The sequence below is a fragment of the Hemiscyllium ocellatum genome, chromosome 1 (assembly GCF_020745735.1).
Source record: "Hemiscyllium ocellatum isolate sHemOce1 chromosome 1, sHemOce1.pat.X.cur, whole genome shotgun sequence".
Taxonomy (NCBI): Eukaryota; Metazoa; Chordata; class Chondrichthyes; order Orectolobiformes; family Hemiscylliidae; genus Hemiscyllium; species Hemiscyllium ocellatum.
This window is the reverse complement of record NC_083401.1, coordinates 158,091,021-158,163,109: the sequence shown is the minus strand read 5'-3', so window position 1 is coordinate 158,163,109 and position 72,089 is coordinate 158,091,021.

Genomic DNA, 72,089 nt, shown 5'->3' with positions numbered 1-72,089 from the left:
AGTTGCAAGGACTCACAACCCTCTGAGAGAAGAAATACCTCCTCATCTCAGTTTTAATTGGCACTGCTTTATTTTGAGAAGATCTGGTCCGAGATTCTCCCTTGAGGGGAAATATCATCTCAGTAATTACCCTGTCAACGCCCTGAAGAATCCTATATGTTTTAATGAGATCACCTTCTATTCGTCTAATCTCCAATGAGTAGGATCCCAACTTTCTTAACCTTTACTCATAAGATAATCCCTCCGTACCAGGGATCTGAGTGAACCTTCTCTGCACTGCCTCCAATCTTTCCTTAAAATAAGGGGACCGAAACAGCTCACATTAATCAAAGATGTCTATTACTTTCACTGTGAAACAGCCAGAATTCACCTCTTGGACTGGGAGGATGAGAGTACTGAGACATCAGAGTAAACTTTAACAGGGCTGCCATCTGCATCTGCTACAAGCTCAGATACTGACAATCTGGTGGGACTGTCATATTCAGAAAATTTCGGAGCACATTCTGATGAGCATCTCACTGAGTAATCCTTGCAGCTGGTCAAGGTAGAGATGCTCCAGGCCACTGGCACTCAGAGGACTGCTGGAGAGACCAGGCACTTACTCAGTCCCGGCAGGAGTGGTTTCAGTGGTGTCAGCAATCAGGGACTTTGTGCATATACACAGGGAAGGGCAGCAGCGGCAGGCAGGTGTGTGAGAGGCATTTGGTATGCTTTCCTTTATTGGTCAGACAGAAAAAAGTTACAAGGATGTTGCCAGGGTTGGAGAATTTGAGCTATAGGGAGTGATTGAATAGACTGGGCCTGTTTTCCCTGGGGCGGTGGAGGCTGAGGGTGACCTTATAGAGGTCTATAAAATCATGAGGGGCATGGATAGGATAAATAAAAAAAAAATATTTTCCCTGGGTTGGGGGAGTCCAGAACAAGAGGGCATAGGTTTAGGGTGAGAGGGGAAAGATATAAAAGAGACCTAAGGGACAACTTTTTCACACAGAGGATGGTATGTGCATGGAGTGAGCTGCCAGAGGAAGTTGTGGAGGCTGGTACAATTGGACCATTTAAAAGGCATCTGGATGGGTGTATGAATCAGAAGAGTTTGGAGGGATATGGGTCGGGTGCTGGCAGGTGGGACTAGATTGGGCTGGGATATCTGGTCGGCATGGATGGGTTGGACTGAAGGGTCTGTTTCCATGCTGTATATCTCTATGACTCTATGACTCTATATCCCCAACAGTAGAAACTGCTACTCATCACCTACCTTATCTATTCCCCTAGCATCCTGAAAGCGTGAGTGAAATTATCTCATAACCTTCTAATTTCCATGGAATATAACCCTTGATTGTGTAATCTGTTTTTGTAATTTAATCCTTGAAGTCCATGCCATTCTGGAAAAACGAAGCTGTGTTTTTTAACTTGTGTTGCTTGGAATTACTCCCAGCGTACCAAGTTAGTTTATCCAGGGTTTTGTCGAGCTGAAGCGTTACTTCTACCTCAAGTAATTTGGTGATCTAGATGTAAAGGTTAGCATTCCACTAGCCTTTTCTGAATTTTTTTCAGCGTCTGTCATGACAAATTAATTATTGATATGCCTAGACTCCCTGAATCCTTTTAGCTCACCATTGATTCCAGTGTTTCACAATTGCAAACATTCCAATATATATCTTTTGGTTACAAAATGGACATCTCGATTTTCCTACATTGAAGTCCATAGCCAATTTTGAACACCCCAGAAGACTATATTATGGCCAGACCAAAACCCGTCAAAACATGTCCAGAAGATAGCCTAGACTGTAACTTTTTCTTATTTTAAAGGCAAGTGTCAGGCATTGCAATCTGGATGCAATTATCAATTGTCATCAAACTGTCAGGCTTGAAGCAAAACATACTTTATTCACACACTATAGTTAAAGTACAGACAAAATAAAGAAAACATAAAAGAATTGGCTTAATTGCTGCTCTATTGAAATACTTAACAAAATAATAAGTGACTTATTAACTGTTCCAATTCAATAACATCCCATAAGCACACCCTTGGAAAAGGCAAAGTCAGTAAAATAAATTGCCTCACATGTAATTCTAACATTGGGAAGAGGACCCCAGCCACAGCAGTGAAAGGATAAGCAGTTCCACATCTAACTTCAAAACCCAAGCAACTGCTGAAAGCTAAATCTAAAAATCCTTTTAGCTCACCATTGGTTCCAGTGTTTCACAACTGCAAACATTCCAATATATGTCTCTTGGTTACAAAATGGATATCTCAATTTTCCTATATTGTAGTCCATCAGCCAGTTTTGAACACCCCAGAAGACTATGTTATGGCCAGACCAAAACCCTTCAAAACATGTCCATGAGACTGTAACTTTTTCTTGTTTTAAAGGCAAGTCTAAGGCATTGCAATCTGGTTGCAATTATCAACTGTCATTAAACTAGCAGGCTTGAAGCAAAACATATTCTGATGAGCATCTCACTGAGTAATCCTTGCAGCTGGTCAAGGAAGAGATGCTCCAGGCCACTGGCACTCAGAGGACTGCTGGAGAGACCAGGCACCTACTCAGTCCCAGCAGGAGTTGTCTCAGTGGTGTCAGCAATCATGTACACAGGGAAGAGTAGCAGCTGCAGACGGGTATGTGAGAGACAATGGCCCTCATTGGCCAGAAAGCTGTGTCAATTCAGTGAATCCTATGACTCTCTGGAAGCTTGCTGGCTGGCCCAGCACACTCAGGGGTTGATGCAGAAACACATACATCTACAATCCAATGCCCCAATTGTTGGTCCTCAGGACCGTAGGCATAGCGACATGGACAAGGGAACTCGCAAGCACTCCCAGGCACACCTTCCTCACAAGGAGATATGGTGAGGCTGGATGGCACACAGTCTCACTCAGGCCCCTCTGAACTCTCCACTCAGGACACTCCCTTGGTGACCAGGCCCTCCACCTCTACCCTTGGTTGTCCCCATCCTCAAACCTGAGGACATTCATGCTGAGGAGGCCTAGCTTCTGTCACAAAGACTCTAAATGTGTCTGTATCTTCCAAAGATGAATGCCCTCAGGGTCACTCAACCAAGCATGCAAGGCCAGCAGACCTGATGGCTGAGCAGGCCCCCTTCACCCCGGCTGTAAAACCAGGGGGTGTACACTCAGATGTAGTGGGTGGGAGAGAAAGAAGAAAACATATTGAGGGTGCTTTGGTGGCATCATGACAATGCACTGCACATTACTTGTCACTTTTCAAAAGATAGCTCTGCTTTGACCTTACATTTAGTTGTTTCTTTCTTTGTGCAGCCCCGAATTGAACTGCTCCATCATGAGGAATAAATTCATGGCTGCACAGGATTTTGCAAGGATTGATGTCCATGGTGAAAACCTTCTGGAAGGTAGAGGAACAATGGGCACATGACTCCTGGCCTTTGTCCTATAACACCATTATTCTTTTGTCAAATGTTGGTGTGAATGAGATTGTCAGAGATGGCTGGGTCTGTGTGAAATGTTGCTTCTCTTTAAGTATCAGTGAGTGCTACAGCCCCAGTCCTCACCAGTTGAGTTGCTTACCTTCCCTATTCTGATTGTGAGGGCAGCCATTTTCTTCCCCATTGCACGATTGATTTTCAGCCTGATGGAAGGTGACAGCGAGCCCTCCTCAGCCACGGGCTTCCAGATTCTGCTGCTACATATTAGTGAGCTTCCAAATATCCAAATCCTCTTCCTGCAACACTTCCATAAGCCTGCCAATACTCCAACTTCCCATGCTCCCATCCAAACTATCTACCTGAGCCTGCATGTGCTCAGCATTCCCCTTACCCTGGCATGCGAGATGACCAAGCCATTTGTAGTCATTCATTGATCCTGCTTTGCCCTTGAAATCAGGGTGCTCCTGGCCATGGAGAGACCCACATCTCATTCATGCTTCACTGTGTGCCCACCTTACAGGCATTGTTGCCCCAGTTTCAAATGTCATCTTCCTTCCCTCCAGTCTGTAGCTTCCCCTCACCCTATCCCAAAATGTCCCTGAGTCTCTGTTCCATGGCAGTGGAGTTTTCCATCCTCCTTCCCCTTTAGTTTCTATGGACAAAAACAACCTGCGGTCCATCCCCTTGAGGAACCTAACCAGACTGTCCCAGATGAGTTGTGCCCAGACCCCTGACTGGTGGCTCTGCACCTTGGATTGGTCACTACCGAGCCATATGACTGTGACTCACTTCCTGGACTGGAGAGCTCCAGATCCCTGGCTGCGAACACTTCTACCGACCACCTGACCAATGCCAATACCCTGGGTCGGTATCAAAGGCTGTCTTTGACTTACTATGCTGACACTCCCTGACTGATGAGCACCTTCATGAACTCAGTGAGGGCTACTCCCCTCAGACTTTGAGACATGGCTGCTTGCTTGATGCACACGCAGTATGTTTGCTGCATACGTTTCTGGGATGTGTAGCACATTGCAGTACAGTAAGATATCCACCCCACAAACTGAGGACTACTGACCAGCAAGACAAGTTGCCTCATTATGTGTCTGCATTAATTGGCATGGCAACACAAGGAAAGGCTTGGATACTCTTGAGTGTCCATGTAGGGGCTAAGTGAGTGAGTGCTAAGAAAGCAAATGAACAGCCCTGAAATGCAGCCTGGTCCAATCTGTGAGGTGAATCCCTCACTCGGTCGCACTCAGCTTCTCACTCTTGCAGCCTTTCAATGCTAGTTGCACATGTACCCTGCAATGCCAGTCTGAGCATCCACAGTACCCTCCATGTGTGTTGGTGATCTGCCATTATGGTCGTGAAGGGTTGGCAATTGCCAGATGTCAAGGTCTGTGAACTGGGGATACAAGTGGATGGTGGCCTGTGGATCATATTTTGAGACACTGTTTAGTCTTAAGCAGTATGGAAATCCTTCAGGGCTAGTGACTTTGGCCAGTTGATTTCTATTCCTGAAGAAGGGCTCATGACCGAAACGTTGATTCTCCTGCTCCTTGGATGCTGCCTGACCTGCTGCGCTTTTCCAGCAACACATTTTCAGCTCTGATCTCCAGCATCTGTAGTCCTCACTTTCTCCCAGTTGATTTCTATGCCAGTTTTCACAATGCCTAACTTGCTTGTCAAGAATGAATGCGAATACCATGATGCAAGTGGGCCAGTAGCTAGGCATTTAACAAGGAATAATCTCCACTCATTGGCAACTTGCCTCTGTTTCACAAGAGAATTGCCATGCCCCTTATCAAAAGCATATAAGGTGGAGAGATTGGTCTTGCTGAAATTCCTGCCTCATTCTGCCACAAATCTTGCCATAGCACACATCACATAGACCCTAGTAAATTTCTAGGTGGAGGTGGGGACTGCAGATGCTGGAGATTAGAGTCAAGATTAAAGTGGAGCTGGAAAAGCACAACAGGTCAGGCAGCATCCGAGGAGCAGGAAAATTGACCTTTCGGGCAAAAGCCCGTCATCAGGAAAGCCTTCAGATGCTGCCTGACATGCTGTGTTTTTCCAGCACTACTCTAACCTAGTAAATGTCTGCCCTATGTTATTATTAAGTGCACCCATCTCCAGCTCCTTCAAGACCGTGTTAGGGAACTGGAGCTGGAGTTGGATGAACTTAGGATCATTCGGGTGACAGAGGGGGTCATAGATCGGAGCTTTAGGGAAGTAGTAACTCCAAAGATTGCAGACAGATGGGTGACAGTGAGGGGGACTGGGAGGAAGCAGCCAGTGCAGGGACCCCCTACGGCCGTTCCCCTCAAGAACAAGTATACCATTTTGGATACTTGTGGGGGGAATGACTTACCAGGGGTAAGCAATGGGGTTCAGGCCTCTGGCACGGAGCCTGTCCCCGTTGCTCAGAAGGGAAGGGTGGAGAAGAGCAGAGCAATAGTTATTGGAGACTCGATAGTTCGGGGCACAGTCGGTTTTGCGGGGGTGAGAGAGATTCACATTTGGTATGTTGCATCCCAGGAGCAAGGGTACGTGATGTCTCTGATCATGTTTTCCGGGTCCTTAAGGGGGAGGGGGAGCAGCCCAAAGTTGTGGTCCACATTGGCACCAATGACATAGGTAGGAAGAGGGATGAGGATGTTAGGCAGGCTTTCAGGGAGCTAGGTTGGAAGCTCAGAGTCAGAACAAACAGAGTTGTGTCTCTGGTTTGTTACCTGTGCCACGTGATAGAGAGTCGAGGAATAGGGAGAGAGAACAGTTAAATGCGTGGCTACAGGGATGGTGCAGGAGGGAGGGATTCCAGTATCTGGATAGCTGGGGTTCTTTCTGGGGAAGGTGGGACCTCCATAAACAGGATGGTCTACACCTGAACCTGAGGGCACCAGTATCCTTGGGGGGAGGTTTGCTAGTGCTCTTGGGGGGGGGGGGGGGGGGGGTGTTAAACTAACTCTGCAGGGGCATGGGAACCTAGACTGTAGCTTTAGGGTGCAGGACCTGGAGTGTAGGGAGGTTAGGAACATGGCATCAATCTCGAAGGAGGGTGCCTGTAAACAGGAAGGTGGCTTGAAGTGTGTATACTTCAATGCGAGAAGTATACGAAATAAGGTAGGTGAATTTGCAGCGTGGGTTGGTACCTGGGATTTCAATGTTGTGGCTATTACAGAGACATGGGTAGAACAGGGACAGGATTGGCTGTTGCAGGTTCCAGGGTTTAAATGTTTTAGTAGGATCAGAGGTGGGGGTAAAAGAGGGGAGGTGTGGCATTGCTTGTCAAAGATAGTATTACAGCAGTGGAAAGGACGATGGATGAAGACTCGCCATCTGAGGTAGTTTGGGCTGAGCTTAGAAATAGGAAAGGTGAGGTCACCCTGTTAGGAGTTTTCTACAGGCCTCCTAATAGTCCTAGAAATGTAGAAGAAAGGATTACGAGATGATTCAGAAGAAGAGTGAAAGTAGCAGGGTGGTTATTATGGGGGACTTTAACTTTCCAGATATTGACTGGAAAAGCTATAGCTCGAGTTCGTTAGATGGGTCGATGTTTGTCCAATGTGTGCAGGAGGGTTTCCTGACACAATATGTAGACAGGCCAACAAGAGGTGAGGCCATACTGGATTTGGTTCTGGGTAACGAACCAGGCCAGGTGTTAGAATTGGAGGTAGGTGAGCACTTTGGGGACAGTGACCACAATTCTGTGACTTTTACTCTAGTGATGGAGAGGGATAAGTGTGCACTATAGGGCAAGAGTTGTAGCTGGGGGCAGGAAAATTATGATGCAGTGAGGCATGTCTTAGGATGCGTGGTTTGGAAAAATAGGCTTCAAGGGAAGGGCGCAATCGATATGTGGAGCTTATTCAAGGAGCAACTGTTGAGTGTCCTTGATAAGTATGTACCTGTCTGGCAGGGAGGAAAGGGTCGTGTGAGGGAGCCGTGGTTTAATAAGGAATTGGAATCCCTTGTTAAAGGGAAGAGGGCAGTCTATGTAAAGATGAGGCGTGAAGGTTCAATTGGGGCGATTGAGAGTTATAAGGTAGCCAGGAAGGATCTGAAGAGAGAGCTAAGAGCAGCAAGGAGGGGACATGAAAAGTCCTTAGTTGGTAGGATTAGGGAAAACCCAAAGGCTTTCTGTAGGTATGTCAGGAGTAAAAGAATGACTAGGGTAGAAATAGGTCCAGTCAAGGATAAAAGTGGGAAGTTACGTGTGGAGGCTGAAGAAATTGGGGAGACACTGAATGAATACTTTTCGTCAGTATTCACTCAGAAACAGGACATTGTTGCCAATGTGAATATTGAGTCACAATTAATTAGAATGGATGGCTTTGAGGTATGTAGGGAAGAGGTGTTGGAAATTCTGGAAAGGGTGAAAATAGATAAGTCCCCTGGGTCTGATGGCATTTATCCTAGGATTCTCTGGGAAGCAAGGGAGGAGATTGCAGAGCCATTGGACTTGATTTTTATGTCTTCGTTGTCTACAGGAATAGTGCCAGAAGATTGGAGGATAGCAAATGTGGTTCCCTTGTTCAAGAAGGGGAGTAGGGATAACCCTAGTAACTATAGGCCGGTGAGTCTCACTTCTGTTGTGGACAAAGTCTTAGAGAGAATTGTAAGGGAAAGGATTTATAAACATCTGGATAGGAATAATGTGATCAAGGATAGTCAGCATGGTTTTGTGAAGGGCAGGTCGTGCCTCACAAACCTTATTGAATTCTTTGAGAAGGTGACTAAGGAGGTGGATGAGGGTAAAGCAGTAGATGTGGTGTATATGGATTTTAGTAAGGTGCTTGATAAGGTTCCCCATGGTAGGCTACTGCAAAAAATACAGAGGTATGGCATTGAGGGTGACTTGGAGGTTTGGATTAGGAATTGGCTGGCTGGAAGAAGACAGAGGGTAGTAGTTGACGGTAAAGGTTCATCTTGGAGTGCAGTTACCAGCGGTGTTCCGCAAGAATCTGTTTTGGGACCATTGCTGTTTGTCATTTTTATAAATGACCTGGAGGAGGGGCTAGAAGGTTGGGTGAGCAAGTTTGCGGATGATACAAAAGTTGGTGGAGTTGTTGACAGTGAGGAAAGATGTGGCAGGTTACAGCGGGATATAGATAAGCTGCAGAGCTGGGCAGAAAGGTAGCAAATGGAGTTCAATGTAGGTAAGTGTGAAGTGATTCACTTTGGTAAGAGTAACAAGAAGATGGGGTACTGGGCTAATGTTCATATACTTGGTAGTGTGGATGAGCAGAGGAATCTTAGTGTCCATGTACACAGATCTCTGAAAGTTGCCACCCAGGTAAATAGTGCTGTGAAGAAGACATATGGTGTACTGGCTTTTATTGATAGAGGAATTGAGTTCCGGAGTCCTGAGGTCAGATTGCAGTTGTGTAAGAATTTGGTGCGGCCACATCTGGAGTATTGTGTGCAGTTTTGGTCACCATACTATAGGAAGGATGTGGAGGCACTGGAATGGGTGCAGAGAAGGTTTACCAGGATATTGCCTGGTATGGTAGGAAGATCGTATGAGGAAAGGCTGAGGCACTTGGGGCTGTTTTCATTGGAGAAAAGAAGGTTTAGGGGTGACTTGATAGAGGTGTACAAGATGATTAAGGGTTTAGATATGGTTGACCATGAGAACCTTTTTCCACGTATGGAGTCAGCTATTATGAGGGTGCATAGCTTTAAATTAAGGGGTGGTAAGTATAGGACAGATGTTAGGGGTAGATTCTTTACTCAGTGAGTCGTGAGTTCATGGAATGCCCTGCCAGTAGCACTGGTGGACTCTCCCTCTTTATGGGCATTTAAACGGGCATTGGACAGGCATATGGAGGATAGTGGGCTAGTGTAGGTTAGGTGGGCTTGGATCGGCGCAACATCGAGGGCCGAAGGGCCTGTACTGCGCTGTATTTTTCTATGTTCTATGTTCTATGTTCTATATGAATATTTTCCAGTGCACCTAGGTCCCGTTCATGAGTCAAATCTATGGCATGGCTAGGCACTCCTGTCAATAATCACTTTAACTCCCTCTTCATTACATCATTGAGTCCCCTTGTACTTTCAGAGTCTAACTGCTTTAATACTAGCCCATATTCCAGCTCATTCCAAAACCTCATCACCATTTTGCTTTCATTCCTTCGATTGTCTTAATCTATGTTTCTTTTATTCCTCTCTTGGGTTCTTTTGCGAGAACCCTCGGTTAACTCCTTTCATATAAAAATTAAATAATGCATCTGATATGCAGATGCACAACACCTTAAGATTTAAAATGATTGGTAAAACTTTAAATCATACATCACACTTATCTCCCTCCACCCACAGACCCTTTGATACGTTAGGTGTTTGTGAGAACGGTATTATTACTGTCAGCATTACTCATGAGCAGGCTTGTTTCCAACTTCACGTGTGAATTATTGAACCCTTCCCCATCTGGGCGACATTTATTGGCTCATAGGAAATGTGGATAAATGGGCATTTATACCACAATGGGAGATATGCTGCACAAAATGATTTTCATAGACAAGCGAATACACGATTAGTGAACTTGCCAATGGCAGGAATTGATGAGGGCATGAGATCTCTCTTTTGTCCACATTTCTGCAATCTCTATCCCCTTTCTATTCTGTTGCAATTATGGGTTTATAAAATTATTATGTTTTGGAGCATTTTAAATTTAAGATAAAAAGGAAGAGAACATGAGAGCTATTCTGAAGTTTGCCTAACAAACTTGGGTGGTTTTATTATGAGAGATCGAGAAAAAGGATTTAGATTGTTTGTTTTATTGGAAAGTGCAAGGTAGTTAGAATTAGAAACAATCACAGTTGCCTTTGTGTTAACAGTGGAGACTCTGAGTCTCCCAAAGTTCTAGGATATCATTGAAAATATAGGTTGTAAACTGTTTCACTGTAAACTGGCAATTTAATTTTAAGATGAAAGAGAGTTGTTGTCAAGAATTGCTCATCACCATTTCTACCTGGATGCAAGACAACAGTTTCTCACTTTGCCATTGTCAGGTGTTCAATGGAAGCCATTTTGAGATCATCTGACATGCTTCCTAAAGATTCATAAGTATCACGGGCACCATACTTTTGTAGTCAGCAGAGAAGAGGCGACATGGCTTTGCAAACTACTTCAGCCAGACGAGCAAGGGAGGTGGTCTCTCTTCAAAGAGATGTATCTCATGGGAACAGAGAACTCTGGGACCTTTGTCCTGGCATGTCTATGTGGGAACAACCATTGGAACACTGCTGGAGGTGGATTTAGGAAAGCATCAGTGTGGGGAAGCTCACAGTAGGGAGCAGATAAGTGACTTATTAAAGTGTAACCTTACGGGTTTTTTAAAAAAAAATCTACAATAGTGAGTAGAGTGGGTTCCTTTTTGATTATATGTTTCATTGAGATCTCTTGATTAAAGTTTAAAAATAAAGAACATAGGTACTAGGTTAGCCTGAAGCAGTGTTTTTTATTTTCTGGGTCTGTAGATTATTAAGGTGCAAAGATGGCATTTGGTGGAGTGATGTGTTCTTCCTGTCAGATGTGAGAGATTAGGGAGAATTTCCATGTTATTGATGGTTATTTCTGCAGGAAATGTCCTTGTTGTGAATCCTATTGGATCACATGGATCTGTTGGACCGGCAGTTAGAGACAATGAGGAATTTACAGGAGGTAGGGGGTGTGATGGATGGCAGTTATAGGACGGGAGAAAAGTTGCAGATATAGTCAGGTTAGATGGGTTAACTCCAGGAAAGGTAGGGGAGGGAGGCAGTTCATGCAGGATTCTCCTGTGACTATCCCTATCTCAAACAAGTTTTGGAAAACGTCGGGGATGATGGACTCTCAGGAGAATGTAATACTGACAGCCAGGTTTCTGGTACCGAGATTGGCTCTAACCTAATGTGGGGTATGTCAGGTTCCAAGTGATTGATTATAAGAGGGGACTTTTTAGTCAGAGGCACAGGCAGACCTTTTTGCGGCTGACAGCGAGAAATCAGAATGGAGTTTTATCTTCCTGGTGCCAGAATCGAGGATAACTCAGAGAGGGTGTAAAGTATTCTCAAAGGGGAGAGGGACCAGCAGGAGGTCATTGCACACACTATAGTTAATGATATAGGAAGAGAAAAGGATGAGATTCTGAGGAGAGAATATGGGAAGTCAGGTAGGAATTTAAAAAAGAAGTCCTTGAGGTTAGGAATGTCTGGATTACTCCCAGTGCCACGAGGTAATGAGGGTAGGAATAGGAGGATAGAACAGATGAATGCATTTATTTCTTCACAAGAGGCCTAACAGGTAAAGCAAATGAACTCAGGGCATTGCTGGCAAAATGGGACTGAGATATCATAGCATTTACAGAGACGTGGCTCAGGGATGATCAGGACTAGGAACTAAACATTCCAAGGCATAGATGCTACAGCAAGGATAGGAACATAGGCAATAGGGGAGGGGGACTGGTGTTTTTGATTAGGGATAACATTACGGCTGTACTTTGGGAGGATGTTCCTGGGAAGTTATTTGGGTGGAAGTGAGAAATAACAAAGGGATGACCACTTTATTGGGATTGTGCTCTAGGGCCCCCAGTAGTCAGCAGGAAATGGAGAAACAGATTTGTAAGGAGATATCAGTTATCAGGATGAATAATAGGGTGGTTATGGTAGGGGATTTTAACTTTCCAAACATAGACTGGGACTGCCATAGTATTAAAGATTTGGATGGAGAGGAATTTGTTAAGTGCATACAAGAACATTTTCTGATTCAGTATGTGGATGTACCTACTAGAGAAGGTGCAAAACTTGACCTACTCTTGGGAAATAAGGCAGGGAAGGTGACTGAGGTGAGAATGGGGGAACACTTTGTGGCCAGTGACCCTACGTCTGCTGGGTTTAAAATAGTGATGGAAAAGGTTAGACCAGATCTAAAAGTTAAGGTTCTAAATTGGAGGAAGGCTAATTTTGACGGTATTAGGCGAGAACTTTCAAAAGTTGATTGCGGGCAAATATTTGCAAGTAAAGGGACGGCTGGAAAATGAGAAGTTTTCAAAAATGAAATAATGAGAGTCCAGAGACAGTGTGTTCTTGTTCGGGTGAAAGGAAAGGTTGGTAGGTATATGAAATTCTGGGTGACTAGAGAAATTGATGCTTTGGTCAAGAATAAGAAGGCAGCATATGTCAGGTAGAGACAGCAGAGATCGAGTGAATCCTTAGACGAGTATAAAGGTAGTTGGAGTATACTTAAGAGGGAAATCAGGAGGGCAATAAGGGAACAGATTTGAGATAGCTTTGGCAAATAGGGTTAAGGAGAATCCAAAGAGATTCCACAAATACATTAAGGACAAAAGGGTGACTAGGGAGAGAATAGGGCCCTGAAAGACTAGCAAGGCCACCTATATGTGGAATTGCAGTTGATGAAGAGATACTAAATGAGTATTTTGCATCAGTGTTTGCTGCAGATAAGGATATGGAAGATGTAGAATGTAGGAAAATAAAAAGTAGGTGCTGGATGGCTTAAAATGTATAAAGGTGAATAAATCCTCAGGACCTGATCAGGTATACCTTAGAACTCCGTAGGAAGCTAGGGACATGATTGCTGGGCTCCTTGTTGAGATATTTGGATCATCAATAGCCACATGTGAGGTCCTGGAGGACTGAAGGTTGGCTAGCATGGTGCCATTATTTTAAGGAAGCTGGTAAGAAAATGCCAAGCAACTATAAACTGGTGAGCCTGGCATTGGTGGTGGGCAAGGTCTGAGGGATAGGATTTATATGTACTTGGGAAGGCAAGGACTAATTAGGGATAGTCAACATGGCTTTGTGTGTGGGAAATCGGGTCTCACTAACTTAACTGAATATTTTGATGAAGTAGCAAAGAAGATTGATGAGGGTAGAGTAGTGGACATGATCTATATGGATTTCAGTAAGGCTTTTGACAAGGTTCCTCATGGTAAACTGCTTAGGAAGGTTAGATCATCTGGAATAGAGGGAGAATTAGCCATTTGGATGCAGATCTGACTCAAAAGTAGAAGACAGAGGATAGTGGTGGAGGATTGCTTTTCAGACTGGAGGCCTGTGACCAGTGGTGTGCCACAAGGATCGGTGTTGGGTCCATGACTTTTCATCAATTATATAAATGATTTGGATGTGAACATAAGAGGTGGAGTTAGTAAGTTTGCAGAAGACACCACAATAGTGTGCTAGACAAGGAAGAAGGTTACCACAGAGTACAATGGGATCTTGATCAGATGAGCCAATGGGCTAAGGAGTGGCAGATGGAGTTTAATTTAGATAAATGTGAGGCACTGCACTTTGTAAAGGCAAATCAGAGCAGGACTTAAACACTTAATGGTAAGGTCCTGGGGAGTGTTACTGAACAAAGACACTTTGGAGTGCAGGTTGATAGCTCCTTAAAAGTGAGTGCCAGAGAAATAGGGTGGTATGCTTGCCTTTATTGGTCAGTGCATTGACTATAAGAGTTGGGAGGTCATGTTGTAGCTGTACAGGACATTGGTTAGGCCACCTCTGGAAAACTGTGTGCAATTCTGGTCTCCTTGCTAGTGGAAGGATATTGTGAAACTTGAATGCGTTCAGAAAAGATTTACAAGGATGTTGCCAGGGTTGGAGGGTTTTGAGCGATAGGGGGAGGCTGAATAGGCTGGAGCTATTTTCCTTGGAGTATGGGAGGCTGAGGGTTGACTATATAGAGGTTTATAAAATCATGAGGGGCATGGATAGGATAAATAGACAAGGTCTCTTACTTAGAGTGGGGAAGACCAAAACTGGAGAGCACAGGTTTAAGTTGATATGGGAAAGATTTAAAAGGGACCTAAGGGATAACTATTTTATGCAAAGAGGGGAAGGCTGGTAAAATTACAACAATTAAAAGGCATATGGGTAGTTATATGGATGCTGCCTGACCTGCTGCACTTTTCCAGCAACACATTTTCCAGCATGGAGGCTACAAAAATATTTAGAGCGAGTGAGCAAAGGTGTGGCAAATAGAGTATAATGTGGGATATGTAAAACTGTTCATTTCGGAAAAAGTATAAAACGTAACTTAAATGGCGAAAGTTTGAAGTGTGCTGAGAGGAGGTATGATCAGGGTGTGTTGTACATGAATCATATAGGATTAGTACTGTATATAGGTACAGTAAATAATTAAGAATGTTAATGGAATGTTATCTTTTATTGCGAAGGGAACTGAAAACAAAAACAGGGAGGTTACATTTCAGTTATACAGGCCACTATTGGGAACACTTCTTGAGAACAATATTGGTTATCTTATAGAAGCAAGAATGTAAATGCAATAGAAGAGTTCAAACAAAGTTTTCCAGACTAATATTTAGAATGGGCATTTTTCACATGAGGTAAGGTTGTTCTGGCTATGCCAGTCACTGGTATACAGTGAGACCAGCTGATTGCTTGAAACCTGTCGCACAATGAGGACACACAAAGGGTCTTTCTTGATTAATATTGACAGCATAGATGTGGAGAGAAAGTTCCTTCTTATTGGAGAATCAAGAATCAATGAGCTTCATTTAAAAATGAGGGCTGTCCATTTAGAAAAGTAATGAGGAGCTACGTTTCTCTTCTCGTCTCTGAATCTTATGGAAGTCTTTTCCCCAAAAGGTGGTACAAGCAGAGTTCTTGAATATTTTTTAAGACACAGGTGGAGAAATTCTTGTAAAGCCAAGGGTTGAAAGGTTATCAGGGATCGGTGGGAATGTGAATTGACAGCTTTAGATTAGATTAGACTTACAGTGTGGAAACAGGCCCTTCGGCCCAACAAGTCCACACCGACCCGCCGAAGCGCAACCCACCCATACCCCTACATTTACCCCTTACCTAACACTATGGGCAATTTAGCATGGCCAATTCACCTGACCTGCACATCTTTGGACTGTGGGAGGAAACCGGAGCACCCGGAGGAAACACACGCAGACACGGGGAGAACGTGCAAACTCCACACGGTCAGTCGGGAATTGAACCCGGGTCTCAGGCGCTGTGAGGCAGCAGTGCTAACCACTGTGCCACCGTGCCGCCCACTATATCAGATCAGCCATGATCTTATTGAATGGCTAGGCAGAAGTTAATATCCAAATTGCCAACCTCTGCTCCTTTTTTGTACATTTATATGTTCAATTCCAGCTTCCAATGGGTTTATGGATTCCCCATTTTGCTAATTAGTAACTTCAAATGACAGCCCCCAGGTGTACAGAGCTGTACAGCATGGAATCAGACCCTTCAGTCCAACTCGTCCATGCCAACCAAATAATCTAAATAAATCTAGTCCCATTTGCCAACATTTAGCCCCAAATCCCTCTAATACCTTCCTATTCCATACACCCGGGAGAAAGTGAGGACTGCAGATGCTGGAGGGGCACTGGGAATACGATAGGTGGAAGGAGGTGAGGGTGAGGGTGATAGGCCAGAGAGGGGGTTGGGGGCGGAAAGGTCGGGAAGAAGATTGCAGGTCAAGAGGGCTGTGCTGAATCCGGGGGTTGGGACTGAGAGAAGGTGGGGGGAGGGGAAATGAGGAAATTGGAGAAATCTACATTCATCCCGTGTGGTTGGAGGGTTCCTGGGGGAAGATGAGTCGCTCTTCTTCCAGGCGTCGTGTGGCCAGGGTCTGGCGATGGAGGAGGCCAAGGACCTGAATGTCCTTGGCGGAGTGGGAGGGGGAGTTAAAGTGTTCAGCCATAGGGCGGTTGGGTTGGTTGGTACGGGTGTCCCAGAGGTGTTCCCTGAAACGTTCCGCGGCCTGTCTCCCCAATGTAGAGGAGACCACATCGGGTGCAGCGGATACAGTAAATGATGTGTATGGAGGTGCAGGTGAATTTTCGACGGATATGGAAGGATCCATTGGGGCCTTGGAGGGAGGTGAGGGGGGAGGTGTGGGCGCAGGTTTTGCACTTCTTGCAGTTGCAGGGGAAGGAGCCGGGAGTGGACGTTGGGTTGGTGGGTGGTGTGAACCTGACGAGGGAGTCGCGGAGGGAGTGGTCTCTCCAGAACGCTGATAGGGGAGGGGAGGGAAATATATCCCCGGTGGTGGGGTCTGTTTGGAGGTGGCGGAAATGATGAAGGATGATACAATATATCCGGAGGTTGGTGGGTGGAAGGTGAGGACCCAGTGGGGTTCTGTCCTGATGGCGATTGGAGGGGTGGGGTTCAAGGGCGGAGGTGCGGGAAGTGGAGGAGATGCGGTGGAGAGCATCGTCGACCATGTCAGAGGGGAAATTGCGGTCTTTGAAGAAGGAGGCCATCTGGGTTGTTCGGTATTGGAATTGGTCCTCCTGGGAGCAGATGCAGCGGAGACGAAGGAATTGGGAATATGGGATGGCGTTTTTACAGGGGGCAGGGTGGGAGGAGGTGTAGTCTAGGTAGCTGTGGGAGTCGGTCAGTTTGTAGTAAATGTCCGTGTTGAGTCGGTCACCCGAGATAGAAATGGAGAGGTCTAGGAAGGGGTTCAAGCACTGATCTCTATAGCACACCACTTGGTACATTTTGCCAATGTGAAAAAATAACCTTTTTTTGTCTGCTCTTTTTTCCGTTGGCCAGTCATCTTCTCTCAATGCCAATGTGATAACCTCCACACCATGAGCTTTTATTTTCAGCAATAATCTAGAGGTTATCTAGATGAAGTACTTAAGCAAATGCCTTCTTGAACTTTAATTGTGCTACATCCACCAATTCCTCATTATCCACAGCACATGTTAGATCTGCAAAGAACTTTATTAGATTGGTCAAACATGATTTCTCTTTGACAAAATCATGTGACTCTGTTTGATTGCCTTGAACATAACTAAGTGCCCTGTAAAAAGCTTATTTAATAATAACAACTTACTTAATTATAACATTGTCCTTATGTCTAATCTTAGGTTAATTGGCCTTTGATTTCCTGTTTTCTGTCTCTCTCGCCTTTGAGATAAATCACACAACCAGAAAACGCTGGAAAAAGTCAGTACATGTGACAGCTTTGTGAGAAAAAAGTTATCATTTTGGGTCTAGTGACCTTACTTCAGAACTGAAGATGAAAACTGAGATTTTCCAGCAATTTCTGATTCCCTGCATCCAGAATTCTTTTGTTTTGGATAAATGAATTTGATTTACCTGTTTCCAATCTAATTTGGCCTTTTCCTGATCAAGGGAATTCAAACCAATGGATCGATCAATTATCTCATTAGCTACTTACGTTAAGACTTTAGATTGATGAGTTTTATCAGATCTCAGGTATCTGTCAACCTGCAGCTCCAGCAATTTACCCACTACTACTTTTCTGACAACTGTTTCCCTGAGTTTTTCCATCCCTTCCACCTCTTTATTTATAGCACTTGTTACTTCTATCCTTTATCGTGATGACTGACACAAAATAGCTGCTCAGTTCATCTGTCATCTCCTTACTTTCCATTATCAACTCTCCACTGGCTTTCTGTCGGCCCAATGCTCAGCTTGGTGAAAATGGGTACTGCAGATGCTGGAGATCAGAGTCGAGATTAGAGAGGTGCTGAAAAAACACAGCAGGTCAGGCAGCATCCGAGGAAGAGGAACATTGAATTTTTGGGCATTCCTGAAAAAGGCTTGTTAGGTTGATTTTCCTGCTCCTTGGATGCTGCCTGATCTGCTGTGCTTTTCCAGCACCACTCTAATCTAGATCCCAATACTCAGCTTGTTTACTCTTTTAAAATATTCATCAGACCTCTTACTATATTTATAGTATTGTACCTGAATGTATATTTCCCACTCAGATTCTTGCATATTCTACTTTTTAAAATCCTTATTAATGTTGTATTCATGCTTTGCCTTTTAAAAATATTCTGTGCAATCCTCTGACCTGTGACCTGTCTTGGCACAACTGTTTGCTTGTCCTTTATAGATGCTATTACCACCTACAACCTTTCTAATTAACCACTGGTGGTAGGTCCACCCCTTGGAAAGTTTCTTACTCTTGGAATGTATCTTTTCTGAAATATCTCTCTCAATGTCTGCCTCTGCATTTCTATTGGTCTATCCTATAACCTATTTTGCTGATTCATTGTGGATTTTTCTTTGTTATAAGGACTGTGGTTCTGTGGAGAGTTTGAGATGTAGCAAGTTTTAAAGTGGAATCCTTTCTGTGATTTTAAAATATAAATTGCCTACCAAAAAAATGTTCAGTTAATGCCAATTTTATTAATTTGCAACAGTAAAAACCTTAAACCATGAACATTGTTGTGTCAGCTTTTTCAGCTACTGACTGGAAGTGCAAATTCCCTCTTAAATGTTATTATTGTGAACAAAGATCATTAACAATCTTCTTGCCAAATGGATAATTTCAAATTTTACATATTACATATCTATCTCCTCAAGGTCTGTCAAAAGTTTGCTCCTCACTTTGTGCACGTGTACGTTTTCATGCAGACTCTATATATCCTCCTTACAACTTGCTTTCCAACTTACCTTTGCAGCATCAACAAATTTGGTTACAATGTAATTGGTGTTTTCATCATTAGGAGCAAGTATAAATATTTGAGGGACCCAGTTATGACCTTTGAGTTAATCCCACAATGCAGTTTTGCAACCTGAAAATGAACCATCCATCCAGACTTTGTTGGAAGGTAACCAATCCTCCATCATCATAACGTATCACCTTTTATGTAGCACTTCAATGAATCCCTTTTGGAAATTCTGATACAATATTGCTGGCTCCACTTAATCCACACACATCCTGTTAAACCTTCAAGGAACTCTAATAAATTTGATGGACACAATTTTCCTTTCAAAAAACAATGTTATTGTTGCTTCTTTTCTCACTTGGTCACAGGATGTGGGTGTCCCTGGCTCAGCCAGCACTGAACCTCCCTTGAGGAGGGGAGTGGTGAGGTAGTGGTGAGTCAGCATTCTTGAACCACTGCAATTCATGTGGGGTCAAGGGTAGGTACACCCGTTGTACCGTTAGGAAGGAAGTCTCAGGTATTGGACACACCAACAGTGAAGAAACAAACTCAGATAATGCTGGAGAAACTCACCAGGTTTAGCAGCATCTGTGGAGAGTGAAATAGAGCTAATGTTTTAATTCTTCAGGACAACAAAGATACATCCAAGTCAGGATGGTCTGTAGGTCAGAACAAAACTTGCAAAAGTTGCTGTGTTCCCACCATTTGATGTCTTTGTCCTTCAAGGTGGTCGAGATTGTGGGTTTGAAAGGTGCTGTTGAAGGAACCTTAGTGAGTTGCTTGATTGTTTTCCAAACATCCTATTACAATCAAGTTCAATACTTTCCAGGCATTGGACTAATTAGCCTCCAGTTTCCTGCTTTCTGTCTATTTTCTTTTTTTTTTGCAAAAAAGCTTGACATTTGTGATTTTCTAACCTGCTAATATCCTTCCAGATTCTGTGGAATATATCACCATCTCTATAGCTATCCCTTTTATCACCCTGGGATGTAGGCTTTGGGTCAGGAAGACTTGAAGATTCATTTAGTTTTCCCAGTACTTTTTCTTTGCTAGTATTATTCTTTTTAAGTGTTTTCCCTCCTTTTGAACAATTAATTTTCTGCTATTTGTCTTTGGTTGAGGCAGAATTTGAATATGACTAAATCAAAGAGGCATGCTGTCAAAGCTTTTCATCTCACACTCATCAGGATTGATGCAAGAATGCCAAATTTCAAAGAAGCTAACATTGACATTGCTTGAATAAAGAGTGATTGGTTGGCAAGTTATAGGTTGGTAGAGACATTGCCGTGGAGAATGCATCAGGCAACTATTGTGCCTAATATCTAACATTAGATATAATTCCACAATTGGAGAGCACTTGCTGAACAATCATGTATGAAAATAATTACAGTAACAACTAATTAAAGATGATTAGTCAAGCTCAAAATGTGGCTCAATTACACCTCCTAGAAATATTTATACTCATATGTAGGGACTTGTCCTGTGCAGGCAAAACGAATGTTTTCCTTTTGTTTCCCCTTAAACAAAGGTGTGGTGTACAATAAGTTCGGTGGTCATATTTCTCTAGGGACATACTGCAATAAATCAGAGTTGACCTACATGATTTGACTTATTCAGCACTCTTTTCTGATGCAATGGAAGTTATAGATTTGTAGATTCATACAGCGCACAAAAGTCCCTTTAGCTCATTGAGTCTGCGCCGACATAAAATTAGATTCCTACAGTGTGGAAACAGGCCCTTCAGCCCAACCAGTCCACACTAATCCTCTGAAGAGTTACCCACCCAGACCCATTTCCCTCTGACTAATGCACCTAACACAATGGGCAATTTAGCATGTGGCCAATTCACCTAACCTACTCATCTTTGGACTGTGGGAGGAAACTGGAGCACCCGGACGAAACCCATGCAGACACAGGGAGAATGTGCAATATGGCTGTGTGTAATTTCTACTATTAAAGACACACTAATCCCAATTCCTGAACTTTTCCTATATCCTTGACTGTTACGATATGTGATGTGCCCATACAAATATTTTTAAAGGTTATGAGGATTCTGACCTCCCCAACCTTCCCAGGCAGTGCATTCCAGGTTCACACCACCCGGTGAGTGACAGAGATTTTTCTGAAATTCCTCCTGAATTTCCTGTGCCTTGTCTTAAAACTATGCTCTCTTGTGATTGACCCCTCAATCAAGGGAACAGCTCCTCTCTATCCACTCTGTCCATACTCTTGTAATCTTACACATGTCAATCATGCCCCCTCCATTTTCTCTGCTCTAAAGAAAACAATCTAAGCCTATCTAGTCTCTCTGTATAGCTCAATTTGTCCATCCCAGTCAACAGTCTGGTGAACTTCCTCTGCATCCCCCCAGTGCTATCATCTCCTTCCTGTAGTGAGGTCACCAGAACCACTCCGACATTACCTCCTTGCTCTTAAACTCTATGCCATGACTGATATATATTCTATGCCATGACTGATACATACTCCTACATAAAGTGAGCATTGATTCTTTAGAGGATGAGACTGGAGAACTCATACTGTCCTTTTCACATACTTACCACAGGTCCCCCTGTTTCTCTATGCTACCCAGTGTCTTGTCATTCATTAAATACGCCCTCATCTTGATTTTTCTTCCAAAGTGCATCACCTCACACCTATCAGGGTTAAATACCATCTGCCACTGGTCTGTCTATTTGATTAACCTATCTATATCTTCCTGTAACCTACAATCATCATCTGCACTATTAACTATCCTACCATTCTTGATATTGGCTGCAAATTTGCTTAACATTCCCTTCACATTTTCACCTATATCATTTATGTATATAACACAGAATAAGGAGAATAAGGGTCCCAGTTTTGATCCTTGTGAGACACCACTGGACACCAGTCTCCGGTCACTCTGATAGTCTTCCAGCACTACCCTGTCAGTACTATTACTGAGTTAGTTGCTGATCCATCTCACCCAAATTTCCTTCAATTCCATGTGTTTTATCTTTCTGAATCAGTCTTCCATGTGGGACTTGTCAAAAGCTTCGATAAAATCCATATCCATCATCCATCAGCTGAACTTCCCTCATCCACAAGGTAGATCACATTGTCACACTTGAACAAATTTATTTGGCATGATCTCCCTCTGTCTATTGATCTGCTGGGATTCATCTTGTGTCTTCTACTGTGAATACAGATGCAAAATATTTAATTCAAGCTCGCTGTTATTCTTCTCTCCCAGTATTAATTCTCCAGTCTCAAGAATCAATGCTCACTTTATGTAGGAGCATAACCCCCCCTTGAGCAGGGACAAAGGATCAAGGGGCAGGCAGAACTCAGACAAATGGCAGACGTTTATTCAAGCAACAAGCAGGAAGAGGGCCAAAGACCTTCCCGAATCTGGCCTCGATGTGACAACTCAATCGTTCTCTTAATTTATGGCTCAGATCAGAAGAGAGATCAATGATGCAATCTAATTCTTACAGTGAAATACAGCATTTCTTTACATTTTGTGTTACAGTAATCACATACAGCTGTGTCCCTCCCCCTTATTCCATATACCCAATCCTGTGAAACACCTAAACAATGATGGGCATGCCTATGGACAGCCCCAGGTTCCCATGATCTCACGGTGTTTAACTGACATTATTATCTCCAGGTCTTTCAATGCATTAATTTCTATTAATTCACACTCCAAAGTTGCTGGTTATACTCCTTCAGGTCTGTTCCAGACATGCTTATCTCTAAGGACTGCTTGAGTTCTGTTATTCATTGTATTCCATGTGCTATCTGCATCAAATTCTTTTATTCCTCTTATATTTTGCACTGCCCCAATTTTTTATATATATATATGTGTGTGTGTATATAAATATATAAATGTACAAAAGACAGTTGGTTTTAACTAAGTCTATAAGATTCATAATATTCATTTCTGTTACAAAGTTAGTAATGAAGTGTAAAGTTATACTGTTCGCAATTTGTGACTAATAAGTTGCATACAACCTATTTTGGTCAGGACGTACCAGTCATCTCTTTAGAAACTAATAAATGTTCACATCTAAGTTTAAATGGTTTTCCTTCAATGCTTCTTTCATACTTTGATTATATGTGTACCTATACTTATGGTGAAACCTATCTCTAAAATTATCTGAAGAATCTTTAACTAGAACCAATTTCTTAATATTGTGAAAAACTTCAAAACTACAACAAATTACTACAAAATAACTTTAGCTGTTGTTCTCATGGCTGCTTTAATGAGTTAGCTGACTGGTTCACGGACTGATATTTACACTCCTAGTTCTAACTGCTGCTGTTCACCTAATGAAACAACATTCTTTTATTAATGAGGCTGGAATGAATCACTTGTCTATCCTTAGGCATCTTCTTATTAAACTGTCACAGGGATGGTTGCTTGTAGGCCTCATGTTCACCTTGGAGTAGCCCTGGTCAAAGATACCATTGTCAGCCATTTTGTGTCTTCATGCTGGCGCAGGCTGGTTAATTCTCCTTATCCCTTGTCAGCCATTTTGTGTCTTCATGCTGGAGCAGGCTGTTTAATTCTCCTTATCCCTTGTTGGCCATTTTGTGTCTTCATGCTGGAGCAGGCTGGTTAATTCTCCTTATCCCTTGTCGGCCATGTCTTTTAAACATGGGCTGCCCTTACACTTTAGCTACTCCTCTCTTACATATATTTTTAGAAACTTACACTGATTTTTTAATGCTTTCTGTTAGGTTTATCATGCTTTAATTTGCCTCTTTTTTTCTGTCATTATTTGCAGACTTCTAAAATTTTCCCAAATAGCCACTTTGCAGCATTGTACATCTTTTCTTTCAATTTCAAACCATACTTAACATGGTAGGAAGGCATGGATGGTGTATCTTACTTGTATAATCTTTCTCAATTAAACATATCCTTGTAGAAAGTTCTGAAAGTGTATGTGGCATACTGGTTCAGTGGTTAGCATTGTTGTCTCACAGGGCCAGAGACCTGGTTTCAATTCTAGCCTTGGTGATTGTGTAGAGTTTGCATATTCTCCCCGTGTCTGTGTGGATTTCTGCCAGGTGATCGTGTTTCTCCCCACAGGCTAAAGGTGTGCAGGTTAGGTGGATTAGCCGTGGTATATGTTTGGTTATGAGAATCTGGTGAGATCCTCTTTAGTGATTCGGCGCAGACCTGATGAGCTAAATGGCCTCTTACCAGACTGTAGGGATTCTATATTTTTCCCTAATTTCTTAACCTATTTTCCCAGTCTATTTTAGCCAATTTTATGTTCATATGCTTGTAATTGTCTTTATTTATGTTGAAGATTCTCGTTTCAGACCCTCATTGCTCAAACTGAGTTGATGTGATCATTTTTTATCTGGAGGATCTTTTGTTATGAGGTAAGCATTTAATCTTGTCTCAATGCACACCACTTTATCTAAAATAGCCTGTTCCCTGTTTGGCTCCAGAAAGTGTTGTTTTTGGAATTTGTCAACGCACAGCATGAACTCAATCTTCACGCTGACTTTACCAACTTGCTTTTTCCTATCTGCACGAAGATTGAAATCAACCATAGTTATTGCAACACGTTATTTACAAGCCTCTCCCCACTCCCAATATTTCTTAATCTATACTTTGCTATACAGGGCAGGTACTGCCAGAGGCCTTAAAAACAAGTCTGGGTCTCTGTGGCTGTGCAAAAAACAAAGTCGAGCAGTATCACAGCCTTTAGAGTCTGGCTGAAAATCCAAGGCATTAACAGTTAAGACAAGATGGATGCTGTGACAGTGCAAGTCAGAGGTAAGTGAGCAAGCGCTAAATGAGCAAGGTCAAACCCATGAACTGGGTCCCTGTCCCTGCGTACAAAGTCTCCTTGCAGGAGCCCTTCAATGGAGGTCTCGACTTGCTAGTGGATTGGAGACCAGCCATAAGAATCCTCAGGGCTATGCAATTATTGGATGCCAATGTCTCTGGATGAGGGTGTGAACGACTGGTACCCATGGATTAGGTACTGAGATACTGTTCTATGTTAAGGAATATTGAGGCTTTTGCGGTCAGTGGTCAGCTGGAGTGGCAAGGAACCCACTCTGACCTACATGTCGAGAATTCTTGACAATGAGATTGGTCGCAGCAGATGGTAAAGTTAGGAAATTGTATAATAATGAGGTGCGTTTGCAATTTTCAAGCAATAATCCCCATTAAATGGCAACTTGCCATTGCCAAGCCAGAATCTTGCCTCAGTACCTGGAACATAATCAAATGGAGCACATTGTTCCTAATGTTGAAATAGGCCTCCCTGGACTTTTCACATTCTTACCATAGCCCATGTCATTCTGACCCATATAAGATTCAACCCCACATGATTTTTTTTGGCATGAATTCCATCTCTTTTGCTGTGTGGAGCACTGCATCTGTTATATTGCTCTGTGCTGGGAAGTCACAATATGGAGATGGACTGGTGCCTTGAGGATGTTCAAACACCCAACTGTATTGAAACATTTACACAGAAAACTAATCGTAATGCAAAAGGCAATTAAATCAAATCATGTTTATAAACGTTTGCATAGAATAAATTAAAAGTTAAGAATACACGAGGTTGAAGTAGAAGTTAAGAAGTCCAGATATTCTGAGGAGCCCTCTGTTAAAAATGTATTTTTAAAAAAATTACAAGTTAACTGAATATCAGAACTAGCGCTGAAAAAATAATTTCATAAACATGGTGTGCTATGCATCAATCATGTTGCAGTTAAAAACCGAGCTGAGTTTGATGGAACAAAGTGTAAAACTTTTAAAAAGATTTAAGTGGTGATTGTAGGAATAGTCAAGCTACAATTTTGATTAAATTTTGTGCTTGTTGGCACTGGGTTGGGAGCTCCGTTGTAGTCTATGGCAAAATGTAGAGCGACAGGACATACCTCCTGATTGCTGCATCCATCTGTGGATGGCTGACATCTTGAAATTTCTGGATCGAGATTAGAGTGGTGCTGGAAAAGCGCAGCGGGTCAGGCAGCATCCGAGGAGCAGGAAAATCGATGTTTTGGGTAAAAGTCCTTCCTTCATCAAGGATGAGGCAGAGCTGAAGAGAACTTCTTCAAGGTAGGCATCCTTGCAAGAGGATTCGCAGCAAGGTTAAAATCAACTTGGCAAAAGTGAGGACTGCAGATGCTGGAAATCAGAGTCTAGATCAGAGTGGTGCTGGAAAAGCACAGCAGGTCAGGCAGCATCCGAGGAGCAGGAAAATCGACGTTTCGGGCGAAAGCCGCCTAATTCCTGATGGAGGAAGGGCTTTTTGCCCGAAACATCGATTTTCCCGCTCCTTGGATGCTGCCTGACCTGCTGTGCTTTTCTAGCAGCACTCTGACCTAGACTCTGATTTCCAGCATCTGCAGTCCTCAATTTTGCCATCTTGAAATTTCTGTCAGTTTTAGCTGGGAATAAAGAAAGTTAACATTGGTGGTTTGCCATCAACTCCACTCACCTCAGAAAATCCTACATGTTACTTTCGGAATTGTTTTAAAACAAAATGCTTGAAGGCCTAGTTTCACACTGCCAGCCTCCCGGTGTTCAGAAATAGTTAAAAAATGAAAAGGAACAAAATAAAACACCAATCAATCAAGAAAAATACTCAAGAACCCATCTGTTTCTTGGATTAACATGGATTAAAATGTGCAGGCCAGGTGAATTGACCATGCTAAATTGCCCAGAGTTTTAGGTGCATTCGTCAGGGGTAAATATAGAGAAAATGAGTCTGGGTATGTTACTCTTCGGCAGGTCGGTGTGGACTTGCTGGGCTGAAAGGTCTGTTTCCACAATGTAGGGAATCTAATCTAATCCAAATGAGCATTAATTAAGGAAAGTCAGTGTGGATTTGTTAACAGCAAATTGTATTCAACTAATTTTCTTTAGAACAGAGAGAATTGATGAGGGTCATTGGACTTTTTTTTCTCTCTACAGATGTTGTCAGACCTGCTGAATCTCTCCAGTACTTTCTATTTTTGCATGGTATTGATGTGATGGACATGGCTATCCGAAAGGCACTTAATAAACAGCTGCACAGAAGACTTAAGGGTCAATTTATAACTCATGGAATTAAAAAGCCCAGTGGAGAGTGGATACAAAAAGTGACAGAAAACTGTGGGGAAATATTGATTTTTCAGATTGGAAGAAGGTTTCTAGTGGATCTCCAGGGATCAGTGTTAGGACCTCTGCTTTTTCTGGGATATCAATGATCCACACCTTTGAGTATAAAAATTTCTAGATAGATGGAACTTGGAAGTATTAAAAACTATGAGGAGGACATTGTAGAACATCAAAAGATTTGAGACAGTTTGATAGAATTTGCCAATTAGTAGCTGATTAAATTTCATGAAGTGAAGTGATCACTTTGGTAGAAAGAACAGCAGAGGCATACAGGAACAGTGGAACCTCGGTGTGTATGTGAATAAGTCATTGAAGGTGACCGATTGAGTTGAAAGTGCAGCTAATAAAACAAAAATCATTCTGATCTTTATCATTAGGGCACACAGAACAAATGCCAGGAAGTTATATTGAACCTGTGTAAAATATTGGTTTGGTCTAAGCTAGAGTATTGTATTCAGTTCTGGGCACTAGCATTTCAGGAAACATATGAAGGTATAAGAGTGGTCATGGGGAAAAAACTCCAGGACCCTCCGTCAGATTTTAGAATATTCTTTATTGTCACATGTACTCACGTCCAGAGGTACAAGAGCACAGTGAAAAGTTTACAGTGCTCTCTTACGATACCATCTGAGGTACAAAGCACCTAGGTACAAATCTTAGATACAAAAGGAGTAATAAGAAAGAAAAGGTGCATGACCTTACAGTGATTTATATATAGGTTAGAAATAAGACATAGTTTAAAGGATAAAAGTTTCAGTCAAATAAACAAATTTCAGATGAACATTACATTGCAGTAACTCAATACAGGGGTTCAACACATGTGGTCTGACTGATCTTGCAAGCCACTGATTGCCTGCGCCAGTCCCTGTCCAACAACCATCCCTGCTCTGCTCCATGCCTCTAGACTGCTCCTCTCTGGCTTTAAGCTGCCTGACACTGCTCCAGGCCTCCAGCCCGCTGTGCTATGGCTCTCTGCTGCTCTGCACCACTCCAGTCCTCTAGCCTGCTCTTCTCCAGCTCTCTGCTGTTCCGCACCACTCCAGGCCTCCAGCCTGCTCTGCTCCATCTCTGCTGCTCTGCATTACTCCAGGTCTCCGGCCCACGCTACTCCGGCCCTCTGCTGCTCTGTACCATTCCCAGCCTCCAGCCTGCTCTGCTCCGACTCTCTGCTGCTCCACACTATTCCAGGTCTTCAGCCTGCTATGCCCCAGCTCTCTGCTGCTCTGCACCACTCTAGTTCTCCAGCCTGCTCTGCTCCAGCTCTCTGCTGCCCCATACCATTCTAGGCCTGCAGCCTGCTCTGCTCCGGCTCTCTGCTGCTCTGCATCACTCCAGGCCTCCAGCCTGCACAGCTCTGCCTCTCTGCCGCTCTGCACCATTCCCAGCCCTCAGCCTGCTCTGCTCCGGCTCTCTGCTGCTCCACACCACTCCAGGCCTCCAGTCTGCTCTGCTCCAACTCTCTGCTGCTCTGCACCACTCCAGCCTGCTCTGCTCTGCCTCTCTGCCGCTCTACACCATTTCCAGCCTCCAGCCTACTCTGCTCCAACACTCTGCTGCTTTGCACCACCCCAGGCCTCCAGCCTGCTCTGCTCTGGCTCTCTGCTGCTTTGCACCACCCCAGGCCTCCAGCCTGCTCTGCTCTGGCTCTCTGCTGCTCCACACTATTCCAGGCCTCCAGCCTCCTCTGCTCTGCCTCTCTGCTACTCTGCACCACTCCAGGCCTCCAGCCTGCTCTGCTCCCACTCTCTGCCACTCTGCACCACTCCAGGCCTCCAGCCTGCTCTACTCTGGCTCTCTGCTGCTCTACACCATTCCAGGCCTCCAGCCTGCTCTGCTCTGGCTCTCTGCTGCTTTGCACCACCCCAGGCCTCCAGCCTGCTCTGCTCTGGCTCTCTGCTGCTCCACACTATTCCAGGCCTCCAGCCTCCTCTGCTCTGCCTCTCTGCTACTCTGCACCACTCCAGGCCTCCAGCCTGCTCTGCTCCCACTCTCTGCCACTCTGCACCAGTCCAGGCCTCCAGCCTGCTCTACTCTGGCTCTCTGCTGCTCTACACCATTCCAGGCCTTCAGCCTGCTCTGCTCTGACTCTCCGCTGCTCCACACCACTCCAGGCCTCCAGCCTGCTCTACTCCGGCTCTCTGCTGCTCTGCACCACTCCAGGCCTCCAATCTGCTCTGCTCCAGCTCTCTGCTGCTCCACACCAATCCAGCCTGCTCTTCTCCATCTCTCTGCTGCTCAGCACCACCCCAGGCCTCCAGCCTGCTCTGCTCCAACTCTCTGCTGTTCCGCATTACTCCAGGCCTCCAGCCTCTCTACTCCGACTGTCTGCTGCTCCACACCATTCTCGGCCTCCATCCTGCTCTGCTCCGGCTCTCTGCTGCTCTGCACCACTCCAGGCCTCCAGCCTGCTCTACTCCGGCTCTCTGCTGCTCTGCACCACTCCAGGCCTCCAGCCTGCTCTGCTCCGGCTCTCTGCCACTTCACACCACTCCAGGCCTCCAGCCTGCTCTGCTCCATCTCTGCTGCTCTGCACCACTCCAGGCCTCCAGCCTGCTCTGCTCCGGCTCTCTGCCACTCCACACCACTCCAAGCCTCCAGCCTGCTCTGCTCCATCTCTGCTGCTCCACATCATTCCAGACCTCAAGCCTGCTCTGCTCTGGCTCTCTGCCACTCCACACCACCCCAGGCCTCCAGCCTGCTCTGCTCTAACTCTCTGCTGGTCTGCACCACTCCCGGCTTCCAGCCTGCTGTACTCTGGCTCTCAGCTGCTCCAAGATAAGTTTACCTATCAGAAATAAAACACTTTAAAATCTTAGCAAATAAAGAGGAAGAATAGTGGGTGGGGCTGGGAGAAAAGGTGGATAGATTAACGAGGCCCGGGCTGAGCAGCCTGAAAGTCGCCTACTCCACTGCCATCATCTTGAAATAAATTGAAAAGTTTGGGAATGCTGTCATTCATTGAAGAAGTGAAGTTTGAGAGGAGGTCCGATAGAGGTATTCAAAATCATGAAGGACTGAGACAAACCAAATATTTGGAAACTGGTCTCACTGAAGAAACTGAGAACAGATTTAAGGTAATTGATGAAGAATCAGTGAAGTCTTGAAGGAAGACTTTTTTTCATATAACAAGGATTTAGAATCTGGAACGTATGAAATCACAGAGTAGGTATGGTCAATTGTGATTTTCAAATGAGAATTGAACAATAGCTGTTGAGGAAACATTTCCGTGGCTCTGTGGAATAGGCAGGGGTGGGGTGATACTTTCTGAATTTCTCCTTCACTAGCCCAGTACAAACACAAAGATCCAAATGATTTTCTTCTTTGGTGTATCCACTTAATGATTCTGTGAGGGCTCCGCACTTGTTCAAATTTGGTTGCCATTTTAGTCTGGCAAAAACTCTTGCGTTTAACTGCTTTTTTTTTCGTTTTGTGAAGGAAGGGCATCAGACCAGATCTAATCATATTCTCAAACATGCCAGCATCTCGGAATTCTTTACGACCCACTCGATTGAGTGGGAGGTACTTGACTATAAGAACGTGCAACAATCTCTTCAGCTGAGGGGACTGACTCTGAGCTGGCTGGTGCCACAGTCAATGTGTTCCCACTATGACTGAGGAGGAGAGGTTCTTTATCTCTTCCCCCTTGTTTAGGGAAGATACTTGAACAAAAACAATGTGTAACAATCCCAAGCTAGCAAAAGTTGTTGAAATTATTTAGTATCAGCTTCCCGATGCCTTATTTGGGACACACGGGAACATTCCAAATGTGAAGACTCTCGTAGTTTGAACTTGATATCACAGTTCTTTCAACTTGATTCATAACAATGACTGATGGACATTCTCTCTCAAACTCAATAATAAAATATAAGATAAGTCTCTCCCACTTCCAGACCTATTTGCATTACACCATTCAAACTGAAAGGCTTTAATTAGCCACCACTAAACCATCACTAAATTGCACATTCCAGGTCTCTGATTGGTTGTGATTTTAAAATCACCTATTAACTGCAAGTGGTTGGTCTGTATTTCAAAAGAACAGGCAGAAAAGTTATATACATCATCTGTGCGAAAATAACCAAGAAAAGAATAAATTCTTGAGTGGAATCACATGATCTTTAGGAGACCAAGTCAAAGTTAATGTAAATGGACAATGATGCATTGAATTTTGAAAGCCATTTGCCAGGAAACAAAGTAGTAAAACATGGCCTTGTAGGGTACACATTTTGTTTTAAATAATACTGTCTGGAAAGCAGTGAAATGATGGAATGTAAGAAATATAAACTTTCATTCACATAGACTCTGCAAAATGCTCATAATTACTTTTAGATGACACATTGTAAAATTTAACCTAGGCTTTGTATACATGTCACAGTTAAATGTATAGTTATACTTCTGACTGAAGCAGTAAAAGCACCATGACTTATGTTCTGTGTATACTAAAAGTGAAGTATAGTCTGTTAATATTGGTAGAAATGTTAATTTGATAAAATACAATAAATGCCAATTATTCAAAATATCAACCAAATTAAGAAATATCACACATTGCAATCTGACAAGTAATGAAAACACAGATAGGTCATAAAAAATGTGACTGTTATCCCAGTCAGGAAAAATAAACAAATTTGGCTTTTAGTTGAGGGGCTGGCGACTATTAGTTTCTTGTATGTATTGTATGAAGCTTATTTCAGTTTGTAGTGTTGGTGGTATTCATAATGTTTGGGAGTATTTACCAATTCACCCTTGCACAGTTTGGGGAAATGCATCTATTTTAAATGAAATGAATACAGTGCATGTGTACATGTTTTTGTAATTTTCCTAGCATTTATAAAGATAGCTCTGAAGCAGTTTGCAGGTCTCATTTGCAGTTTGCAGATCAAACTTACCTTGACCCTGACCTCTATATTGAAATGTTAAATCAAAGCATAAGTAGACATATGTTCTGAGTGTATTAATGAAGGATCTTGTTCAGTTCTCTGCTAACACTGGGTTTGACCCAATGTGCCATGACCTCCACCAGGTGTTCTGAAAAGGAGTTTGTCCCAAATTGACCCCAATAGACCTGAATCAAACCCCATCACGACTGGCATCAACCTGATCCACACTGACCTTCCAGTCTCTAAGAAGTCTAGTTTGCTGTGATAACATGCACTTTCATAAGCATGTCTTGTACTATGGATTACGACTGTAGAGACTCCAACTTTTGTATGTTTCCTCAATGTAGGCAAAGCAACAAAACCAGTTGGAAAACCCATTAGCACTTTATCAAAACATCGGTCTTGGAATATGTCATGGCAAAAGCCCCCACATGCATCTTTAACTTTCCCCATCTCTGTGGATAAGCATGCGTTAGGAGCCCAAGGGAATAGCCTCATGGATTTTCTTTTAGGTATGGTAAGCTGTCACTATTAGACTAAAAATGGTGGATGCAACTCCAGCCCATTGCTAACCCTGAGGTCATTAATCTGCACACAACACCAGGTTGTAGTCCAACAGGTTTATTTGGAAGCACTAGCTTTTTTCAACTTTATACAGCCCAGTCCAACACCGGCATCTCCAAATCATTAATCTGCACAGTGCCCTAAATGTTGATTCTTCCAATTTACCTTGATTTTCAAGTATTTTATTAGTTCTGAGGGAGAAGTAATTATCAAAGGCCTTCAGTATTTCCTCAGAAGTTTTCTTTTGCTTCTTTTCACCCTTGGAGAGTTATAACATCATCGCCAGGTATACTCCCAATTGCGTATTGAAATGATTTACTTATTCAGTTTCTAATTTAGTATCTAACTTGGAAGACATTCTGTATCTCAAAAATTGCTTTCTCCAAAATGTCCAATTCTGGGCTCTATTTGATCTATCTTTGAAATGAAGTTTTTCTCACAATGTTATTTCTGATTCTGTCTTCCTCATAGTTGTACATCTTGTTTCACCAGAACACTTTCGTTTCATAGTAAGAACTGTTCTGCTGCCTTTGCTGCTGGGTTGCCAGTATTGGAGGGTTTCCCTCATTTTGCAGCTAAAATGAAAAATTACAGCCTTCTCATGGTTAAAATAAATGGTGCTCACTTTAACCATTATTTTAATGATTGATTCTTATTCCTTGCAGCATTTTAAATAAATGATCCCAACCTTTAATGTAGCTTTTATGAAAAGCTCCCAAACTTTCTTACCCTGTCATATCAGCTTGCATTCCTGTACACACACACACTCTCACACACACGCTCACTCACACAGACACACACACACTCACACAGAAACACACACACACACACACACTCTCACACATGCACATCAACTCCTGACATCATTACATCCTGTAATCGACTGAGTTTGGCATCAAGGAGCCTAAGCAAAACTGGAATCAATGGGAATCGCAAACTCTTGGGTGGTTGGAGTCACCCCTGACACTTAGGAAGATGGTCGTGATTGTTGGAGGTCAGTCATCTCAGTTCCAGGAGATCTCTGCAGGAGTTCCTCAGGGGCATGTCCTCAGCCCAACCATCTCCAGCTGCTTCATCAATGACCTCATAAGGTCAGAAGTGAGAATGTTCACCGATGATTGCACAATGTCCAGTACAATTCGTGATTCTTTAGACACTGAAGCAGTCCATGTTCAAATGCAATAAGATCTGGACAATATTCAGGCTTGTGCTGGCAAGTAGCAAGAAATATTCACGTGCACAAATGCCAGGTCATGACCATCACAAATTAGAGACAATTCAGCAATCGCCCCTTGGCATTCAACAGTGTTTCCATCACTGAATCCTCCACTATCAACATCCTGGGGGTTATCATTGACCAGAAACTCAACTGGACTCACCACATAAACGCAGTGGCTACATGAGCAGGTCAGAGGCCAGGCATACTGTGGTGAGTAACCCACCTTCTGACTCTTGAAGGCATATTCACCATCTACAGGGCCCAAGGCAGGAGTGTGATGGAATATTCCCCACTTGGCTGGATGGGTGTAGCCCCAACAACACTCAAGAAGCTTGACACCATCCAGGACAAAACAGCCTGCGTGATTGGCGCCACATCCACAAGCCTCCACTCCCTCACCCACCGGCAATCAGTAACAGCAGTATGTATTATCTACAACATGCACTGCAGAAATACACTAAAGATCCTCAGACTGCACCTTCCAAACCCACGACCAGTCCATCTAGAAGGACATCTTGACGTTGGAGACCAAGAGGTTGCCAGGAAGGAAGGACTTAGTATATATTTGGACAGCTGCTAAACCAGAGATAATACACATGTGGTATCTCCCTCCCACGCCCCCCACTCCCCCCACCAAACCAGAAGAAAAGGACTCTGTAAGGTAAGGTATTTTTTCTCTTTCATATATTTAAGTGTATGTTTGGTTTTAATTAGTTGATATAAAGCTAAAGTTTACAATGGCAGGGAACCTCAAACCCATGTCATGTGACTCTTGTTTGATGTGGGAGCTTAGGAACGTGTTGGACATTCCTGACTCTTACACTTGCAAGAAGTGTGTCCAGCTGCAGCTCTTGGTTGACCACATGACGGCTCTGGAGTGAGGATGGACTCACTGTGGAGCATCCACGTTGCTGAGGAGGTCGTGGACAGCATGCTTAGTGAACTGGTCACACCGCAGGTTAGAATTGCTGAGGGAGGCAGTGAATGGGTGACCAAAAGGCAGAGAAAGAGTAGGAAGGCAGTCAGGTGTACCCTGTGGTCATCTCCCTCCAAAACAGCTATACTGTTTTGGATACTGTTGGGGGAGATGGCTCACCAGGGGAGGGCAGCAGTTGTCAAGATCATGGCACCGTGGCGGGCACTGCTGTTCAGAAGGGCAGGAAAAAGACTCGCAGGGCCATAGTCATAGGGGATTCTATTGTGAGGGGAGTAGATAGGCGGTTCGGTGGCCAAAAACAGGACTCCCGGATGGTTTGTTGCCTCCCAGGTGCTCGGGTCAGGGATGTCACCGGTTGGCTGTCGAGCATTATAAAAGGAGAGGGTGAACAGCCAGTTGTCTTGGTGCATATAGGCACCAACGATATAAGTAGGAAACAAGATGAGATCCTGAAAGTAGAATTCAGGCAGCTAGGAGAGAAGTTAAAGGGGAAGACCTCGAAGGTAGTGATTTCGGGATTATTACCTGTGCCATGAGCTAGCCAGGGTAGAAATGAAAGAATAGGCAGGAAGAACATGTGGCTTGAGAGATGGTGTAGGAGGGAGGGGTTCAGATTTGTGGGGCATTGGGACCAGTTCTGGGAAAGGTGGGACTTTTACAAATTAGATGGTATACACCTGAACCAGACTGGACCTAATGTCCTTGGGGGAGATTTTGCTACTGCTGTTGGGGAGGTTTTAAACTAATGGAATGGTGATGGGAACTGGAAGAGCAGACAAGTAGGCAGTGAGGTGGAAACTAGAAACTGTAAGGAACATGACGTTAGCATTCCCAACGGGAAGAGTAGGCAGAGAGCAGATAAACACAAAAGAACTGGTGGCCTGAAGTGCATATACTTTACTGCAAGGAGTATAGTGGGTAAGGCAGATGAACTTAGGGCTTGGATTGGTACCTGGGAGTATGACGTTATTGCAATCATGAAGACTTGGTTGAAAGAAGGGCATGATGATTGACAACTAAATGTTCCAGGATATAGATGCTTCAGACAGGACAGGGAGGGAAGTAAAAGGGGGGTGGGGGGGGAGGGGGTGGGGGGAGCGGGCGGGGAGGAGTTGCATTGCTGGTCAGGGATGATATCATGGCTTTCCTAAAGGAGGACACTTGGAGGGCTTTAGCCATGAGGAATTATGGGTAGAGCTGAGAAATAACAAGGGTGCAGTTACATTGTTGGGGCTGGATCACAGGCCTCCCAACAGTGAGTGTGAGTTAGAAGAACAAATAGGTAAACAGATTATGGAAAGATGCAGAAGCAACAGGGTGTGGTGATGGGAGATTTTAAATTTCCCAACATTGACTGGGATATACTTTGTGTCAGAGGTCTGGATGTGGCAGAATATGTAAAGAGCATCCAGGAATGTTTTCTAGAGCAGTATGTTAATAGTTCGAAGGGGGAAGGGGCCATATTGGGCCTGGTACTGGGGAACGAGCCAGGACAGGTGGTAGAAGTTGCAGTGGGGGATTTCTTTGGGAACAATGACCACAATTCTGTAAGTTTTAGAATACTCATAGACAAAGATGAGAGTGGTCCTAAGGGAAGAGTACTAAACTGGGCCAAGACAATTAAAACAAAATTCGGCAGGAGTTGGGAAATGTGGATTAGGAGCAGTTATTTGAAGGAAAGTCCACATTTGATATGTGGGAGGCTTTCAAAGTAAGTTGAAGATAGTGCAGAATGGGCATGTCCCTTTGAAAACAAGGGATAGGAAAGGCAAGGTTCATGAACTGTGGATGACAGGAGAAATCTTGCGACCTGCCAAGAGGAAAAGGGAGGCGTACATAAGGTCCAGGCAGCTAAGAACAGAATGGGCCCTGGAGGAATATTGGGAGAGTGGGACCAATCTTAAACGAGGAATAAAGCAGGCTGAAAGGGGAGCAGAATTAAGGAGAATCCCAAGGCCATTTATTCATATCTAAGAAGCAAGAGGGTAACTAGAGAAAGGGTTGGTCCACTAAAGGATAAGGAAGGAAGGTTGTGTGTCGACCCTGAGAAAATGGATGAGATTCTGAATGATTACTTTGCATCAGTGTTCACTGAGGAGAGGGACATGGTGAATGTTGAGATTAGAGATAGAAGTTTGTTTACTCTGGATCACGTTGACATAAGGAGGGAAGACGTGTTGGGTAGGCGAAAGGATATTAAGGAGGACAAATCCCCAGAATCGGATGGGATCTATCCCAGGTTGTTGAGGGAGGTGAGAGAGGAAATAGCTGGGGCCCTAACAGATATCTTTGTAGCATCCTTAAATACAACTGAAGGCCGGAGGACTGGAGGGTTATTAATGTTGTCCCCCTGTACAAGAAGGATAGTCGGGATATTCCGGGTAACTACAGACCAGTGAGCCTGACGTCAGTGGTGGGAAAGTTGTTGGAGAAGGTACTGTAGGATAAAATTTATTTATATTTGGAAAAGAATGGGCTTATCAGTGATAGGCAACATAGTTTTGTACGGGGGAGATCATGCCTTACCAACTTAATAGAGTTCTTTGAGGAAGTGACCAAGTTGATGGATGAAGATGTAGATGTCATATACAAGGGCTTTAGTAAGGCATTTGATAAGGCTCCTCATTGTAAACTAATGGAGAAAGTGAAGTCACATGGTGTACAGGGAGTTCTAGCTAGGTGGATGAAGAACTGGTTGAGCAACAGGAGACAGAGTGTAGTGGTTGAAGAGAATTTCTCAAACTGCAGAAAGGTGATCAGTGGTGTTCTACAGGGGTCAGTGCTGGGGCCACTGTTGTTTGTGATATACATAAATGATCTGGAAAGAACACTGTTGGTATGATCAGCAAGTTTGCAGATAACACCAAGATTGGTAGAGTAGCAGAAAGCATAAGGGACTGTCAGACAATACAGGAGAATATAGATAGACTGGAGAATTGGGCAGAGAAGTGGCAGATGGAGTTCAATCCAGGCAAATGTGAGGCGATGCATTTTGGGAAGTCTAATTCTAGAGCGAACTATACTGTAAATGGAAGAGCCTTGGAAAAAGTTGATGAGCAGAGAGATCTGGGAGTTCATTGTACCCTGAAGGTGGCTGCGCAGGTGGATAGAGTGGTCAACAAGGCATATGGTATGCTTGCCTTCATCAGACATGGTACTGAGTGTAAGAGCTGGCAGGTCTTGTCAAAATTGTACAGGACTTTGGTTCGACCGCATTTAGAATACTGTGTACAGTTCTGGTCACCACATTACCAAAAGGATGTGGATGCTTTGGAGAGGGTGTGGAGAAGGTTTATGAGGTTGTTACCTGCTATGGAAGGTGCTCGCTATGAAGAGAGGTTGAGTAGGTTAGGATTTTTTCATCAGAGGAAAGGAGATTGAGGGGGAACCTGACTGAGGTCTACAAAATCATGAAAGATTTTGTCATTCACCAACCTGACTTGGAAATATATCGCCATTCCTTTACTGTCGCTGGGTTTGTGGGTCAACCCAAAGCAAGCGGACTGCAGCTCACCACCACCTTCTCAAGGACAACTCGGGCTGGGCAATAAATGCTGGCCAGTCAGCAATGCCCACATCCAACAAAATGAATAAATATTTTAAAAATCACAAACTCATGCACACATTCTTGTACACATGTAATTGGTACTTCACAAACTCTCTCTCTCTCTCTCTCACACACACACACACATACATACACAACACACACACATAACACACACACACAACACACATGCACAACACACATGCAAAAAACACACACACAGACAAAACACACTTACACACACAACACACACACACACACAAAACACACTTACACACACAACACACACACAACACACACGCACAAAACACACATGCACACAACACACACACACAATACATACACACAACACACACACACAAAACACACATACACACACACACAACACACACAAAACACACATGCACAAAACACACACACACAATACATACACACAACACACACACACAACACACACATGCACACACACACAACACACAAAACACAACACACACACAACACACAACACAAAACACAACACACACAACACACACACACTATATCGTGTATAGACGCATGCCTATTTTATATATGTATAATATATATACGCACACATACTCACACACAAATCTGTTCAGATGAATAACATATTATCCAAGGACACTTATCTCTTTCTCTCACACACTCACTCACACACACATGCACAAATACATGCACACATGCATGTGCCCAAACCTTCCAGTCTGGTAGGACATTTTCACCAGGGTGATGGACTGCTCCATAAGGGTATTGGTAGAACCCTCACTGATTTTGTTATTATTTTTAATTTCTACTCTTCCATCAGTTTTGGTTTGGAGTCGTGAACTGAGAATTATAAGCTGGAAATGAGTCGTGGACTTTGGGACATGGTGGTAAAGGGATAAGGACAGACCAAAGGAGCTTTGTTTGTCTGTGAGGCCGGGTCTGGAGGCTAAATGCAGGTTGATTCTGACAGGCATAGGGACTCTGAGAAGAGAATTGTGTTTAAGCAGGAGTTAGCCATTAATAAGGTTGGTACTTGGAAATTGGTTCCAGCAAGTCAGGAAGAGATCTATGTTCTAGCAGATGAGGCAGCTGTGGAATGATAATTGAGGTGTCACAAAGAGAAAATCAGTCTTGGAATGTGAATAAAAACTTTTTTTTAAAATACGTTTTCTGAGAGATGAGTTTGGTTGCTGACAGCACAGCGTGAAGACTTGTAAGCTTCCTGTCTAATCTCTCACACTACCTTCAGGAAGCCCAAGCTGAGTTAGAAGTATGGTCACCGATACCTGAGTAAACTGAGAAGGTGACTGTAATTGGCTATTCGAGAAAAACAATGAATGAGTCCACAATTATGCTTGTGAAACAATGTATCATGAAAGCCATTTAAATACTGGCCATTTTTTTTTGTTATTTTCTTTTATTTATCCCTTAATTATTCGTTTGCCTGTTTTTATGCGTGAATGCTGAAAACACATGTTTTATGTTTAAAGTTAATTAGCTTATGGACCAGCCAGGCACAATCCACTCTTGCCTGGGGTTCCGCCAGCAAACAAAGAGCTGATTCCCTCGGCTGATTCCCTCGGCCCAGTCCCACAGGCTAGGCTGTGAGTCCAGATCTGTTGCTGGGCCAGGGTGCCTGAAGGAGGAGAAAGCCGGGCTTGGCCGTGCATGGCAGTCTCCCCTGTGTGTCAGTCTCCATCTGTGGCCGTCGCTTGGAGTGGCAGTTTTGTCCTGGCATGGAGATCTCATCCCCATGTAAAGGTCTTCTTCATCTTTGGTGCCCAGGCATTCCAGCAACCGCGTCTAGGAGTGACAGTCTCGGCCTAGAATGGTGGTCTAGTTCAAAGTTTGTGCGAAGATTTGTAGCTCGGGTGCTTGTTGTAGTGGTTCTGTTCGCCGAGCTGGAAGTTTTTGTTGCAAACGTTTCGTCCCCTGGCTAGGAGACATCATCAGTGCTGTGGAGCCTCCTGCGAAGCGCTTCTTTGATGTTTCTTCCGGTATTTATAGTGGTCTGTCCTTGCCGCTTCCGGGTGTCAGTTTCAGCTGTCCGCTGTAGTGATTGGTATATTGGGTCCAGGTCAATGTGTTTGTTGATGGAGTTTGTGGATGAATGCCATGCCTCTAGGAATTCCCTGGCTGTTCTCTATCTGGCTTGCCCTATGATAGTAGTGTTTTCCCAGCCAGACAGAGAACAGCCAGGGAATTCCTAGAGGCATGGCATTCATCCACAAACTCCATCAACAAACACATCGACCTGCACCCAATATACCAACCACTACAGCGGACAGCTGAAACTGACACCCGGAAGCGGCAAGGACAGACCACTATAAATACCGGAAGAAACATCAAAGAAGCGCTTCGCAGGAGGCTCCACAGCACTGATGATGTCTCCTAGCCAGGGGACGAAACGTTTGCAACTAAAACTTCCAGCTCGGCGAACAGAACCACTACATGGTGGTCTTGCCCTAGCTGTATCTTCAGGGTATTCCGTCATTCCTAAATCTGCTTATCCCGAGCCGAGAAGCCGTTAACTGAACTCTGATGAACTTTGTCTTAAATTTACCTTTTAAAATGATTATGCGTGAATTCTGTCATTGATGTAGGCATCTTGGTGCGATGACTTATCAAACTTCTCATTGTATTTTTCATGTTGGGTATTCACTATTCCTTCTGACCATTCCACTCTCTGATGCGGAGCATTCCGTACTCAGAAAAGGCCTTAGGTTTCCTCGTCTATGCCCTCACCTCAATGAATTTCAGGCATGACATGATGTTGAACACTTCTTCAGTCACCTTCGCCTTTGTGCCTATTTATTTGGACAGGAGTCCTCTGCCCATCCCACAGAGACCTTCACCTGTCTCTGACATTGTTCCTCCATTTGAATCCCTCCCTCCAGCATTTCACCTGATCCCAACCTGTTTTTTTTTTGAGAAAACGTCAATGTGACATTGGTTGCCTTAAGATTTCTGCTCTTCTCATCCATTGGCACGGTGGCTCAGTGGTTAGCACTGCTGCCTCACAGCACCAGGGTCCCAGGTTCAATTCCTGCTTCGGGCGACTGTCTGCGTGGGTTTCCTCCCACAGTCCAAAGATGTGCAGGTCAGGCAAATTGGCCAAGCTAAATTGCCCATCATGTTAGGTGCGTTAGTCAGAGGGAAATTGAGTCTGGACGGGTTAATCTTAGCAGGGTCGGTGTGGACTTGTTGGGCCGAAGGGCCTGTTTCCACAGTGTAGGGAATCTAAAAAAAACCTATCTCCCTCTGAACTAACTACATTCTGAGCTACTTTGTAATCAAGCCTGTTGACAGGGGTGCTGCTGTTATCTGGCCAATTGACCTCTACATACATCCACCTATCGCCTCCACAGACTGTGACCCCACCATAGAACATCACACTATTGTGTCTATAACTGTTATTAATCTCAGCTTACCAGGGGATCACCCTCCCGCATCCTCCAAGTTCACAGTCCCCCACTCCTGTACACCCACTTCTGTTTTCTTTCCCAAGTCCACAACAGGACTGCCCCTGCAGACCCATTATTTCTGCCTGATCCTGCCCCATGGAACTTATTGCTTCCTACCTTGACTTGATTTTTTCTCACCCCTTGTCCACTCTCTCCCCATGCACATCCAAGATTCTTCTGATGCCTTTCGTCCATTTCAGATTTTCTAGTTCACAGGGATTGGCCAGCATCTCTTCACCATGGATGTGTGTGCGAACCCTTTTCATCTCCATCCACCATCAAGACAGACTTAGGGCTTTTCAGTTCTTGGAAGAAAGGTCTGAATTGTTCCCATCCACCATGACACTCATTAACTCCTCCCAATTTCTTCAGATCAAAGGTGTTGCCATGAGAATCCACATGGGCTGCAGTCACACCTGTCTCTTTGTGGGGGATGTGGAATGTTCCTTGGACTAGTCCTACTCAAGTCTCACTCACGCCTCTTTCTCTTGTACATTGATTATGTCATCAGTGCGACTTCCTTTTCTCATTCAGAATTGGAAAAATCTATCAACCTTACTTCCAATTTCCAACTTGCTCTCACCTTCACCTGGTCCATCTCTAACTCCTCCCTTCTCAGTCTCAACATCTCTTTTTCTATTTCTGAGCACTGGTTGGTGACCTATATCCACTGATTCCCACAGGCACCTGGACTGAACATCCTCCTTCCTGATGAAGGGCTCCAATCCGAAACGTCGATTCTCCTGCTCCTCAGATGCTGCCAGACCTGCTGTGCTTTTCCAGCACTATACTCTCGACTCTGATCTCCAGCATCTGCAGTCCTCACTGTCTCCTTTACATCCTCATACTCTCTTTCCTTTAAAGAGATCCTTCCATTATCAGGTTTCTCTGACTCCGTCACATCTGTTAGGAGGATGTCAGCTTCTGCAAGGGGGCCTCCGAAATGCCCACCTTTATCCTCAGCTGAGGATTCTCCGCCATCATGGTTAACAGGATTCTTAGCTGTGTCTGCCCCCTCTCCCGCAATTCTGCTCACACCCGTTCTCGTCCCTCCCAACAACACTGTTTAGCTCCCCCGGCCATCACCTTCCATTCCACCAACATCCATATCCGAAGGATCGTAACCCACCATTTCTGACACTTCCAGTGAGATGTCATCACCAGATGAAGATTCACTTCCCATCCCTTCTCAGCACTTCACAGGAATGATTCCCTCCAGGTCACTCTGCTCCACTCCTCCTCCATTCCCAACTCATCCTTATACCCTCATGGAACCTTTCCGTGCAGTAGACCATATCTCACCTGCCTCTTTACCTCCTCTCTCCCCTTCATCTGAGGACCCAGTTACACCTTCCAGGTGAAGCAGCAATTATCTGCACTTCACTCAATCCAGCCGACTGTACTTATTCCTCTCAGTAGGGGGATGAAACACAGATTGGCTGACCACTTGTACCTTCTGTCTGTAAAAATGGCTCCAAACTTCCAGTTGCCTGCCAGTTTCTTGGCCAAGGTTTCTGTTTCAGGCCTGTTGCAGTGTTCTAGCAAAGCTCAGTGTAAAACAGAAGAACAGCATCTCATTTTCTGCTTGGGGACCCTGCAACCTTCAGCACTCAATACTGAGTTCAATCATTTCAGGGCCTCAACACCGTTTTCCGTATCTTTTACCCAGCCCACACCTATGTCCTGTGTTGACATGGGCTGCATTCAGTAGAACTGACCCAATGTCACCTACTTATGGCCCCCATTATCAGCTTTTCTTTATATCCAGTAGGAGAAAGTGAGGACTGCAGATGCTGGAGATCAGAGCTGACAAATGTGTTGCTGGAAAAGTGCAGCAGGTCAGGCAGCACCCAAGGAGCAGGAGAATCGACGTTTCGGGCATAAGCCCTTTGGCTTATGCCCAAAACGTCAATTCTCCTGATCCTTGGATGCTGTTCAACCTGCTGCGCTTTTCCAGCAACACATTTTTGAGCTCATATTATATCCAGTGGTGAGTCTGCTAATTATCGTTCTCCCTTTCTGGGCTCTGTCTCCACTTGTCCACTCACTCCTTTACCCCTATTCTTGACGTCAGCATATATTCCACCCCTTTCAGGTTACTACAGTTCTCAAGAAATGTCACTGGACCCAAAACTTTGGTTCTGCTATTCCTCCACTGATGCTGTTTGAGTGATTTGACCACGTACTGATCATCCTCCTGCCATCCTGGAGAAATCTCTTAATGACAATGCTTGGTCAGAGAGGTTTGGTATGTATTGTGCTAGAAAGTTAAAAAAAAAATCTAAGAAGTAAATGCAGGGATTCCATGTCCTGGGGAGTAGGTACCTGTTGTACATCTTGGATTTTGTATGGGTCAGGGTGAATCACAAAACCAGATAACTGACAATATAAAGACATTCAGGAATGTGAGTCTGTCTGTATTGTTATTGGAACAGACGCTGACTGACAGATTTTTTTTTCAAGCAGTTTCTTCGACATGCGGTTCAGAAGGCAGTGATTTCTTGAGACTTTTTTGCGAGCTGAAACAACCTCTCTCCATGCCTGAAATCTGAGAAATCACAATCCCCTCGTTTGGCAGGGTGGTGGGAACTGGAGCTATGGATCAGAGGATGGGGTAGCTGGTGAACAGGCAGGCACTCCATGCGGAGAGCCTGTGAGGAAGGATATACAGTTGATAGGGCAAAGTTGCAGTCAGTGTGATGGGTTGAAGTGTGTCTATTTTAACGCAAGAAGTGTCAGAAATAAAGATGTGGAACTTAGAGCATGGATCAGTATTTGGAGCTACAATGTCATGGCCAAAACAGAGACTTGAATATCACAGGAGCAGGAATTGTTGTAGGATGTTCCGGGGTTTAAATGTTTCAAAAGGAATAGGAAGGGAGGGAAAAGAGGTGAAGGAGTGGTATTGCTAATCAAATAGTATCTCAGCTGCAGATAGGGAGGTCATCAAGGAGGGTTTGCCAACTGAGTGGGTGGAAGTCAGAAACAGGAAAGGAGCAGACTTTATTGGGAGTTTTCTATAGATTTCCCCCCCAAACAACAACAGAGACACAGAGAAGCAGATTGGGAGGCAGAGTCTGGAAAGTTGCAGAAGTAACAAGGTTGTTGTCATGGGTGACTTCAACTTCCCTAATGCAAATAATTTGGATGGAGCAGATTTTGTCAGGTGCGTCCAGGAAGGATTCTTGACTCAATATGTAGATAGACTGACTAGAGGGGAAGCCATATTGGATTTGGTGCTTGGCAATGAACCAAGTCAGCTATCAGATCTCTTGGTGGGAGCACATTTGAGTAATAGTGATCACAACTCCCTGACCTTTACTCTAGTCATAAAGAGGGATGGGAGCAGACAGTATAGAAAAGTATTTATAATTATAATGCGATTATAATGCGAGGGGGAATTATAATGCGATTAGGCAGGAATTGTGGAGCACAAATTGGGTACAGATATTCTCAGGGAAATGTACAACAGAAATGTAGATGCTGTTTAGGGAGCACTTGCTGCGAGTCCTGAATAGGTTTGTCCCACTGAGGCAAGGAAGGGATGGTAGGGTGAAGGAACCATGGCTGAGAAGAGATGTGGTGAAAGTCAGGACTGCAGATGCTGGAGATCAGAGTCAAAGAGTGTGGTGCTGGAAAAGCACAGCCGGTCAGGCAGCATCCGAGGAGCAGGAGAGTCGATGTTTTGAACTTAAGCTCTTCATCAGGATGAAGAGCATATGCTTGAAATGTTGACGCTTTTCCAGCACCACACTCTTTGTCAAGAGATGTGAAACATCTAGTCAACAGGAAGAAGGAAGCTTACTTAAGGTTGAGGAGGCAAGTATCAGACAGGTCTCCAGAGGGTGACAAGGTAGCCAGGAAGGAACTGAAGAATGGACTAAAAAAAGGAGAGTTAGAAGGGGGCATGAAAAAGCCTTGGCGGGTAGGATTAAGGAAAACACCAAGGCATTCTACACTTATGTGAGGAACAAGAGGATGGCCAGAGTGGGGGTAGGGCCGAGCAGGGATAGTGGAGGGAACTTGTGCCTGAAGTCGGAGGAGATAGGAGAGGTCCCTAACGAGTACTTTGTTTCAGTATTCACTAGTGAGAGGGACCTTGTCATTTGGAAGGACAGCAGAAACAGGCTGATATGCTCAAACAGGTTGATGTAAAGAAGGAGGATGTGCTGAAAACCTTGAAAAACATGAACATAGAACATTACAGCGCAGTACAGGCCCTTTGGCCCTTGATGCTGCACCAACCTGTGAAACCAAGCTGAAGCCCATCTAACCTACACTATTCCATTACCGTCCATATGTTTATCCAATGACCATTTAAATTCTCTTAAAGTTGGCAAGTCTACGACTGTTGCAGGCAGAGCATTCCATGTCCTCTGAGTAAAGGAACTACCGCTGATATTTTTCCTATATCTATCACCCCTCAGTTTAAAGCTATGTTCCCTCGTGCTAGCCATCACCATCCAAGGAAAAAGGCTCTCACTGTCTACCCTATCTAAGCCTCTGATCACCTTGTATGTCTCAATTAAGTCGCCTCTTAACCTTCTTCTCTTTAATGAAAACAGCTTCAAGTCCCTCAGCCTTTCCTCATAAGACCATCCCTCCATACTAGGCAACATCCTGGTAAATCTCGTCTGCACCCTTTCCAAAGCTTCCACATCCTTCCTATAATGTGGTGACCAGAACTGTACACAATACTCCAAGTGCGGCCATACCAGAGTTTTGTACAGCTGCAGCATGACTTTGTGGCTCTGAAACTCAATCCCTCCACCAATAAAAACTAACACATTGAAAGCATTCTGAACAACCCTTTCAACCTGGGTGGCAAATTTCAGGGAACTATGTACATGGACACCGAGATCTCTCTGCTCATTGACACAACCAAGAGTCTTACCATTAGCCCAGTACTCTGTATTCCTGTTACTCCTTCCAAAGTGAATCATCTCACACTTTTCCACATTAAACTCTATTTGCCACCTCTCAGCCCAGATCTACAGCTTATCTATGTTCCTCTGTAACCTGCAACATCCTCCGGTACTACCCACAACTCCACTGATCTTAGTGTCATCCTCAAATTTACTAACCCATCCTTCTATGCCTTCATCCAGGTCATTTGTAAAAATGAAAAACAGCAGTGGTCCCAAAACTGATCCTTGTTGTACACCACTAGTAACTGAACTCCCAGATGAACATTTCCCATCAACCACCACCCTCTGTCTTCTTTCAGCTGGCTAATTTCTGATCCAAACCACTAAATCACCCTCAATCCCATGCCTCCGTATTTTGTGCAATAGCCTACCATGGGGAACCCATGGGGAACACACCTTACTGAAATCCATATACACCACATCAACCACATCAACCACTTTACCCTCGTCCACCTGTTTGGTCACCATCTCAAAGAACTCAATAAGGTTTGTGGGGCATGACCTACCCTTCAAAAGACCGGGTTGACTATCCCTAATCAACTTATTCCTTTCCAGATGATTATACATCCTATCTGTTATGATCCTTTCCAACATTTTACCTATAACCGAAGTAAGGCTCACTGGTCTATAATTACTGGGGTTGCCTCCCATCCCCTTCTTGGATAAGGGGACAATATTTCTATCTCCCAGCCCCTTCTGGCACTTGTCCTGTAGACAATGATAACATAAAGATCAAAGCCAAAGGCTCTGCAATCTCCTCCTAGGATAAACTCCATCCGGCCCAGGGGACTTACCTATTTTCACACTTTCCAGAATTGCTAACACTTCCTTCTTGTGAACCTCAATCCCATCTAGTCTAGTAGCCAGTGTCTCAGTATTCTCCTCGGCAACATTGTCTTTTTCCTGTGTGAATACTGATGAAAAATATTCATTTAGCACCTCACCTATCTCCTCGGACTCCACGAACAACTTCTCACTACTGTCCTTGACTGGCCCTCTTCTTACTCCTGACATACCTATAGAAAGCTTTAGTATTTTCCTTGATCCTACCTGCCAATGACTTCTCAATTCCCCTCCTGGCTCTTCTTAGCTCTCTCTTTAGGTCTTTCCTGGTTAACTTGTAACTCTTAAGCGCCCTAACTGAGCCTTCATGTCTCATCTTTGCATAAGCCTCCTTCTTCCTCTTGACAAGAGATTCAACTTCTTCAGTAAACCACAGTTCCCTTGCTTGACCACTTCCCCCCTGCTTGACCGGTACATACTTATCAAGGACACGCAGCAGCTGCTCCTTGAACAAGGTCCATATTTCAATTGTGCCCATCACCTGCAGTTTCCATCCCCATCCTGTGCATCCTAAATCTTGCCTAATCACATCATGATTGTCTTTCCCCCAGATATAACGCTTGCCTTGTGGTATATACCTAACCCTTTCCATTGCCAAAGTAAACATAACCGAATTGTGGTCACTATCACCAAAGTGCTCACCTACCTCAAAATATAACATCTTGCATGGTTCATTACCCAGTACCAAATCCAATGTGGCTTCACCTCTTGTTGGCCTGTCTACATACTGTGTCAGGAAATCCTCCTGCACACATTGGACAAAAACTGGCCCATCTAAGGTACTCGAACTATAATGTTTCCGGTCAATATTTAAAAAGTTAAAGACCCCATAACAACTACTCTGTTACTTTTGCTCCTATCCAAAATTATCCTTGTTATCCGTTCCTCTATATCTCTGGAACTATTTGGAGGTCAATAGAAAACTCTCAACAGGGTGACCTTTCCTTTCCTGTTTCTAACCTCAGCCCATACTACCTCAGTAGATGAGTCCTTTCTGCCACTGTAATACTGTCCTTGACTAACAATGCCACACCTCCCCCTCTTTTACCACCTTCTCTGTTCTTACTGAAACATCCAAATCCCAGAACCTGCAACCACCATTCCTGTCTCTGCTCTATCCATGTCTCTGAAATGGCCACAACATCGAAGTCCCAGGTACCAGCCCATGCTGCAAGTTCACCCACCTTACTCCAGATGCTCCTGGCATTGAAGTAGACACACTTCAAACCACCTTCCTGCTTGCCGGTATACTCCTGCGACCTTGAAACCTTGTTTATGACCTCACTACTCTCAACCTCCTGGACACTGCAACTACAATTCAGGTTCCCATCCCCCTGCTGCATTAATTTAAATCCTCCTGAAGAGCATTAGCAAATATCCTCCCAAGATATTGGGACCCCTCTGGTTCAAGTGTGGACCATCCTGTTTGTAGAGGTCTCACCTACCCCAGAATGAGCCCCAGTTATCCAAGTATCCAAAACCCTCCCTCCTGCACCATCCCTTTAGCCACGTGTTCAACTCTTCTCTCTCCCTATTTCTCACCTCGCTAGCATGTAGCATGGGAACAAACCAGAGATAACAACTCTGTTTGTTTCAGCTCCAAGCTTCCACGCTGGCTCCCTGAATTTCTGCCTTAAATCCCCATCCCTTTTCCTACCTATGTTGTTAGTGCCCACGTGGACCATGACTTGGGGCTGCTCCACGTCCCCCTCAAGGATCCTGAAAACACAGTCTGAGACATCATGGACCCTGGCACCCAGAGGTAACACACCAACCATGAGTCTGTCTCGTTCCCACAGAACCTCCTATCTGTCCCCCTAACTATGGAGTTCCTAATGACTAAAGCTCTGCTCATCTCCCCCTTTCCCTTCCGAGCAACAGGGACAGACCCTGTGCCAGCGAACTGTACCCATGGCTTATCCCCCAACAGTATCCAAAACGGTATACTTATTATTGAGGGGAATGGCCACAGGCTTTCCCTACACTGCCTGCCGGTTCCCTTTCTGTCGCCTGATGGTAAGCTGTCTACCTTTTACCTCTACCTGAGGTGTGACTACCTCCTTGTAACTCCTCTCAATAACCCCCTTCCACCTCCCGAATGATCTGAAGCTCATCCAGCTCCAGTCCAGTACCCTGACGTGGTTTCCGAGGAGCTGGAGTTGGGTGCACCTCCCGCAGGTGAAGTCAGTGGGGACGCTAGTGGTGACCCTTACCTCCTACATCCTGCAGGAGGAGTATGCAACTGCCCTAACATCTATTCCCACTGTTCTGAGTTCCCAAAGAGACTATAAAAGAAAACTAGTAACCTCATCGAATCGGCGCACAGAACTTTTTCTTTGGTTAGAGGAGGAGGATGGGTGGGAGACACTAGCTAAATAGTGTTTCGGGTAACGCAACCACCCAAATATGTTACCTCACTTACTCAGCAGTCCCATGTCCGCTCCTGCTCTCCCTATTCACAAGATAAGCTATTTATAGGATTAATTTACCTTCCCGGCATCCCCCAGTCCTCACTGTCACTCCTCCTGCTGCAAAAATGAGGATAAATAGGTCCCCTGGACCAGATGGGATATACCCAAGGTTACTATGGGAAGTGAGGGAAGAGATTGCTGCTCCTTTGGTGATGATCTTTGGGTCCTCACTGTACACTGGAGTAGTACCAGAAGTTTGGAGGGTGGAAAATGTTATTCCTTTGTTCAAGGAAGGGAATAGGGATAACCCTGGGAATTACAAACCAGTCAGTCTTAAGTCTGTGGTTGGCAGATTATTGGAGAGGATTCTGAGAGACAGGATTTATGATTATTTAGAAAAACGTAACTTGATTAGAAATAGTCAGCATGGTTTTGCAAGGGCAGGTCATGCCTCACAAGGCTGACTGAATTCTTTGAGGATGTGACAAAACACATTGATGAAGGTAGAGCAGTGAATGCGGTGTATATGGATTTTAGCAAGGTGTTTGATAAGCTTCCCGATGGTCAGCTCATTCTGAAAGTAAGGAGGCATGTGATTCAGGGAAATCTGGCTGTCTGGATACAGAATTGGCTGGCCCATAGAAGACAGAGGGTAGTAGTAGATGGAAAGTATTCAACCTGGAGCTTGGTGACCAGTGGTGTTCTGCAGGGATCTGTTCTGGCACCTCTGCTCGTTGTGATTTTTGTAAATGACTTGGATGAGGAAGTATAAAGGTGAGTTAGTAAGTTTGCCGATGACATGAAGTTGGTGGAGTGGTGGACAGTGTGGAGGGCTGCTGGAGGTTGCAATGGGACTGTGACAGGATGCAGAACTGGGCTGAGAAGTGGCAGATTGAGTTCAACCTGAAAAAGTGGGACAGATGAATTTTTGATGGTCGAATTTGAATGCAAGTCACAGGGTTAAAGGCAGGGTTCTTGGCAGTGTGGAAGAACAGAAGGGTCCTTCAAAGTTGCCACCCAAGTTGTTCAGAAGGCTTATGGTGTGTTGGCTTTCATTAGCAGGGGAATTGAGTTTAAGAGCCGCGAGGTTATGCTGCAGCTCTATAAAGAGTCAAATAGTGTGATGCTAGAAAAACACAGGAGGTCAGGCAGTATCTGAGGAGCTGGAGAGATAACGTTTCAGGCATATGACCTTCCTTAGGAATGTAGGAGAGAGGGCTGGGTTGCTGCGAGATAAATGGGAGGGGAGTAGGGCTGGGGGGAAGGTAGCTGGGAATGTAATAGGTAGATGGTGGTGGGGACGTGATAGTGATAGGTCAGAGTAGAAGATGGGGCAGATAGGTGGAAAGGAGGATGGACAGGTAGGGTAGTTCAAGAGGGCTGTGCCGAGTTGGGAAGTTGGATCTGGGACAAGGTCAAGGGAGGGGAAATAAGGAATCTGGCGAAATTGACATTAATCCTGTATGGTTGGGGTGTCCCAAGGTGTTCCTCCAGGCATTAGGCAGCTTGGTTTTGATGGTGGAAGAGGCCCAGGACTTGTATGTCTTTGGCAGAGTGAGAGGAGGGGTTGAAGTGGTTGGCCTCAGGGTGGTGGGGTTTTTTGATGCATGTGTCCTGGAGATGTTCTCTTAACCGTTCCACAAGTTGGCGTCCTGTATCCCCAATGTAGTGGAGACCACATTGGGAACAACGGACACAGTAGATGAGGCGTTTGGAGGTGGAGGATGTGGAAGGATCCTTTGGGGCCTTGGATGGAGCTGATGGGGGAGGTGTGGGAGCAGGTTTTACACCTCTTATGGTGGCAAGGGAAGATGGCGGGAGTGGAGGGTGGGTTGGTGGGGGGGTGGGGGGGAACCATGGACCAAATGAGGGAGTCACGGAGAGAATGGACTCTGTGGAATGCTGAAAGGGGTGGGGAGGGAACTATATCTCTGGTGGTATAGGTGGTGGAAATGGGAAATGAAGAAACGTTGTATCCAGAGATTGGCGGAGTGGAAGGCGAGGACCAGGAGGGTTCTGTCCTTGTTGCGGTTGGAGGGGTGGGGTTCAAGGGCGGAGGTGCGGGAAATGGGGGAGATACACCGGAGGGTATTGTTGACCATGTGTGAGGGGAAATTGTGGAACTTGAAGTAGGAGGCCATCTGGAATGTTCTGGAGTGAAATTGCTCCTCCTGGGAGCAGATGCAGCGGAGGCGGAGGAATTGGGAGTAAGGGATAACATTTTTTACAGGAGGGGGTTGTGGGAAGAGGTGTAGTTCAAGTAGCTGTGGGAATCAATGGGTTTGAAGTAGAGGTCTTTGTTGAGTCGGTAGCTGGAAATAGAGATGGAGAGGTCCAGGAAGGGGAGGGAGGAGTCCAAAATGGTCCAGGTGAACTTGAGGTCGGGGTGGAAGGCGTTTGTGAAGTTGATGAACTGTTCAACTTCCTTGTGGGAGCATGAGGTAGCGCCAATACAGTCATCAATGTAGCAGAAGAAAAGGTGGGGAATAATTCTGGTGTAACTGAGGAACATGGACTGTCCCATGTATCCGATGAAGAGGCAGACATAGCTGGGGCTCCTGTGGATGCTCACGGCTACCCCTATGGACTGGAGGAAGTGGGAGGATTTAAAGAAGAAGTTGTTAAGGATGAAGACCAATTCATCCAATCGAATGCTAGTGTTCGTGGAAGGGTACTGATTGGGTCAGCTGAAGAGGAAGAAATGGAGGCTTTCACCATGGCAGATGGACATGAACAGGGACTAGATGTTCATGGTGAAGATGAGGTGTTGGGGTTCGGGGAAAAGAAAGTCATAGAGGAGGTGGAGGGTGTGGGTGGTGTCCCGAATGTATGTGGTGAGTTCCTGGACCAAGGAGGACGGGACGGTGTCATTTTATGAGGAGATAAGATCTGTGAGGCAGGAGTAGGCCGAGACGATGGGTCAACCAGGGCAGTCAGGTTTGTGAATTTAGGGTAAGAGATAGAATCAGGCGGTACAGGGTTCTGAGGCTATGAGGTTGGAGGCTGTGGATGGGAGATCCCCTGAGGTGATGAGGTTGTGGATAGTCTGGGAGATGATTGTTTGGTGATGGGAGATGAGGTCGTGGTCATGGGGGCAGTAGGAGGAGGTGTCCGTTAGTTGGTGCCTGGCTTCAGCAGTGTAGAGGTTGTTCCACCAAACTACCATAGCACCCCCCCTCATGTCTGCTGGTTTGATGGTGAGGTTGGGGTTGGAGTGGAGGGAGTGGAGGGCTGCGTGTTGCAAGGGTGAGAGGTTGGAGTTGGTGAGAGGAGTGGACATGTTGAAGTGTTCAATGTCATGTTGGCAGTCGGGGATGAAGAGGTTGAGGGTGGGTAACAGATTAGCACGGGGTGTCAAGGTGGATGGAGTATGTTGGAGGTGGGCAAATGGGTCCTTGGAGGGTGGGTTGGGGTCCTGATGGATAAAGTAAGCACGGAGGCAGAGATGGCGGAAGAAAAAGTCGATGTCATGACGCATGTTGAATTCATTGTTGTGGGAGGGTAGTGGGATGAAAGTGAGGCCTTTACTGGGAACTGATCATTACTGAGGTCAGCTCTATCGAACCCTGGTTAGACCACATTTGGAATATTGTGTTCAGTTCTGGTTGGCTCATTATAGGAAGGATCTGGAAGCTTTAGAGAGAGTGCAGAGGAGGTTTACCAGGATGTTGCCTGGCCTGGGGTGGGGGGCATGTTTTATGAAGAGAGGTTAAGGGAGCTGGGACTTTTCTCATTGAAGTGAAGAAGGATGAGAGGTGACTTCTTAGAGGTGTCCAAGATGATGAGAGGCATAGATAGAGCAGATAGCCAGAGACTTTTCCTAGGGAAGAAATGGCTATCACAAGGGGGGAAGAAAATTAAGTTGATTGGAGAAAAGTTTAGGCAAGATGTCAGAAGCAGGTTCTTTACACAGAGAGAGGTGGGTGTGTGGAATGCCGTGGTAGTAGAGTCAGAGACATTAGGGACATTAAAGCAACTCTTGGATAGACACGTGGATAATAGTAAAATGAAGGATATGTAGGTTAGTTTGATTTTAAGTAGGATAAAAGGTCGACACAACATCGAGGGCCGAAGGGCCTGTGCTGTGCTGTACTGTTCTCTGTTCTATGTTCTTGACCTTGTCACAATGTCAACTGACAAAATGATCAATTGATTCTGGTGGCCATTGCCTGTACGATATTGGCTCCAAATGGTGAATTCTTACATTTACGTTAATACAAAACTGATGCTCCAACATGTCCCATACCTTAGCAGAGATTTTCGGATCCACTTGAGACAGGCTGGAAGTGTTGAGTGTATGCAGTCCCTTCTCTCACATGGCTACCTGTACTTGACTTGCTTATGTCACTCTCTAACGGCCAAATATAGAAGACATATTTGCATCCTTTGTTTAAAAACCCTAAATTTAGAAATGACATCTGCAGCATTCCGATTCATATTTGGGAATTTGATAGTCAGCAGCTGTACAGCTTAAAGGGGACATTATGTGTGCTGACAACTCACTCCTGTAATTCTTCAGCAAGAATACTTTACACCCAGAGACTCATGTCCTACTTATGGATTGGATTAAACTGCATCTCTGGCCAGTTCATTTGATGTCTTAGCATTCACTTACTTTGAGTCTACTTCGATGCTCACAACATCTCTGTCTTGCATCACCTTGCCTTGTTGCACACTGTCTCTCAGCCAGGGATACCAGTATTACCTGGCTGTTCAGTGCAGACACAAAGCCAGGAAGCCTGTGATATGTTGTCAGCAGCCAAACAGTCAGATCATGGGAGATAGTCAGGAGTTCCCAGTACAGTGAGTTAAATCAGAGTGGTGCTGGAAAAGCACAGCAGGTCAGGCAGCATTCCCAGTGACGGGCTTTTGCCCGAAACATCGATTTTCCTGCTCCTTGGATGCTGCCTGACCTGTTGTGCTTTTCCAGCGCCTCACAAATCTAAACTCTGGTTTCCAGCATCTGCAGTCCTCACTTTTGCCCAGTAAGTTAAATGCCAGGGGATTGGACATGGTCATTTAGCTGCTTGGGACAGTCAAAGGCAGGATCCTCTCATCAAAATGGATGAGGAGCTCATCTTGTCTCTTACTGCCCTCCTGGGGCTGTTTTCCTACTGGAATGAGAGAGAGAGAGAGATAGAGATAGAGATAGAGAGAGAGAGAGAGAGCGAGAGAGAGAGGCAGGTATTAAAAGAATTGAAAGTGGGTGACATTGCTGTTATTTTTGGTTCAGTCAGGGAATGAGTGAGTAGGCATTGCAGGTGACATGCAGGGTCAGTGTGGTGTTGGAAACTGAGGTGGGTGAGCCAAGGTGTTGCAAGCATTAGTGAGAATAGTAAGACATGGGCCTGGTGGGAGTTGGCTACAGTAGCAGAGACAAAGTGAGTGTGAGGTGTCAGAGAGAAGAAGGTGGCGGAGTGAGAAGCTAAATCAACTCTTTTTTCCCACAATGCTGTGCATTCCCCAGATGGTTGAGGCTGCACTGACTGAGGTGGTTACCTCAGACCATGGTCTGGTGCCGTACCATTTTCTGCTGGTCCTGGGGAACAGGATGCTGTCCTCTGTGTCAGCCTGTCTGCATGGGACCTCCAGACCCCTGCTCACAAAGTGGGCCACCAATTCTCCTTGTACGTCGTATTTGGGCCAAGTGTCAGACAATGCACAGAACAGCCCGTCATTGATGGTGCAGTTAAAGATTGCACCAGCACCGGGATACCGGTTCATTCTCTGATAACCCGGAAATAGCGAGTTGTTCTGGGTATGCCGAATGAGAGAGTTGGGCTAGAATTGGATGAGAAGTGCACCACAGGGCGTGTTGGGAGTTAATGAGGCAAGTATGGTATGGTGCAAAGAGAGATCTCGCTAGGCCTCATGGAGAGAAACCCTCCAGGAAACCCAACAAAAATGACGCTTATGCTAAAAGAAGTAAAATTTAGTCCATAGTTTTCGTTTTGAAATTATATGGAGTTGCGTTTTGGATTTTTAATCCTTGCTATTATTGTCACTATTAAATAGCCAACAAAGCTAAGATGGAACACATTTTTATTTAAAGATCTTATCAGGAATGAACAACTATTCCTACTTAACTGGATTCCCTATGATATTCAACGGTGCTGTTATCAGTTTTATACCAAACCTAGAGTTAGAGATTTTGTCTCCTAAATGGTTTTAAAACCAACATTCCAATTTTATCTAGGAGTATACGGTACTCCCCCTAGCGGTAACATTGACCACAAATGCAGCCCTTATCTGTAAGCCAGACTAAACATATGAGGGAGAAGGAATAAAGGGTTGATAAGTTTACATGAAGAAGGGCTAGAAGATAGTGGACCATAAACACTTGTTTAGTGCTCTGTATTTTGTGAAACTATATATCTGACAGCTGACATTTCACACGATCTGGTATATTTGGGTTGTAAGACAAGACTTCCAATTACCCTGATCCTGACACACGGCTCATCAGAAATACCTTCTCCTATTCTGAGGCAGAATAGTGGTGCTAGACCCATCAGCAGTTGAGGCAGTTCACCTGAAATGCCATGGGGCAAGTCAGAAGAAACGTATTGAGGGTATAGCAGCAATATCTGAGCTGATCTGTTCTCAACATGGAACCCAAAATTATGAAAGCTTTGCTACAACAGTAACAAGCAGCAACTAATTCTGACAAGGTGGAATGAGTTCATTGCTTCTTTATTTATCAGAGCACTGAGCATATGGGCACTTCCAGGTTTGCAGAAATCCCAATGGCAGACGGTACAACAACTGATTGCACATGACTCTGTGGGCCCAGTAGGTCAATAAGGTGATATACCAAGCACTACCACTCTGCAAGCGTCTAGTTGGTCTGTGACCACACCAAGAAGATCTCATTGGTGAATGCTTACTGTCCTGTTACAATGCATTCATACACCAACACACAGACGGACCTCTATCATTGCCCCATCACAAACAGTCAGAGACTAACTAAGGAGAGAAAGGACACCCACCCTGGAGCTCACCAACCATAGCCTCATCGATAATTAAAGAGGACAGGCGATCCAGTAGTCACGCAGCTGAATCCCATCTTCTAGCTCTTAACCCATATTCATAAATGCTGGAGCACGTCCAGTGCATAAATGTTGAATGGGTTTTCACTCCTCTGCCTACCTCCTAATGGCTCCCCTTTGTCAACTTTCCATTCTTGGACTGTGCACCCACAAGGCAGCCACAAGGAATGGCACAGTGCAGACAATTTGGCCTCTTGAATCAACAAACCACTGCTGGGCTGCTCTGAAGGAGATCTCCAATTTTTGGGAGAGCGTCTCATTAAGTTTGAGGTCTGCTACAGCATTCATGAACTTCTCATCACAAGGGAGCGCACTCTTTACTACCAGTTCTTCGGTGGTGACCTCAGGAATACAAGATGAGGATGAAGGGAGCAGGTAGGCTGGGGACCCATTGGTCTAAACAAACAAGAACAGCGGATGCTGGAAATCAGAAAAAAAATATCAGGAGTTGCTGGGAAATCTCAGCAGGTCTGGCAACATTAGCTTAGCATGGAGTACAGTCGGTTCACAGGGAAATGGACTGGCTGTGGGCAGCAGGTAAATTGAGTCGACCAATGTCATATTGATAGTTCACGATGAACAGGTTGAGTGCAAGTAAATGGGCAAAGGGAGAGTGTCCAAGTCGAGGGAGAGTGTTAGAGGCAGGTGAAGGGATATGTGAGAGGACACATGCCCAAAGAAGTGGCCGCGGAGGTGAAGATGGTGGAAGGAGAGTTCAATATCATGTCATGCCCAAGATACATTGAGGTAGAAGTCAAAAGGATAAAACTCAGACCTTTGATGAGTACAGATCCCCATTGTTCTAGACAACCTCCTTGTGACCAGGTACTTAGATTCTGGATCAGCTGTCATCTCATCCAAGTTGCTCCATGATTAGTATGCAATCCATCTACTCTGGGCCATCTCTTGCCCTGAACAAAAAAGTAATCAATTAGAAACAGCCCAAAACAACTTTACCTAACAGTACATATGTTCACCCTTATGAATTTCCTTTGTGCCTGTTTTGGGTGGGGTCTTTGCCAGTTTCAATTCTTCGACACAGCGATCCCAAGTGGCTACAATATGATTGGTGAAAGACTGTTGACATTCTCTGGGTTGGATCACAGATGCCCTTACAGGAAGACCTGATAGAGCTTTCAAAGTTTCAGTCCGTACTGGGTGGCTGAGATGTTACTACTAGGTGAATTGGCGACAGTAGCAACATAAAATGCTGTTATCTTGAGAGAGAATCAGAGTCACTAACATGCCCTGGGGTGGGAACCAAGCTCCTTCAAGCAGCCATGATAACTGGCAGTCTGAGTCTGCAAGGTGTTTAGCTGGGCCTACAGAGCACCACCAAGCTGATACGTAATTGAGATTGTATGGCAAGAAATGCTAATTTCATGACCTCAGTACCAAATTTCACTGCAGAGTTGAAATATTACAGCTTCTGTCTCCACTATGTTGTAACTCAGGAATGGTCTACCAGATGCTTTATCACATCTGGGTCTCCAAGAGAAGTGTCTGTCATGGAACTGGTCATCACTTCCACGTTGGAAAGGAGGGGCACCATAGTCTACACTTGTACTGAGTCGGAATTGAAGTTGCTTCTGACAAGAGGTTATCCAGCCGACATGCCAACGCCGAACGCACTTTTCAGCGCAAGCCCTTCGGAGTTCACTATATGCTATGCAGACAAAATCCCCATATAAATGCTCTACAGCAGAACCTGTCTGTCACTCTGCCCTGTCGTAATCTGTCTTTCCTCACAAGGCTGGCTGTGGCTGCTCGGTGAGTCATTCTGTGCTGATCCTTATATAACTGTAAAAGGTATGTGCAGTGCCAGTATCTGTGACTGTCAGTTCATGTGAAAGTGTTTTGTCTGCAGAGGTCTGGTATAGTACTGCCATTACCTTTCAGTATGAGTCTTAGTTGGACAGTCAGAGTGTGTACCTTCTTATTTATACTGAATGGAATGTGAACATTATTGGCAAGACCCAGTTTGTAGTTCATGGCTTATTGCCCTTGGTGGTGGTGACCCATGTCTTGAACCCATATAGTGTAGGTGCTCCCACAATGCTGTTAGGAAGGGGGATGAATGGCTAACAATCAGGGCTCTGGGTACTTCTTGTCTGGGGTCATCCAATTAGATCATTCGAGAGGGTGGGCTGTGGTGAGTTTGTCGGCTCTGATGTAGAAACGGAGAGGAAAAGTGACTGGAGGCTTTGAGGGGCTTTGCTGCCAATGGAAACAACCTCAGCAAATTATTCTTTGGGAATGGGGACTGCAAGGTAGGGCAAATGGGGGATCAGAATTGTGAAGGGGAGCAACAGTATCTGCATGGGGAGGAATATATGGGGTTGGTTCATGGTCAGGAATACCCCAGCCTCAAGGAACACTCATTGTCAGCTTCCATCCTGCTTGAAATCAAAAGTGTGCGTTGGGGAAGAAGTTAGCTTTGACCACTCCTGGAGTGGCAGGCTACCTAACTCAAACTGTGAAGGCGGCATCTGCAGGATGCACCAATATTGAATTTGGAAGATCTTGCAAAGGCATTAATAAAAATACTGCTCCAGTGCTGTACTCTATCCACATGTCTCAAGCATATCAGAACATAGGAATCACATTACCTGATAAATCATAATTTTAGTCTCAGTTTTGAGGTGCTGCTTTTGCTCAGTGGCTGCGCTGGAACATTATAGGCAAGAGTGGGTTCCTAAGATATGAAAAGGCATCTATGTTTTCCAGGATCTCACTGTTGACTATAATCGACTGGGGCCAGTCGTTGTCATGTGGTGAGAGTTGGTTGGAAATAGAATTTGTTTTCTGGCTACTTAGTAAAAAACTAATGTTTTCATAATCTTTCGACAAAGAGTTGACAATGATTGGAGGCCAGTTTCTAAGTGAACGCACACACAAGTGTCATCAGCCCAATGAAACTTTAAGACTGTTGTTGGAGTGGCTTTGGTTTCTATTGAAGGTGGCATAGACAAACATTTTCCAACTGTTTGCAAATTTTTTTTTAGATTAGATTAGACTTACAGTGTGGAAACAGGCCCTTCGGCCCAACAAGTCCACACCGACCCGCCGAAGCGCAACCCACCCATACCCCTACATTTATCCCTTACCTAACACTACGGGCAATTTAGCTTGGCCAATTCACCTGACCCGCACATCTTTGGACTGTGGGAGGAAACCGGAGCACCCGGAGGAAACCCACGCAGACACGGGGAGAACGTGCAAACTCCACACAGTCAGTCGCCTGAGTCGGGAATTGAACCCGGGTCTACAGGCGCTGTGAGGCAGCAGTGCTAACCACTGTGCCACCGTGCCGCCCACAAATTACCTCAACACTCTGAGGTGAAGTGCATGATTACATTGAGGAAAGTGGAGAAGAGGATTGGGGGCATGATGCTGCCATATTTGAGCCGGTTGTCAGTGTGGTAGTACATGTTCTGGTTCCATTAGTAAAATCAATCATTCACTATCTCCAATTCCATCTTCCTTCCCCAGTGACTCACACAGAAACAGATTCAAGCCCTGCAATGTGGATCAGCTGGATTTCCCAACCTTTTCGTCGTATCGAAACTCTTTTGGAAAAAGGAAACATGCATTGAAAAATATAGATAGATCCTTCTGTATTGGGAACAATTAAAGAAAAACTTAAGGAGACGACAATGTGGATGCGCCAGTGTTGGACTGCGGTGAACAAAGCCAGAAGACACACATGCCAGGTTATAGTCCAACAGGTTTATTTGAAATCACAAGTTTTCAAAGCACTGGTCCTTTGTCCAGTGAAATGAAGAACAATAACAATGGATTTCTTTCACAATATTGTTCCCTCTACCGGGATATCTGAACTTGAAGCATTATCTACAGCACAATTCATTGAACTAATATAAAAGAAGATACAAGTTATTGGAAAGGATTGAATGATTTTCCTTCAGAGACTGTGACTGGAAGAGTGAGAAAAAGGAACCCATGATTGAAGGAGCTGGAACAGTAACATTAGAGATAGAACCCATCATTGGAGGAGTTAGAGTGGCAATATTAGAGACAGAACCTGGAGGAGCAACTCCTCCCAGATTCTGACTCCACTATGATTGCAGCATTTCTAATCAATAAGATTGTTCAGCCCTGGGCCCATGTAGGAGACATAGCACAAAGAAATAAAAGGGGAGACCTTCCTTGATTTGTTTTTATCTTCATCCATTTTTGGGCCTTGAGTGAAGTGCAGAGGGGAAGTTCCCTCACCATGCCGAGGTATTTTGAGCCCTATTTTGAGTGCAATATGTGAGTTGATATTTCTGTGCTGTACAGAGGGAATGCCATATTGTTGGGAATGCTTCCCATTGGAAAAGGCATTTCGGATCTTATGCAGACTTAGCATGTTGGTTGAATTCCCATGTCTCTTTTTTTCAAGGAACCATATGATGGTTTCACTGTGTTCTGGCCAATATTTATCTTTTCGCCAGTATGAACTGCATGTTAATTATTATCCAGTATAAACTGCATGATAATTATCATTAATTTGTCGTCTATGGAACATTGCCATGTGCAAATCTGTTGCAACATTTGCTTCCAAAGTAATAATCAGGACAACGTATGAAAATAAATGAATTGACCATGAAGCATTTTGAGAGTTTTTAATGTGGTATACAAACACGGATTGCCCAGGAGTGAGATTTCAGATGGAAGCTTACAAAGAGCTGATGATCCCCATTCCCAAACTTGGAGCATGTCCCTCATGTAACCAGGATGCCCTCAGCCGATTTTAAGGCTGTAAATTTGCTTTGGATCAGTGTGAGTGTTCTGCTGGTGAATGAGATGAGCGATGCTCATGGCATGAATTGCAGACAATCCCCATTGATGTTGGATGCTGGGAAATTGGCTAAATTTAAGGAGGAAATAGATTTTTAATGAGTAATGGATTGAGGGGTTCTGGAGAGTAGGCAGGACATTGGAGGGATGAGCAAGCTCAGGTGGCTGAATTGCTTATTTCTGCTCCTAATTCTTATGTTGGTATGATTAACGTTGGAGAGGATGGTGAGGCAAGTGGTGTGTGTTAGTCCCATGATGCCATGCTGACAGGACTTGACAAGGGCAATGTAGGGTCAGATTTCGGGGAAACACAAGAGGGGTATAGTGCTGTGGTGGGTCGTGCCTCTGTTGGGCAAAGGGTGCCCTACCAGAGTTCAACTGGCAACCTTGCTTCGTGGCATACTTTGTCACAGGTAAAATACCAGCTAGGTAGTTCTCCCCCTCTATCATGCTATTACTGACCCATCCTCTTGCTTCCCAGCCTTGACCCAAGGGTGGGATATAAGATTCCACCTGAGGACACACTTGGAGATGCGAAGGATAGCGGACATTCGGAACTCTGACCCGGAAATTACAATTACTAAATATAAATCAGTTTTGATTACTGCTAACCAAAAAGTATTAAGGGATATCAGATAAAGGTGAGCAGATGGAGTTAGTTTGCCCACCAGTTTTGATGTCATTGAAGAGGCTCTTGTTCCATTGTGTATTTCTGGGATGCCAATGGATGAGCTGTAAGGCAATGTCAGGGCTATGCGCAGAAAACAGGAAATCCGAAACAAATTGGCTGGCGACATTTATGAAATCTAAGCCTTATTTCAAAATGTTACATACTTGATTTTAATGTTAAAATGTGTAATTTCTAGCCGGTTGTTCTCAACGTTGTAGATTCCTCCAGTTGTTCTCAATGCTGTAAGATGGTGTTGTACCTGATTATCAGCAGTTACCAAACAAAGTCCATTTCCATCCACTGGGGAGATGCTGTGGTGTATTAGCAGAATGGAGTTAAAAACCTCGATCACTGTCAGAAATCGCAGGAATCGATCTCATCAGGTTAACCAGATAGACCATCAATCAATTTTTAATGTAAATTAAAATTAAAAATGAACTTGCATGTTTCCACTACCTATGGCTTTATTCTTGTTATTTGAACCAATTAGACAGTTAGAATGTTTTTTATATAAAGATGGATTTCTGTTTAAAATGCCAGTGAAGCACAGTGACAGGATTTCAAATCCCCACCAATGCAGGTTATTAACATTTGGTTCTTACAGTAGTTTGCTTAAACTGAGACAATTCAGAAAACTGAATAATGTAAAAACCAGATTCACTTCCAATGAGTGACTATTCATTATTGTTATTTACTCAACACTCAGAAATGGAATAAATAGAATGATATTTCATTGGAGACCCTGTTAAACATAGAAATTATTCACGTCTGTGTATTTTAGGGGCTGACTAATTCAAGCACTCAGTCATTCACATTACTCAAGAATGCTAGTAATGTACTTTTGGTATTTTTAGGTCCACAGAGCTACCCCTCAATTCTATATTTAACAGATTACGATTGAGCATTCTACCTTTGCCACAAGTGTGTTTTTTTTGGGCAAGGAGAGTTAAATTACATGTCCATGAAGTTTATTTTTTTGTGCATTATACAGTGTTTTTTATGGCACACTATTGTGAGTGGGAGTTGGAAAATTTATTAGTGGCATGTAAGCATGCTTGGTGATGCCAGTGAGGGGGGGCACAATGTGCGTGAGTCATGAATTAAGTCAGAGTAGTTGCAATGTTGGTGGCAGTTGGACCTTACTGAACAAACATCTATTAACACCAAGAATGTATTTGGGGTTGAAACCTGGAGATTTTGCAGCACGTTGTGTTGGTGATCAGTGGCTAATAAGTGCCAAAATTTTCTGTGTTGTTTAGAATACTCATTAGAAGATTAGGTGCCCAAAGTTTTTGTGAGGGTTTTTAATTGTGGTCTGATCTAGATTGGTATAATTACAATAATTTGAATGTACAGTCTGGTGCCACGTTATATGCATTTTTAGATTAATTTCTTTAAATTAAATCAAAACTTTTAGTAATTGATTGACAAGTGCACCCAAACAGTAGATATTATTTTATCATGTTCATATTTTATGGTCCGGTTTTTCTACATGATTAATGCCTACATGTATTGCATACATTTGAAATTAAAACAGACTTTTAAACGTTGTGCTTTTTGTAACAGGACCATGAAAGATTTGCCCACAGTTTTTACAAACTAATGAAGACTATCTAATGAAGACAATCAGTTTGTGCATACCTGTCTGTTCACATGTGCGGGAGTGCATAAGTATAATTATAGATATGTCACATGTTGATAATATAAAGCATGTGCAAAAGTTTTATTTTCAAGATGCTACTAAAATAAATGAGATTATATTTTAAAAAAAATTAAAACAGATTTCAGTTCTTTTTATTATGAAGGGTACAAGGTTTCATTGACTGCCTTCAAATGAATTATTGTCTTTTTCTCATGTTCAAATGCTTTTTGGTTCATTCACGTGTTTATGGCAGCCACACCATTATGGCAATCAGGTGCTTTTACCCAACTTCACTTAAGAACCACTCTGTCATTTGGTCAAAACACTAGGCAAATGAAGAATTTGCAGTTAGGTCAAAGCTACACTGCAATGTACATCCATGTCACCGCCACGACAACGGCAAACTGAAATCTACTCAGAAGCTCAATAGCAGAATGCTGGAGGATCATGATTGACACAACAAGGGCCTGAGGAAAATCTGCTACCTGTTATCTTTCTTATTTCTCATTATCTTATTGAAGCAATGAAAATTTTGTTACTCGGTCCAGCAATCATTAAACTACATGAGCGTACATTTACGAAAACGCAGTTATAGAAGTTTTTTCTAAATCCAACAGCTCCTGTTGCCAATAAAAAGTCAAATTAACACATAAAAACAGTTGTTTTGGTAAAGAGACACATTCCGTAATAATCAATTGAGGAAAGAAGCATGGTAAATAAATAAAAGTCGGAATTTGCTGTTGCTGTGTCCATTTTCCAGGATCAGAACACGTCTAAGATTCCGAAATGACCTGATTGACCACTCATTATATTTTGAAGTGATATGCTCGTTATATTTGCTGGGGTTACTTCAGGGTTATCTAGGGCACATGCTAGAGGTATACAGATTGCTGATTAAAATATTTATGGAATAATTATGGGATTCTTTGTGATATTGGCTTTCCTTATTTGCCATGTGTTCAACTTATCAAAATGAAAGCAGAAAAGCCTCTTCATCTAAACTATTGAAAGGGCTGAGCCATTTAGACAGCTAGTTGTTCATCTGGCATTTGTACTTTGACGATGTTCCTTATAATCAAGATGCAATTATATAATTTATATAGTTGAAAATTGGTTGTTCCTTCATTTTTACAGAAAAACATTGAGATACATTTCCACTTTTCATGATGGCAGAGGGAACATAATTCAGTCCTTTACTTCCCCTCACAACTGATGTTGCAGTGGTCATGTTTGGCGTAAACGAGCCTTTGTTGCATTTTACAGAAACAGTCCCAATTCCCCCTCTTTTGCCAATTACAACAGGATAATCCAGCAGCAATTGAGCAAGGTTATGGACTTCTCACATGTAATAAAAGTCGTTGCTCAGACTGTAAACTTGCTAGAAGTAGGAGCCCTTCAACACCAATTGTTTAATTCCTCATTTGACAAACGTGACGCTGCCTGGAGTGAATTAATCCTCCAGGTTGATGTCGGGTGGTTAATTAAAGGGAAGGTCCAGCAAAGATTTTTAGAGCTGATGCCTGAAATTGGCATTTTACTTGAATCAAGGAGTGAAGAGTGTTGTGGGCACTCAGGCAAGGCTCAACTTTTGGAACCTTAGACATAGCATCAATACTGAAGGAGCTGAACAATAAAATGCACGAAAAAGACAGAGCTTTAGCACATATGATCAATGCTGTGGATGTATTCAAATTGGAACTGGGCCTGTTATCCTTTCACTTAAAGAAATAAAATACTGTGACACTTCTTGAGTCTGGACGAAATGGTAGACACAAAATCAAGCACAAAGGAAAATGGTACCACCCAGAAATCTTCTGCGCAGTAAGTTAGCAGAGGAATTCAACAGGTGATTTCAGGAATTAAATGTGATGGACCAAACCATTATGCTTGTCTCAAATTCAGTCCAGACGTTGATGGGTTGGCTACCATCAGGTGTTTGATTTACAAAGCTGTTGATATGGAGACAATTACTATGTAAAATGGTACTGGGATGAAAGTCAGAACACAGGACAGTGATTTCTAATGAGAAAAATGCCCACTTCTATTATTCTATGCCTTTAATATGAACGTTTACTTTGGCTTCACGTACCTCCAGTGACATAGCATTCTTCAAAGGAAGGTAATAAAGTTGAAGTATTGCAGCTGTCTCACAAATACACATTTGATGGACTAGATGTGACGAGGAACTTCAAACAGCAATCCAGACTTTAAGGCACTAGCAGATAATGTGAACCTACCAGTTTCACAGATGACCTTCAGGGAAGGAAATCTGCCATCCTCACTTGGTCTGGACTATATGTGACCCCTGACCCGCAGCCATGTGGTTGACTCTCAATTATCCTCTGAAATGGCCTAGCAAGCCACTCAGTTGTATCAATCACTTCAAAGTCTCAAGAAATGAACCAGATAGACCACCTGGCATCAACCCAGGCACCAGAAATGACAATAACAAAAACAACCTGTTGACCCTGTAGAATCCTCCATACTAACATCTGGGGTATGGTGTCAGTATTGGGAGTCTAGTCAAGCAGTCTAGTCAGGCAACAGCCTGACATAGTGATACTCATGGAATGACACCTTGCAAGACCCAGCCACAATTCAGCAGACCCAGCAGAGGTGATGGCACAGTGGCATATAGTGAGAAAGGAGTTAAGGAAGTCCTCAACATTGAATCCAGGTCCCATGACGTGTCATGGCATCAGGTCACGGAAACCCCCTGCTGATTATCACTTACCGTGCTCCCTCTGTGGATGAATCAGTACTCCTCTGAGTTGAACAACACTTGGAGGAAGCACTGAGGGTGCAAGGCTGCAGAATGTACTCTGGGTCAGGAATTTCAATGTCCATCACCAAGAGTGGCCTGGCAGCAGCATGATGAGAGCTATTTGGGTCCTAAATGAACATAGCTGCTGGCCTGGGTCTGGTGAGGGAACAAACCACAGGGAAAAACATACTTGGCCTCAGCCTAACAATCGCTGGCTGCAGAGGTATCTGTCCATGACAGTATCCTAAAAGAGACCACTGCATAGTCCAGGTGCAGACAAAGTTCCCACCTTGACATTGAGAATACCTTCCATTGTGTTGTGTGGCACTATCACCGTGCTAAATGAGACAGTTATTAAACAGGCTACAGAACATGGTCATGTCAGGGAGGTGTAAGTGAATGTCCTCAGAGACTGGCTGGAAGTCAAAGTGACAGAAAGTCTGATCAATGCCTGTCAGTCTGGCTGTAATTGGTTCCCCCTGAACCTTTGTGATCTCTTTGATCCTAGTTTTCACTGTTATAGAGTCATAGAGATGTACAGCACAGAAACAGACTCTTCAGTTCAACTCGTCCAAGCGGACCAGATATCTTAAACCAATCCAGTCCCATTTGCCAGCACTTGGCCTAAATCTCTCTATTCCCTTCCTATTCATATACCCATCCAGATGCCTTTTAAATGCTGTAGTTGTATCAGCCTCCACCATTTCCTCTGGCAGCTCATTCCATACACGTACCACCCTCTGTGTGAAAAAGTTGCCCCTTAGGTCTCTTTTATATCTTTCCCCTTTCACTCTAAACCTATGCCCTCTAGTTCTGGACTCGTCCACCCCCAGGGAAAAGACCATGTCTATTTGTCCTATCCTCGCTCCTCATGATTTTATAAACCTCTGTGAGGTCGCCCCTCAGCCTCCGACGCTTTCCAATTCCCGATGGGAAAGCCAGAACAATAATATGGTGGCTGCAGCTCTGCAGCATCATCTCCCGGCATCCGTCCTCACCAGTATCCCCAAACATCTCAGAGCACACTGTAAAGGCACTAATCTGCCTGCACTCTGTGACTAAGGTCTGGCCCCACCACAACGCCATGGCATACCTCAGGCTAACATTCCACAGAATTCAGCACGTCAATGCTGAACTTTGAAGCTCAATGATGTTTTACATTGTGTGTCGCTGTAGGGCATGAAGGCCCAGGCATCCTTCTCATGTATCGGAACAGGATGCACCTCAGGTTATCTGAGCTTCTTTTCTTAGTGTTCCCTCACCTTATGCTTGCTTGGATACTCACGGCATCTCTGCCTTGACTTTAGTGCCAACAGATTATTTAGCCGTATAATGTTTACCAGCAATGATCAGTCTAGGAGGGTGGATGTGTTGCCAAATAGCGACATCAATGCCACATCGACAGCATGGTATGACCTTTCACCAACTGGCCATTCCTGAGGTCCAGTTCATGGTCCAGTTAAGGAACTATTGTGTCCTCAGTCAGGAAAGGTGTAACAAGTGTGTGAGTAGGAAGCAGAGAAGGCAGTGAAGGTTAGCTGTTTGGAGGAATGGGTAGGTAATAACCATTTACAGGCGATGCTGCATGCAATTTTGAGTGGTAGACGATCAGCCTTAGTGGGAGATGGGTGTTACGGAAGAGTTTGTCTGAATGCGGGGAAGCAGAGAAAAGATGGCATGTGCCCTTGGAGTGCAACTGTCAGCAACATTTAATAACACAGTTACCATGATGTATTTGTTTCGACTGGATGGTTGCTTCAGACCAGACTAGCAACGTTTCAAATAATGTTTGCTTAACTGTGATGCCCATTGTGTGAATGCCATAAGATTTCAGCTCTTGTGTCGCTGCTGAACACAAAATTGTAGCCTTGGTGTGGAGGTACCGGTGTTGGACTGGGGTGGACAAAATTAAAAGTCATATAACACCAGGTTATAGTCCAACTGGTTTATTTGGAAGTACTTCCAAATCACCTGATGGTTGATAACCTGGTGTTGTGTTATTTTTAACTGTGAGCGTAAGATTGAATGAGATGATTACAGCACTGGAGAGATGTATACTTAATGAGGTGAGTAGCAGAGAACTGAGTGAGAAACATTCCCAGGGTCATAGAGGGGAAACCTCTGTGAAACTCTATGAAATTGACACTTCACCAAAATATGGGCAAATTCAAGCCAAAACTATTCAAATAGAGCACAGACAGGATGGATTGATTTCATGAATATGATAAAGGAGGGGATAGCTAGTCCAATCAGAGTCAAGAGAGTGGCGCTGCAAAAGCACAGCATGTCAGGCAGCATCCAAGGAGCAGGAGAATCGACGTTTTGGGGCAGTGGCCCTTCTTTAGGAAGGTCCAATCAGATCACCCGAGGACATATGCTTACCCAGATTTTATATGACTGCCTTGACAATTGACCCCATGTGGTTAAGCTGCCAACAGAACTCAGAAATGATGGCCTTGGTTCGGCACAGTGGCTCAGTGGTTAGCACTGCTGCCTCACAGCGCCAGGGACCCAGGTTCAATTCCTGCCTTGGGCAACTGTCTGTGTGAAGTTTGCACATTCTCCCTGTGTTTGCATGGGTTTCCTCCGGGTGCTCTGGTTTCCTCCCACAGTCCAAAGTGTGCAGGTCAGGGTGAATTGACCATTCTAAACTGCCCGTAGTGTTGGGTGGATTAGTCAGGGGTAAATGTAGGGGAATGGGTCTGGGTGGGTTACTCTTCGGAGGGTCGGTGTGGACTTGTTGGGCCGAAGGGCCTATTTCCACGCTGTAGGGAATCTAATCTAATCAATGAATCTGGATTGACCTTGTACTTCTCTTTGAAATACTAATCTCAAAACCATATCAGTGGCTAAAACAGATGAGCCTGACAGTGTTGATAAACCCAGAGTTTACTCCATTGGAACTCTTTAATATGCTAACAGGCAAGTCATAAGCTGAGGACACGGAATTGCTGCATGATTTAAGATGTACATTAAAAGTTGGAGGAAGCGGTTGTGTCAATGATTGTCATGTGACCTTTGTACTCTATCAATTGTGTGTTTCAAGATGGAGGTAACTATGAGCAGGCCTGATTATTCTCATGGATCAGAACAGACTTCCTTGAGTGATCATCGGAATGAGTACTGCTTGAAGTTAAGGAAAGTTACAAGGAACAGTATATGTGGGTACTTGTTTAAATTTAAGATGGTAATTGATGTGTACATACTATCCTTGACATGATAAACAGGTACAGAAATACTAGGAGAAAATGAGGACTGCAGATGCTGGAGATCAGAGTCGAGAGTGTGGTGCTGGAAAAGCACAGCAGGTCAGGCAGCATCCGAGGAGCAGGAGAATCAACATTTCGGACAAAAGCCCTTCATCAGAATACTGAATGGTACTTAGTGTAAGCTTTGATCATTTTCTACAAAATTTTACATTTTACATCTCCTTTTGCTGTGGGTTCAGCTTGAACTCTGGAAAAAAGAGGAAAAGTACAGGATCATGAACCTACAATGCAGTGATTTTTTGCTAATTTGATGATAGGAGAAAGTTTGGCAACTATTTCTGAACCATTCACTGCAAGAAAATTAAATGTAGTACTGTTAACATCTCGAATCTGGAAAAGCCAGGTAATATTTGCCCAAAATTTTTCAAAGCACTGGGAACCAAAAGGAAGAGCAAATTGATCTCCTTTCTCTCCAAATTACTGGCAATTGATAATAGACAATTCTCTCAAACAGGAAAAGGGCTAAAAGAATTGCCTTCCTGAAGATGGGAAGAACATTTGCGAGGTTTCTGGCTAATCCACCAATCCATCTGGTCCACTTCATCTCCCAACTTTGAATTGATTTTGAGTGGCTGGCGAGACTATTATGTAATGGACCATATATCAATAACTAAGCTGCAACCAAAATTAAGCTAGCTATCTCTAAGGAGTGAATGGACATCAGAACTATCCATAATTGTTGCAATCAAGTGGCAGCATTAGCATGACACATTGAAGGAGGCTTCCCAGTAGCACTTCTAGATGGCTAAGGCATTTCCGGATCTGACAGCAGCATTTGACACAGTACAGAAACCCAAACTGCTTCATAAAGCTCACTGCCACTTGAAAAGCATTGACCCATTTTCTCAACTCTATGCGCAGGAATTGTTACTTCTTTCTGTTCACTGGCATCGAGAGGAGATATAGAACACTTCACAATGAACTCACAAAAGATTTTGTCCTGACACCCTTGTTGTTCGATGTTTAGCGCAGTGATCATCCCACAAGACCATACGTGTTGATAGTATTACAATGGCCTCACAAATCCAGAATCTGTCCAATATCAAGAAGCCCGTTGACCAATCACGAACAGTAAATGGAAGCATACTTCTGACATTCCACCTCAAAATATGTCAAGCAAATTGAGCAGTGAAAATCTCCTCTCGTTGGGTAGAGGACAAACACCACTTCTATTGAGCTAAATGACTGGTATATAATCAATTGCATAGTAGCCTATCCAGCAGGTCAAAGCAAGTTGCAAAGATGATAGCACCCCTAAAACTTGGGGAAGAAAATATAAAGTGGAATCAACTTGATCCAGAAACTTGTTGGGTAAACACGAGCAGCAGATGTTTAAATTCTTCCTCCAGCCACCATCTCCTTAGTCTACTGTACTGTGGAGAACTTCCCTTAGAATAGCTATCACTTCACCTGTCAAAAATCCATTTTAAATTCAGATTATCTTTACTAGAGTATTGTTGACAGTTTATCTTTATAGACCGCAATGTTCCTCTTTCTCTGCTTGTAAGCATCATACTATCACACCTACGGGGCAAATATACAGTCTCTGGAGATTATAATTGTAACATTATCAAAGACTTGTCCATCCAGACTGAGTTGACCAATCTACCAGCAATCTTTCCCAACTATACAAGTCACTTTACATAAAGCTTTTCAGTGACCTTCCATCTTCCTTGATGACTGACATCATAATATTAGGAATTACTTCAATGTACTATCTGGATTCCTTAGAGAAGGACTCCCTGAAAAAACTTGATTGACCAAACCTTTCTTTTTGTTCATTGATGAGGGCATCACTGGTTTGGCCAGCATTTATTGCCTAGTCCGGTGAATAGTTAAATAAGTGCTATGGATCTGAAGTCACATGTAGGCCAGACCAAGTAAGGATGGCAGTGTCCTTCCCTAAAGGATATTAGTGAACCAGATGGGTTTTTCCTGATAATTATTAGATTCTTAATTCCAAATTTGTATTGAATTTAAATTCAACCATCTGCCATGGCAGGAATTGAACTACAGTCCCCAGAGCATTACTAGGATCTCTGGATTAACAGTTGAGAGTGTGTTGCTGGAAAAGCACAGCAGGACATCCTTCACCTGGCCTGAAACGTCAATTTCTCTGCTCCTCGGGTGCTGCCTGACCTGCTGCGCTTTTCCAGCAACACACTATCCACTCTGATC